The sequence below is a fragment of the Microcebus murinus genome, chromosome 19 (genome assembly GCF_040939455.1).
Source record: "Microcebus murinus isolate Inina chromosome 19, M.murinus_Inina_mat1.0, whole genome shotgun sequence".
In the NCBI taxonomy this organism is placed as follows: Eukaryota; Metazoa; Chordata; class Mammalia; order Primates; family Cheirogaleidae; genus Microcebus; species Microcebus murinus.
The window spans coordinates 27,588,678-27,639,418 of record NC_134122.1 but is presented as its reverse complement, the minus strand read 5'-3'; the positions used below and the strand labels follow the sequence as shown (position 1 = coordinate 27,639,418).

General features: G+C 44.4%; 2 protein-coding genes and 1 long non-coding RNA gene across 4 annotated transcripts in view; all 3 read right to left on the bottom strand.

Moving 5' to 3' along the window:
• Positions 1 to 4,001: 4,001 nt before the first annotated feature.
• ZSCAN25 (zinc finger and SCAN domain containing 25) lies at positions 4,002 to 19,218 on the bottom strand. 2 transcript variants are annotated; one of them, XM_075995313.1, is made up of 7 exons: positions 18,001 to 19,218; positions 16,767 to 16,895; positions 15,365 to 15,799; positions 13,511 to 13,712; positions 12,759 to 12,850; positions 11,401 to 11,524; positions 4,002 to 7,099 (listed from the first exon to the last, which is right to left on the bottom strand). In XM_075995313.1, exons 3-7 carry the CDS (start codon positions 15,749 to 15,751, stop codon positions 6,267 to 6,269), a joined length of 1,638 nt encoding a protein of 545 aa, XP_075851428.1. In that variant the 5' UTR covers positions 15,752 to 15,799; positions 16,767 to 16,895; positions 18,001 to 19,218; the 3' UTR covers positions 4,002 to 6,266. The 2 variants fall into 2 exon arrangements, with proteins under 2 accessions (XP_075851428.1, XP_075851429.1); XM_075995314.1 differs by having other exon boundaries at positions 18,010 to 19,218.
• Positions 19,219 to 22,854: 3,636 nt separating this feature from the next.
• On the bottom strand, positions 22,855 to 38,002 carry TMEM225B (transmembrane protein 225B). The gene is made up of 5 exons (XM_012759334.3): positions 37,771 to 38,002; positions 33,748 to 33,958; positions 32,369 to 32,515; positions 31,446 to 31,583; positions 22,855 to 23,220 (listed from the first exon to the last, which is right to left on the bottom strand). Exons 1-5 carry the CDS (start codon positions 37,807 to 37,809, stop codon positions 23,048 to 23,050), a joined length of 708 nt encoding a protein of 235 aa, XP_012614788.1. The 5' UTR covers positions 37,810 to 38,002; the 3' UTR covers positions 22,855 to 23,047.
• Positions 38,003 to 46,308: 8,306 nt separating this feature from the next.
• LOC105868433 (uncharacterized) overlaps positions 46,309 to 50,741 on the bottom strand; it is a 4,656-nt gene continuing 223 nt past the window's right edge. The window contains exons 1-2 of the long non-coding RNA XR_001152696.2: positions 47,044 to 50,741; positions 46,309 to 46,710 (exon numbers count right to left, since the gene is read on the bottom strand). The exon at positions 47,044 to 50,741 is cut by the window's right edge and continues 223 nt beyond it. This is a non-coding gene — a long non-coding RNA (uncharacterized LOC105868433). The remainder of the gene's footprint in view (positions 46,711 to 47,043) is intronic.

The window sequence follows — 50,741 nt, the reverse complement described above, 5'->3', positions numbered from 1 at the left end:
ATAAATTCTACAAAAAGGCCTTGTTCATCTTACTTACCACATATTCAGAAGAATCTATCACAGTGCCTGGTTTAAAACAATGCAAAAATGTTCTGCTGTATAATTTTTACAGGTTTGAGGTGAGATTTTGTTGCTATTATTGTGGTTTTATGGTCAAAGACCCAGGAAAGACTGAATCCTGTCCTGCCAATCATCCCAATCCTTGGAGATTCAGGGAACAGTAGCAGCGCTGGGCTCCAGGTACCACTTTATAAGCATCTGAGCCACATCCAGTGTCCTTCATCATTGGGCTTGCTGGGAACAGGTGAGCTGGAAAATAGTGTAGGTCTGCCCTGCTCCCCACTCTTAGCCCCAAATCTGAAGCAACCCAGCTCATTACTGCAAAAACAGGCAAATAAAAGAGATGATCAAGCATTTATCCTAACTTTCCTGTCTGAACTGTATGTAAGTGTAACTTAATAGTAATGGAGGGAAATTGAAGACCTGTGGGTTCAGACCCACCATGGACAAAGGGAGATTGCTGACTGGATCCCACGTGGGGACTCCAGCAAGCCGCATAGGTAGAAGAGGACTAATCACAATGGGGGCCAGGCTGGGAGGAAGGCAGCTCCATCCCCAGATGCAGACACTGTGAGGCACACTGCCCTTCATGGAACAGGGGTCAAAGATCTCCTTGGGCTCTCACCAAGTAGATACATAATTCTCTTTCTTGAGGTATAATTCTCTTTCAATGAGGTCAGGGAGATGTAAAGGGAACGGGTTAAGGCAAAATGGGGAGAATATGAACTTGGCAAGAACATGAAGAAAAGGTCTTCTCTCACTGTGCATTTGCAGTGATGGGGAATAATGCAATGATTTGACCCCATGGGAAAAATGAATTGAACAAGAAAAAAAAAAAAAGGGTCAGCAATGAATAAATATGAGAGACCTTCGGCTGACCTTTGTCATGGTCATCAGCAGGGAGACTTTCTGGCTCAGAGTCCTCTCTTCCCATGTGGGGCATAGGGTAAGATGATCCTTCTATCAGTAAACACCATTTCAGACTGGCTCTAGTCTCAGCCTGGGGCTGTGTGCTTGGGGATACAAGGAGAGGAACATGTTCCTTGTCATCCTGGAACAGAGCGACTATAGAGTTCAGAAGCTTAGTCATTCTTACAGACCCAGAACCTCCTGTAAACTCACCAGCTTATTTTGTAAGAAACAAAGCTGCTTCTACTTACGCCTCGGTTGGGATAAAACAAGTACTTAAAGTATTTAAGTGCAATCCGCCTGCAGACAACACTCATGGCACACATTTTGACAAGGATCAAACCTTCTTGATGAAATAGCTCCCCAGGATAGACCTTGGACAGTTACTTGGTCCTACCACCACCCAGGGGAGAAAACAGGGTTTCCCATTCAAAAGTCACACCTCTGGGAACAACAGTCCCCCTCAATATCCAGCAGCATGGCACAGACAGCCAGATACTAAAGGCACACAGCACTGCCTCCGTGTGAGGGAATTGCAGACGCCCCATCATGCACAATGAGGCATCTATGTAAGGTGACCAAACATCCCTGTTTGCCCTGGAGAGTCCCAGCTTACACCAGTGTCCCAACATAATGTACAGCACTCCCTTTCAAACTCAAAATGGACAAGAAACATGAGATGAGCCTGGAACATCTTGTCATACCAGAAAGCAAAGAAGCTGTCAATGATGATTAGGTTTGTGTTGAAAGGGATCAGCAGCCAAGGTGAAGAGGCTCCCACTGGTCAAAGGTGAAATGATTTGAGCATCAAATTATAACTGCAGGCCGGGCGCGGTGGCTCACGCCTGTAATCCTAGCACTTTGGGAGGCCGAGGCGGGCGGATAGCTCGAGGTCAGGAGTTTGAAACCAGCCTGAGCAAGAGAGAGACCCTGTCTCTACTATAAATAGAAAGAAATTAATTGGCTAACTAATATATATAGAAAAAATTAGCCGAGCATGGTGGCGCATGCCTGTAGTCCCAGCTACTCGGGAGGCTGAGGCAGGAGGATGGCTTGAGTCCAGGAGTTTGAGGTTGCTGTGAGCTAGGCTGACGCCATGGCACTCACTCTAGCCTGGGCAACAAAGCGAGACTCTGTCTCCAAAAAAAAAAAAAAAAAAAAAAATTATAACTGCAGTGGATTGACCAATAACAAATATATTTAAATTCATGAACACATAATTTTTTAAAAACCAGTCTCCTTTACAGGAAGCAAAGCAACCCACTCATTACTGCAAAAACAGGCAAATAAAATGGGCTCCACATCTACTCGCCATCATATTGGTACTGACTGATTAAAACTACGGTGCTCAAACGGTGGTAGTACTCACCAGTGATTGGGGGGGACCTACATCCTAGGGATGTGGCGAGCATTGTGGGGAAGGGGGGAGGAATGCCTCTAACCCTTCTTAGGGAGAGGCAAAGATATACAAGGTTAACCAAAATGCCGAAAAAAAAATAAACTTTTATCAGGTGATGGGCAGGTGGGGGGGAAGGGGGGAAGGGTGTATAGTTACATAATGGGTGTGGTGCCCACCACCTGGGAGTTGGACACACTTGAAGCTCTGACACGGCAGGGGGAGGGGTGGCAGGGGCAATATATGTAACCCTAACAATATCTGTACCCCCATAATATAATGAAATAAAAGAGAAAAAAAACAATAAAATTACAATAAAAACAGGCAAATAAAAGAGATGATCAAGCATTTATCCTGACTTTCCTTTATGAACTGTATGTAAGTGTAGCCTAATAGTAATGGAGGGAAATTTCTTACAGAAGTATTCCAGCTACTAAATGATGGAAGAGGACTAATTTATAGGACTAAAGAAATAAACAGATCTAGGCTCCTAACATCATGTAAAGAAAAACAACCAGACATGCCACCATCTATGTGTTCTTGCCAAAATGCAAAATATGGATCTGTTTACACCTCTGTACCTGCAAGTTTTTAGTAATACAGAGGACACAGAAATGTTAAACAATGTCATGGGTATGCAAACAGAAAAATTCAGAATTTAAAAAACTATAGGATAAATAATCTAGTTTTTTCAATGAAAAAACTTCAAGAAATAAAGGATAACTACTATAGATTAAAAGACTTAGAAGACAAAGCAATAAATTATAATGTATAGAAAAATGATGGTGGTTATTAAAATTCATTAATTGAATATTCTGACATTAAGAAACTGTTAAATTTTTTTTAGGTATAATAGTATTGTGGTTTTCTTTTTTTCTTTTTTTTTTTTTTTTTTTTTTTTTGAGACAGAGTCTCGCTTTGTTGTCCAGGCTAGAGTGAGTGCCGTGGCGTCAGCCTAGCTCACAGCAACCTCAAACTCCTGGGCTCAAGTGATCCTCCTGCCTCAGCCTCCCGAGTAGCTGGGACTACAGGCATGCGCCACCATGCCCGGCTAATTTTTTGTATATATTTTTAGTTGGCCAATTAATTTCTTTCCATTTATAGTAGAGACAGGGTCTTGCTCTTGCTCAGGCTGGTTTCGAACTCCTGAACTCGAGCAATCCGCCTACCTCGGCCTCCCAGAGAGCTAGGATTACAGGCGTGAGCCACTGCGCCCGGCCGTATTGTGGTTTTCTTAAAAGAGCCCTTACCTTTTAGAGGTACACACTGAAATATTTATAAATAACATATGGGATATGCTTCAGAATACTTCAGTGGAAAAGGAAGACAGGTAGGAAAGAATGGGTAGAGACGAAACAAGATTGGCTATTAGTTTATAATTGTTAAAGTCAAATGATGAATATATGAGGATTCATTTATCTATGTTTGAAATTTTCTACTATAAAAATTTCTAGATGTGCACCATCTGGGGGGGATGGACACGCTTGAAGCTCTGACGGGGGGGGGGGCAATATATGTAACCTAAACATTTGTGACCCCATAATATGCTGAAATTAAAAAAAAATTTCTAGAAAGTAAAAAATACAGATAACATTTCTTGACATTTAAATAGATATGAAAAATAAGGCTACAACAATTCCATGGGAAAAACTCCCCTTTAATTGAGGCTTATTTTGAGACATTGTCCATAAGTTTTGGCTTCACAGCAGATAGGGAAAGAGGCCAGATGGGAAAGTCAGCAAGGCCCAGGTCCTACTGGAGCTTCTGTCAAGAGATTCCCAACTTACTGAAAACCCAGAGGCCTGTTGGTTGAGTGTATAATCAAAGTGCATGAACAATTTAATTCAGGTGAACAGACCACTGATGAGCAACTCCCAGCCACTCTCCCAACCCCACCTCCACAGTCCCTGCCTCACTTTGGGATATCGAGCTCTGGGGAAGGTCATGCTCAGGCCCAGTCAGCCCCACATAGCCTTGCCTCATTTGTCTGAGAACTGGGGAAAAAAGAACTGATTTTGCAGACAGACTTTGGCACACATGGCTGAGGAGCAGCAGCAGCCCAGTGTACATCTCAGATACACTCGGTCAGCACAGCCTCCTGGGCATAGCCAATGGGCCAGAAGAACCAGGAAGGTAATTTGCTAAATCAAAATTAAACACCACAGCTGCCTGCCAAAAAAATGGAACAAAATCATGTGTTCCAAAGTGGGCTGAGTAATACAACTGTGTCAGTTGTTACCATTTATCTTATATACAGTAGAAAATGGAAAAAAAAAAATCTCAGTAAAAAAATATGACATTAAGAGGCACCAGGAGACAAACAACATTTTACAATTACAGTACACTGTCAAAAGACAAACTCACTCACTCAGCAGCCAGTGTTCAAAGGCACAGCACAACAACGACACAGCAGGGCAGTCCATGCGAGTTACGCAGTTTACAGAATCTTAAACAGAAAGGAAACACTCCAGTGTTGGCAACGTAAGGAAGCTTAAACAGTTAAAAACACTGCATCTTCTCATTTTCAAAGAAATGTATTTTTTAAATGCCTACAAATGTCTTTATTTTTCCTGAATTGGCACTCATGCAAAACAGGTCACTAACCACCTCATCATCCCCAGTTGGCATCCAAGACCCCCAGTGTCTTGGATGACAAGGGTCTAGAGAACAGAGACCATTCAGTAACCAGAGGTAGGTAGCAAATGCTTTCAGGGCAAGATGCTGACAGGACCCAGAATACAGACTCAGACCCCAGGTGCAGAGGATTCACAAGAGTATCCACAGATTCTGAAGATAAAGTACATTCACTAAAGTGTAAGCTCTACAAAGTCAGGAATTTTACCCCCATTTTATTCATGAATGTATCTCAAACACCCACAAGAGTTCCTGGCACATTACAGAGCCTCAATAAATACTTGTGGAATGAATCAAATGAGAAATAGAGCAAAGCATTTTGTATACTGTAAAGTGCCATCGAATATAGGGCATTAATACCAGTTCATCTTTGAAACTTATTTAATGAGATCTTTTTACAGAACAGAATGTTTCTTAAAATACTCTCATATTTATTCGATGATCAATACCAAAATATTAATTTCCTAATAGTTTATATGTTGACAGTTGTTACAGTGCAAGGAGTAACAAATGGAGAAATTTTAAAGATGAGGGTAGAACATTACAGCCAGACATGAAAGAGGCTACAAATGGGGCAAAATAAATGAGGCTGCCTGAGAGAAGATCCCAACTGGGGTGGGAAGGTCCAGTGCAGGAGCAGGCAGGGCAGAATGAACAGACAAGACACTCTCTCAGCATTTAGCACAGGTGCACTTGAGAATACTTTGGGTTACTGACAGTTGGTGTGTGTCCCCACCTCACAGCAAAACCTCTGTGAGAACTAGGTGTTGTCTGTCTCCTACTCCACTGTATTCCCAGGGCTAGCAGCATAGTAGGTGCTCAATAAATATTTGCCACATGGAAAAGAGAGAGTGGGTGGGGGAGCAGGAGAGGCTGAGCTAATGATCATGCAGGCAGGAAAGAACACTCAGAAAAATGAGGCACCAGCTGCCAACATGTGACAAAGTTTTGCCTTTACTGCTAGCATTGCTCAGCAAGTAAACACCCCATTGAAGGATAGAAACCTCAGCCTGAATGAAAGCTCAGGAGATCGTTTCCCTAAAAGATGGTAAGAAAAACTGTTAGCACCACTTGGGTAAGAGATGGACTCAGCTATGCTCTCTGGAAGCTCTAAGTAAACTAGGCCTCGTCTTTTTCCTACGTTTGAGAACAGGTGGAAGGGTAATGCACCAAAGGGCCTTCCTGCAGGCCACCACCCCACACCCCCAAGGCCCTTCAGTAAGATGAATGACGCCCCTCCAACAAGACTGCCTGCCACGTGGTGCCTTCACTGCACTGGGGGCTCCTGGCGGTGCTGGGTCTTCTGGTGCCGGTTGAGGATGGACCTCTGGTTGAAGCTTCGCCCACAAGCAGGGCAGTGGTAGGGCTTCTCTCCTGTGTGGATCCTCTGGTGTCGGACCAGCCGCTCCCCTTTGCTGAAGCGCTTCCCACACACCTGGCACCCATATGGCTTCTCCCCGGTGTGGGCACGCCGGTGCACGGCCAGGTTGGCGTTCCTGCTGAAGCTCTTGCCACACTCACAGGTGTAGGGCTTCTCCCCAGTGTGTGTCCTCCGGTGCACCTGCAGGTGCTGCCTCCGGCTGAAGCTCTTCCAACAATCCCCGCACTTATAGGGCTTCTCCCCAGTGTGGCTGCGCTGGTGGACTTCCAGATGGTGTCTCTGGCTGAAGGTTTTCCAGCACTCACTGCACACGTAGGGTCTCTTCCCCAAGTGGGTTCTCTGGTGCTTCATCAGGTACTCTCTCAGAGTAAAGCCTTTCCCACACTCCATGCAGCCATAGGATTTCTCCTCCTCGTGGGTTCGCTGGTGCCTGACCAGATTGGAACTCCGACTGAAGCCTTTTCCACACTCAGGGCACTGGAAAGGCTTCCAGAAGGAGCTGTGGGTTTTGAGGTCATCATGCAGGGGGAGAGCACCATGCTGGGGAGGAGCAAGCCCGGGCACGCCGCCCCCAGAGCCACCCGGCTCCTGCTCACAGGCCCGTCCCAGCCCAGAGCCCTGGAGATCAGCTTCCCCAAACCTCTCAGTCGGCAGTGCAGCCAAAGCCCCTTTCAGTTCTTCCTGCTGGGGTTTGGCCTCCTTTTCCTTGTTCCCAATGCCTACAGGAGAAAGGAGATAAAGACTGACTCTGTGGCAGCCACAAAAGGACATTTATATGTTAGAACTTTGCTTCTGAGGGGTCCCAATCACAGTTACTTCTCTTTCCTTTACCTCTTTCCACCTCCATGGCTTTTTACAGAATAGTCTTCCAAATTTTAGTGCCCTCCCACTTAGCTTTCTACTAATCCAGACTTTCATTTCCTTCAAAATCTAACTCAATGTTTTCCTCTAAGAAATATGCCCTGATTATTCTCTTACCCCAGGGTTCTTCAGCACTGATGTACTCAATAAGCACATTATTATTTGGCACTTATTTACATGTGACCCTGTGGGAAATGCTAATTTCCACTCCTCCAGATGTTCCACCTTCCCCCCAGGATTATAAAGCTGCTCCAACACAGGGTGGTGTGCAGCCCTCCAGACCCTCCACAGCAAGCTCAGGCCCCTGTCCCTGCCCACATGCTCCCTTCCCTAACCAGCAACCTTAACTGGGTCTCCTGGAACCCTGGCAGAGGACTGACTCAGGGAAGATGCCTGTTATCAGCTAACAGAATGAATGAGCCCCTACATGAGCATATTTATCAGGACTGAAAGGATCATGGTGCCATTGAAAAGCTCAGCTTGACCCCTTCTGTCCTCATTCTGATCCCTTTTCCCCTCTAAATTAAGAGAAAAGTTGTTTCTGGAAGAATAAGGGGAAGAGGAAAAAGAGCAGAACAGGTACTAGGGAGCAAAGAGGTCAAGAGAACAAAGAAAGAGAAAAAGATAAATGACAAGTGGCACTTAAAGGCAGAAAGAATCCTTTCAGGCTAGTGCATAAGAAGGTAAAAAGAAACTAACTGACCTTATGTGCCTTCTCCTTTGATAAAATATGAAATACACAAAGATCATCTCAAACTTACTCTTTTGTTTTATAAGCTCCTCATGGAAGTAAAAGTACACAAAACATAAAGGTAGAGCTCAGAGAATTTTCATAATGAACCCCACAGTGTAAACAAAATCCAGTTTAAAAAACAGAACATAACCAGCACCCAGAATCCCCCCTTCCATCTCCTCCATTACTATCCCCTGGCCCCAAAGGGGACACATTATCCAGACTCTTTAGTCTGTCCTTGAATGTTTTGTCAGTTATTCATACATTGTTTCTGGCTGCTTCTGCTCAATATTAGGCTTTTGAGATTCAGCCATGTCAATGTGTAACAATTAACATAGTTTGTTCTTTTTCACTGGTATATAGTATTCTGTTGTGAGATTATATCACAATATATTTATTAATTTGGCTGATGTTCATCTGGGTAGTTTCCAGTTTGGAGCTGTTATAAACAGTGTAAAATTAAGTGTAAGTGTAAAATAAAGTGTCAGTGTAAAATTAAGACTAAATGCAGTGCACAAAACTTAACTAGATCCTAGGTAAAGCTGATTATATGCTAGATATTATACATGGAAATTATGTTTATTTTCTTAGGTGAAATTATAATACTGTGTTAGGTTGGAATGTCAATATTAGAAAACACATGCTGACGAATTTAAGAATGAAAGATCGAGATGTCCTCAACTTCCAAATCCTTCCAAAACCACATATACACATTTTATAGATAAATATGGCAAATGTTAATTATTGAATCTAGATAAAGGTGTATGTTCACTGTACTAGTCTTAGCTTTTCTGTACATTTGAAAATTTTTACAATAAAAGGTCAAAATATAAAGCTGACGGAAAATAAATACAATGAAATATCTAAGCACAGACAGACAGTGTGAGAAAGATCCAGTAGTAGAAAGAGAATGGTTGTGAATGTTGCATTGGCTACTAGACTGCCATGTGATCATGGAAAATAAATTAACCTCTCTGAGCATTACAATCTTCACCTTCAAAATGGACTGTACATCCATGAAGGCTGCTGCACACATGGATCTGATATTCAATAGTAGGTAGTATTATTTTAGCCCCCAGACCAGGTACATGATTTCCAGCTACTTCCAGGGACCCTGTACTTGTACCTCAAACTCAACAAATGGAACCCTCCATTCTCCCCCTTAGGAAAACATTTCCCTCCCTTTCTGGCAGTAGCAACATCATTTTTCCAGTCCCCTAGCCAGAATCTTAGACTCCTCTTTGACTCTTCTCTTTCCTTTCCTCTGGTCTATCAGTGATAATCCTCAGATTTCAGTAAACTCCTTTCTTCACAGCCATCAGCCTGGTTCCTTCTCTTACCCTTGTGCCTATGTTACTTCAACCCTCCAGGCTGACTATACCCTGCCATCAATTCAATTTTCCTCAAGTAAAGCTTCCATTACGTTACTGTGTGCTGAAAAATTTTAAAACAAAGCACCCATAGTCCTCATGGCTGGCTTCACTCTGTTTACCCCAGCCTCTTTCTTACTCTTCTGAACACTCATCTTTCACCTCAGGGTCCTCACCACCTTGGGAACCAGCCAATAGATTCCTACATTCAGGTTTGTGCAAATGGTATTCTTTGCCTCTGTGATTCTAAATCATCTTCTAAATTCCTACTCCATCCCAGTCCTATGTCTCCATCCTCCTCATTACCATTACTGCAATTACAACACAGACCACGAGGTTTGCAGTTAATTGTTCTCTAATGAGAACAGACCAAGAACTGGAAGGGATCTGAGCACCCATTTGACCCAACCTTTCTCCTATATGTCCATCCTCTACTGATGAAGCGGCTCAGGCCCAGCCCCACACAGCTGTCAGTGTAAGAGCTGGATGACATGAGAATGAACCTCAGGAAGACCCGATGGCTGGGACAGCTAGCAGATAGAACACTTGGGAAAGGGACAGTCCCATCACCCAGCCTCAGCACAAAGGCTTAGGCATGTGCTTAGGTTGTTCTGAAATACTGAGCTGGTGAGAGACAAGCACAGAACCAGAATCTCTAGAACAGTCAGAAATGGCCAGGAGGGTGTGAAAACACTCTGAGAATGGGAAGGCAGAATCTTCACCCCACACAATAGCATCACTGGCAGAAGTACCTCCCTGAGGAGGATCATGGTGCTGGAAGGCTAGAACCTCCGTCTGGGGCATGTCACATGAGCCCCTGATCTGTGCAGTTATCCCTGAAGCTTTCCACATCCTTTGTCATTGCAGCATTATAATGCTGCAATGACAGCATTATGTAAATGCTGTCTATGTAAAACATGCTGGCATCCGGCCACTCTTGTCACTGTCATGCTGAGACAACCTTGCCCTGTGCCCAGGTCTTGCCCCCACCCCATATACTAACCCATCATGACCACCATTACATGCACTTGGCGTCTTCACCTGAACTACGAGACCCTAGAGGTAAGCTCCTTTGTTTTCAACTCTTCATAGTGACAGCAGAGCACTGGCCACACAGTAAGTACCAAATGCATCTTCATGGGTAAATAAGTAAATAAATGCTAACTCATAAAGGAATCACTTAATATTTCCACAACTCATAAAACAATCTGACACCATCATGGTTGCCACACATGTAGATGGATTATCTCCTTTCATCCTCACAGCACTGTAAGGCCATGTTCTATGAAAGATAAGAGACTCAGAGCAGAACAAGGAGAGGGCCGGGCCGTTCCAGCCATATTGTTTTCTTTTCCCCACTGTTCTCTTTCCACACAGGCTGCACCTTGGCAGGCTCCAAGCCCCATGGCGCCCTCTGCTGGCTGCCCCATGGGACTTCACCCTAGACCACTTCCTATGAGCTGCTGTCACTCATGTGATGGCGCATCCCTGAAGGCACTGACCTAGGTCAAACCAGGCCACCTAAGGCTAGCTAGGCCCTGCTTCCTCTGTGACTCCACCTGCACCAACCTTTCCCATGGCTAAACTCACACTATGCATCCCCCTGCCCTCCTCCATGCACTGTGTGCTCCCACAATTTCACGTATTTCAGTCTAGCCCACTTCCTGTGGGAACACAAAGCTACTAATATGAGGCCTGCAATCAGGGAGCACTTATAAATATCTGCCAAATGAACAAGATCAGACACTCCATCTTTTGCTGTTTTTCTCTTGCTCTCAAGCTCCTGGTACCCTTAGTCATGGTCACAGAGTAAGTATCTAGGGATCCTAATGAGCAACCTGTCTCACTACAGCCAGAATAATGGCCTCATGTTTTCCTGCTCTATTATTCACCTCCTCTCTCCACACAGGAATGCAGCGAACCACTTTTCCTCTGCACCTGTTCACTGGTCTGCCATGAAATCCTTTGCCAGCTATACCAGGGCTAGGGCAGAAACCAGGACCTGAGTTTCAAAACTCCTCAGTTTCTTACCTGTGGGTTAAAGACAGAATCTTACCTGCTGAGACTCCGCAGTCCTGTGGTTCCACGTATTCCCCAAAACAGTCTATCTGGGTTGGAGTCACATGCCTCCACTCCTCCTCAGGGAAGACCAAGGCCATATCTTTAAATGGTCCCAACCCCTGAAACAAAAGGAGATGGCTATGGCTAAAGAAAGAATCCTAAGGAGGAGCAGTCTGAAAGCAGGAGCAAACACAGGGGACAACAAAGGGAAGAGCAGAGTAAGACAACAGAAGGACCCTGGACCCTGATGCCTTAGAGGCAGAACCACCTACCTCCCAACAGTTCAATGAGAGCAATTAACTTGTTTGAGCCTCGGCTGTGGCATCTCAGCTTGCCCCTAACAACTGCAGCACCCCATTTCCACTCTGCAGTCACCTTCACTCACACCTCAAGCTTGACAGAGCCTGGGAGCTGCTATCTACTATGTTATCTAGAACAAATTTCCCTAAGAGGCAAGTTCACATTTAGGGAAGCCCTGTCTTAAGAACAACGCCACATTAAAACAAATGCATTCTCATCTTCTCATTCACTATGCCATGAATAACTATTATGGTAGAAGGCATGATCTGACCAAATTAAAACACACTGATGTCATCTCTCATCTCCACCAAACCACATCCTTTGAAAACAGGAATGAGAAATGGTGTTGGCATCCAACCTTGCCTAAATATGGCTTCAGCTAAGTCAGATTTGACTCACTTTTTTCTGCCTAACCTGTTCTTCATGGAACTCTTTAAGACTCATCCCCTTCAGAAAAGTTCCCTATTGGAAATGTCCCCACCTCCCTGGTAACATTCAGCACCCTGTGGAAGAGAGAGTGCCCCATCTATGCTTCAGTTATCCCCATTTGTGGGGGATGAGTGTTAACAAGGCCCAAGCTCCTAGTGTGGACTGTGTGGGCTAGAGACCACCTTGCTCAGCACTTCTGGGAGCCTCAACCCTGGCTCAGTCACATTCCTGCTGCTATGGTGGGGGGTGTCCAGAGGAACAGCAGCAACAGAAGCATCCATAAAAGGCATCCACACAAAAGGATCTTTATCTCAGGGCTGACTATCACAGCATAGGTAGCTCTGTGGGATTTCTATCATTGTCATCTTCTTCACAATTATAAAAGTAACACCAACAAGTCAATCTTGGCTTAAAGTCCAGGGATAAGGCTCAATGCAAATGAACACCTAGAGACAGTGGTACAACAGAGAAAACGATACCATCAAGTCCACCAGGACTAGAAAAGAGAAGGATGCAACTTTGGGGGTGGGGTGGGGCATGTTAGCTGTGTGGAGAAACCTTGGGGAAGGTGAACCTCGATCATGGCAACATCATGATCTCTGGAAGCACAGAGTCACAGCTCACCTGGGATCCAGCTGTAAAGAACCCAGCTGCCACCTCTTGGTCTCTGGTATTCACTGAGGGGAGGCCAGGACCCGCCTGAAGAATAGGCAGAGCTGAAAAGGGACAAAAAGCATGAAAGACCCCATAATATGCCAAAATAAAAAAAAAATTAAAAAAAAAAAAAAAAGCATGAAAGAATCAGCACTGTCACGTAGTTAGCTTATTCAAAGGTGTCCCCCCACCCGACATACACAACCTCAGGAACCAGGAGACTCCAGATAGAATCACTTTGGTATCACACCTTCCCACACACAGGGGTGTCCCCTGCCCTGTTCTCAGCTGGGAAGACGATCCCAGCCCTGTCCCCTCATGTTCCTTAGTCACACTCTAGGAATAAGCCCCTTTGAGATTCAGTAACAAAATAAAGTCACATTACTTTGAGAGATATGATTTATATGCCCACTTAAAAAACTATTCCCATGTGTCAGCTGAGTATTTCTTGATGGTTTCTAGAAGGGATCTGAGGGAAAGGAGACGAGAGAAACAATTAGAGAACATGATCCCAGGTATCCCCTCCAAAAATCAGAGTCCAGGTAGAAGGAAACAATTTTATTTCATCTATTTCCTCCCAAAGTCAAGGAAGTAGCCAAGAAAATTCAGAATTATACCTTGCAGGTAACTCTGTTTAACTATCACTGGGTTTCTGAAGGACAAAGGGATGAGGTAGCCTGCAAAGCAGTTTTCTGCACCCTTACAAGCTATTTGCATCTTACCCTGCTCCTGGAAGTCCTGTGTCCTGTCTCCAGGGTCCTGATTGAGCCGCTCCTCAGTGCCTTGGTCTAGGCCTTGAACTCCTTCCCCATGGGGTATCCCCCACTCGGGCTTGACCTCTACTGGCCCCAGGTGGACGCCAGGCTCCCAAGCACCTCTGCAAAGTGCTGTCTCCTCCTGCTCTCCCTGCACATGGCATGGAACCTAAGAACAGTTCCCAACACCAATTAGAATGAGGCCTGGGCAAGGCTGTTATGAAGGGAGTTGAATTAAAACCTAAAAAGAGAACCAAGAAAAGAACCATTCTAGCTTCATGGGAGAGGAAGGAAAAGCTAGCTGAGCTCTTCCCCAGCATATCAGTAAGGAAGTGAAAAGGAAGTCAAACTCCCTTTATCAGGCCCTGAGCAACTTTACTCTGTCCCTGCCATTTGACAAGAGTCCCTTCTGCCTGCCTGATATCAGTCAAATGTCACCATAAATAACATCACAAAGAGCCCAAATACTGTCCTGCTAAAACTTAGCACAATACACTCACTACTAGAAAAAAAAAATTTCCCAATACAAAAACTAAAAATAAAACATGCAAAGCCTAGACTCTGCAGTAAATTAACTAGTGAGAAACAGTTGCTCTAAAAAGAGCAAGGAAAGTCAGGAGGACTCTCTCAGAGACACACTCACAAAAACAATGCTCTTCCTGGTCCGCTTTTAAGCTCCTGAACTGGGAGGAGAAAAAAAATTCTCTCAGGGTTCTCCAGGAAGGACAGGAAGTCTAGGGTGACAACAGTGTGGAAGGGAGGCTGAACCATGGTGTGACTGGGACTTGTGAGCAACACCATAACATCGGCCCTGTTTCCTTTCCTAGACATCCATCAGGTGACTGTACTATAATGACAGAAATATGGCCAGAGTCCTAAGAAAGCATTTGTGGTGCAGTCACTTGGTGTCATCAGAACACCATTATCAAATCACTACAGGAGCCCTCTGGGCCAACGTCTCAGACACAGACACACCACTACTGTGGACAATTCTTCCCAGGATATTCTTAAGAACAAGAGGGATTCTCTGCATCCCATAGGCATCTCTGCCCAAAGTGGGCTGGGCCCACGAGGGACCCTGAAAACAGTTACAACTGCCTGCTTTGTGCCTGATACTCACAAAGAAAACATGGCCAGGCCTCTGTCCTAATGGCCACGCAGAGGCTTCAGGCCCTTCTGCATGCCAGTATCTTCCCTGAGAAGGGGTTTTCTTGCTAAAAACTCTACTGCTTTCCAGAAAGTACCTCAGGGAGTCTGGGAGCAGAAGAGGGAGGTTCTATACCTCATCCATTCCCACTGTTTAATAAAATCTTTCAATTCTGGCTACTTCTGAGGTCCCATTCTCCAGAGACCCCTGAACCTCGCCCAGGAGCGCTCAACAAAGCCAGCTGTTTGGCCCTAAAAAAAAAATTCTTTCAATTCTTTAAAACTTCCTTCCCAGCCGGGCATGGTGGCTCATACCTATAATCCTAGCATTCTGGGAGGCCAAGGCAGGTGGATTGTTTGAGCTCAGGAGTTCGACACCAGCCTGAGCAAGAGCGAGACCCCATCTCTACTAAAAATAGAAATTACTTGGAGAGCTAAAAATACATAGAAAAAATTAGCCAGGTATGGTGGCGCACGCCTGTAGTCCCAGCTACTCAGGAGGCTAAGGCAGAAGGATCGCTTAAGCCCAGGAGTTTGAGGTTGCTGTGAGCTAGGCTGACGCCACAGCACTCTAGCCCAGGCAACAAAGTGAGACTTTGTCTCAAAAAAAAAAAACAAAAAAAAACTTTCTTCCCACGCCAACAGCACAAGACCTGGATCCCCCTTCTCACCCACCGCCTTGGCCTCTAGCGCTCTTTCTGTCAAGTCCTCCACCATGGCCACCAGGGCCTTGCCACTCTCCAGGCTGTGCTCCCGAATCCATGTGTAGAACTCCCGGGGCAGGATGGTCAGGAACTGCTCCAGCACCAGCAGCTCCAGGATCTGCTCTTTGGTATGTAGCTCAGGCCTCAGCCACTGACGACAGAGCTCTTGGAGCTCTCTAAGAGCTTCCTGGGGTCCAGCTGCCTCCTGGTAGCGGAACTGCCGAAATCTCAGACGAAAAGTCTCAGGACTGGAGTCTTCCCTTGTCCTGCCCCATGGCAACTCTTTCTCCAGTTTTACCACGGGAACACCGGTTTGCTGCTGAGGCTCTTCTGCCATCCCTGGACGCTCTTTAAGCATCTTCACGCTCCCTCGCAGAAGACTGAAAATGACAGTCTTCTGAGAACCCTTTTGAGAACATGAGAAACATCAAAGGTCAGTCTGTCCCAGTCATCTCTACATCAATGAATATTCTGCTGGAGAACATGGTAATTACTTTCTCTGAGGCATTTTCAAAAGACTGAATATAGATCCTGAAAGTTATGTCAATTCTATTCAGTATCTACTAAGCACTTATTAGGTGCAGAGAATAAATAGAAATGTGTAAGATTTACCTTATTCTCACAAATAGTTTAGGATCTGACTGGAACAATAACACTACAATAATATAGGGAATAATATAAAATGGGTTAGCCACCAGGGCCCACTCTTCCAATACTAAAGGAAACATATATTCAACATACAAATATATGCATACATATACACATTAGGCATGTAGAAACTAGAAATACAGTAGAGAAAAAGACAAACAAGGAGCTTGCCCTCTTGAAACTCATATACTAGTGAAGGCAGAAGAAAATAAAATGTAATCAAATAAAAAAATTGCAAGTGAGGATAAGTTCTAGAAAGAAAGAAATAGGGTGCTCTGTTAATTGGGGACAGCTTTTCTGAAGACATAGAGACTTGGAGAAAGCTTTTCTGAAGACATGATAATGAGCTGAGACCCAAAGGATAAGAATGAGCCAGTCATTCAAAGAGCATTCCAGGCAAAAGCCTCGAGGCTAGAAATTACTCTGCATGTCCAAGAAAAAGCCAAACTCTTCACTTCAAAAGAGTGAAAGGGCAGAGCTGCACACAAAGAGGTGGCAGAGGCAGGCAGAAACCAGATTACTCATGCCCTGGGCCACAGTAAGAAATATGAGCTTTATTCTTAGTTCTTCGTTTGGTGGGGAGCTACATGTTTTACATAAGTCATTCTGTGTCAACAGAAAATAGAGGAGGAAAGAAGAAAAATGGCACTTACGGCTACATGTTTTACATAAGTCATTCTGTGTCAACAGAAAATAGAGGAGGAAAGAAGAAAAATGGCACTTACGGCAGTTCAAGCAGGAGATGACAAAGGCTTAGATGAGGGTGGTGGCAAAGCAGCAGATAAAATCAAGACATACTTTGAAGGTAAAGCCAACAAACTTGCTGGTGGCTTACATGTGATGGTGTGCTCCACCTACAGAAGACAATGGAGAAACATATATACTATTATTATAAATGACCAAAAGAGTTCTACCTTGTATAGGCTTTACTATTTATAAAGCATGTGAACACATACTTCATTTAAGATTTAAAACAATTCTGTGTAGTGAGTACTACTCCCCCTACTTTTCAGATGGAAAAAAAGAAAAAAGAGATTAGATAATGATGACTGCCTCCCACATGGTATAGATAAGAAACATGGGAAGCCCAAACAGAGATTAATGTCAATCCAAGTATCCACGAGAAAGAAGAGGCCTGTAGAAGACTGGAGCATGAGTCCTAGTTTCCTCCATGGCGGTTAGGGAGGAGGACCTAAGCTTGGGAGACAGACCTGAAAGTCCAAAGCAACGGGGAAGGGACTCTGCTAATCAGAAAGAGGAAAGATCACCCTGACTGGAGCAGAGAATAAGCAACAGGCAGGAGGCACGTGCGGAGCTCCCGCTAAACCTTATATTGGATGTTTGTGTACATGTGTTCGCCCTTAAACCGATTTTACAGTTTCGGTCTATTCGTTTTCTCTGCCGCATCAATTGGGATTTTTAATCCATGACTTTCCAGCTATTGTACTTGTTTGCTCCACTAGTGTACTTATCGCACTATAGCGCACGTTTACCAACGTGTCTCTGGCTACCAGATGCCCTAAAGGCAAGAAAGGTCCTGATTCATCTTTCATCTCTGACACTTGACAAATAGAAGGTGCTCCATTGCTACTCTTCAGATGAGTGTCCTAAAACTTGTTCTAAAATTACTTTCACTTTTCTGAGTTACGCTTTGGTTCAACACCTCAGGTTCGCGGACACCCCTGCGTTAAGCCAGGCCTGGCCGGGTGGGATGATACTGGCTCCTACCTGAGCCTACCGCGGCGCGGCCCCTTCCAGTGCCGACCAGCAGGGCCTGGGTACCGCGAGAGGCAGTGGCGGGGAGATGCGCCGCCCGCAGCTGGGTCTGGGCAGAAGGAGACCGGCTCTCCCGCAGCCCCGCCGCCGCCGAGGCCCGCAGTCGCACCAGCCTGGCCCCGTGCCCTCCCACCACCGGCTGCGACCCTGACCTGCTTCCCACCCGCTGCCCCTCACACTCACCGCCCTCACCCGTGCCCTCCGCGGACCGGAAGTGATCTGAGGACGCTGTCAGACAGGTGCGTGAAAAAGCACCGCTTCCGTTTCCTCTCTAGGATGCTCGGAGGCGCATCTCGATGGTCGCTCGTTGCAGCGCGCGGTTCCCAAGCCGCCGCGGCGGGACCACGAGGGGCTCCTCCTCCGGGGCTGACTGTGCTCCTCGAGGCGTTCTGTCGCCGGCCTCCTTTGCGCCTCCGCGCCTTTGCACCTGCTTCCCCTCTGTGGAAAGGACTCGGTGTATCTCTGGACACACGACCGGACACGGCGCCGCCCTCGAAGGGCTTAAGAGTCCAGACTGTCAACACGAGACTATTCCGCGCTACCGTGCTTTGTGCAAGGCGTAGGGCAGAAGCAAAATTGAAAATGATGGTTCAGGATCGGGGTTTAGAATGAAGGGGTTAGAAATAAAACTGGATTGATAAATCAGTCTAAACTCTGGTTTGGATTGACTCAGAAATGTGAATAATCTTCATGTATGCAAAATGGCCTCCTTCCGGCCTGACACCGTCTTGTCTCACTTCCAGCCGGCTGGGCCCAGGGGAGAAGCAGAATCCACTTTTCGGCTGTTTCTCCTATGTTTCAAATCCAAACTTTGTTTTTGTTTTAATTAATACATGTTTTTCATTCTTCAATTTCTATTTGGTTCTTTTTCAACTATTCTAGATTGATCTTTTTAAAAAATATATTCTATTCCCTGCAGATATTTTTTAAGCCTTTCTTTAAACATAGTAAATATAGTTGAGTCTGATAATTGGGAGACCTGAAGTCCCCATGTATTTTTCCGCTGTCTGCCATTCCCACTGCTTTTGCCGGTCCCATTGCCACCTACAGTGCCCCAGAGCGTTCATTTCCCACCATCTCATCAGCTCTGGGATTATCCAACTTTAATTTCTGCCAATCAATAGGGGAAATAAATGTCACCTCATTTCTTATTCATATTTTCTTCATTATGAGTGATGTCAGTCATTATTCATACATTTATTATAACTACTTCTGGCCAGGCGCGGTGGCTCCCACCTGTAATCCTAGCACTCTGGGAGGTTGAGGCGGGCGGATTGCTCGAGGTCAGGAGTTCAAAACCAGCCTGAGCAAGAGCGAGACCCCGTCTCTACTATATAAATAGAAAGAAATTAATTGGCCAACTAATATATATAGAAAAAATTAGCCGGGCATGGTGGTGAATGCCTGTAGTCCCAGCTACTCGGAAGGCTGAGGCAGGAGGATTGCCTGAGCCCAGAAGTTTGAGGTTGCTGTGAGCTAGGCTGATGCCACGGCACTCACTCTAGCCTGGGCAACAAAGCAAGACTCTGTCTCAAAAAAAAAATAAAATAAATAACTACTTCTCTTTTTCTATGATCTGGCTTTTCCTTGTGTTTTGATTAAGCTGCTTATCTCTTTCTTATTGATGTATGAGTTTGGGGAGCATTCAATAAATTGGCATTCCTCAAACATACCTTCCTTATATATATCATGATGCCTTGTTTCCTTGTGTGCTTACTTTTGATTATAATCTTATTTTCCTTGGTGAATTTTTTGTGGAACTTCTCTGAGTTCCAGGATAAAATGAATTTCTCTAGAGAGGATTTATATATTTTTTCTTCCACATAATTGCCAGCATCACCATCCCACGGCCACTCACTGTAAACTATTGTTTGAAGATATTTGAACCATGCTAGTAATAATAAATTTGGGCTGCAGGTGTATGAGGGGTGATTTGTGGTTACAACTTCTCAATGATAGCATTGCGATTGTTGGCTCAGGACTAAGACTAGTTTCCTTGCTGGACCCTGGGGTAGGAATATGGGACACATTACTTATCTCTCACTCTTACACTGATGATGTGGCCTTTGCAGTCCTTCACCAAGGCGGGAAAGCTCTCCTATTAGATACCCTTCCCTATGCTCTAGGCATAACTTACAAAAATCAAATCTCCATAGAATGGTTTCTCTGGGTATTGTTCTTCACCTCGATGCTATCTGATCACCCGTTACTATTTTATACTCTTTTTGATACTTTTAAATTTCACTATGTATTTTATCATTTCTGTTGTTTGGGGCAGAAGAATCAGTCCAAATATTTAGTCTGCCATGTTTTCAGATGCAGGAATTCTCCCGTTTATATATTTTACTTCAGCTAGTACAGGAAAAATTAAAATTTTAATTTCTACATAATATTCTATCCTATGAATATAGTATACTGTCTTAATTCCAATTTAGGAGAAATAATCTAGAATACATTCTTTTATTTTACTATTAAAAATAACCTTGGGCCTGGAGTGGTGGCTCACGCCTGTAACCCTAGCACTCTGGGAGGCTGAGGCGGGCGGATTGCTCGAGGTCAGGAGTTCAAAACCAGCCTGAGCAAGAGCAAGACCCCGTCTCTACTATAAAAATAGAAAGAAATTAATTGGCCAACTAATATATATATAGAAAAAATTAGCCGGGCATGGTGGCACATGCCTGTAGTACCAGCTACTCGGGAGGCTGAGGCAGAAGGATTGCTTGAGCCCAGGAGTTTGAGGTTGCTGTGAGCTAGGCTGATGCCAGGGTACTCACTCTAACCCGGGCAACAGAGTGAGACTCTGTCTCAAAAAAATAAATAAATAGATAAATAACCTTGAACAAGCATTCTTATATATAAATACTTGACCTCATCCCTGGTTATTTCCTTAGTATAAATTCCTAGAAATTCAACTCCTGGGTCAACAGGTATAAATATTTTGAAGCATACTAATGCATATGGTTAAAATGCTTCCCAGAAAGTTTATGCCAATCTACATTCCCATGAAATGTAATAGAAGGGTACTCAACTCACCAAAATTAAGTAAGACTGATTCGTACTCTTTGTGGATTTGATTTTCACTTACTTTTTTTATTTGACCAATTCTGTAGGCCCTGTGGTAAAAATTCCTCCCGCACTATGGCAATAAATTCACCAACAATCTTAGCTTTCATTGGTATTGTGAATGTCCATCCTTTTCTGATTATCCATATGAATGTGGGTGAGAAGATCGGGGAGTTAAGTCATAGACTACTACTCTAATTCTAACTTTAAGCTAAAATTACTAAAATAGTTATGCCTAATCATTCTTAAATCTCTGCCCCCAGAAGCCTCCATGCACTTTCCATACCTTCTACGCCTTTCCAACACACAAGTTCCAATGTTTGTTACCTATCCTATTGGTAAGCCATTCCCTCTCAGGGTGGGTCCCTCTCAGGCCTCTGAGGGTTAATACTTGCTAATGATTTAGAATTTGCCACCACTAGGACCCCATATATTCTCTGGCCTAGCCCACTGTGTCTACCAAGCCAGTCCCCCAGTTGTGGCTTCCCCATACTGGTTCTGCTGGATTGGGGTGGTTTAGGCCACAAATACATAAGTTGGAGTTTGTAGTTTTTTTCTATGCCTAGTTTCACCTGTAATTATAGTTTCTACGTTTTTTTCCAAGAAAGAGAAGTAAGAAGACTTGAAACTAGGCTGTCTTCATATCCCTATAAGAAACTTCCAAGATACCTTTTGGAGAGAAATGTAGTAAGAAACTCCAAAAAATTGACCAGGGTGGCTTACGCCTGTAATCCTAGCACTGTGGGAGGCCGAGGTAGGAGGATCACTTGAGCTCAGAAGTTCAAGACCAGCCTGAGCAAGAGCAAGACACTGTCTCTACTAAAAATAGAAAAAATTAGCTGAGCGTGGTGGCACTCACCTGTAGTCCCAGTTACTAGGGAGGCTGAGGCAGGAGGATCGCTTGAGCCCAGGAGTTTGGGGTTACAGTAAGCTATCATGATGCCACTGCACTCTAGCCAGGGTGACAGACCAAGACCCTATCTCAAAAAAAAAGGGGGGAGGGGGAGACTCCATCTCTGCAAAAAATAGAAAAATTAGCCAGGCGTGGTGATTGTGCCTCTGGAGGACAGGACAGGGTAGGATAGTCCCAGCAGGGAGCCTAAGGCAGAGGACTGCTTAAGCCCAGGAGTTAATTGTTAGTTTTTCAGGAATATACCTCTTAGTTCCTCTGCTCAGGTATGTGCCTCTGGGGACAGGGACAAACTCTGATACCTCTGTGTACCCCATGGTGCATCACATGAGGTCCACCTTCAGTGAACACTATTTAGTAGTCACGACAGAGCCCACTTGACTCTGGCCATGTGCATTGCATCCCCTCCCCAGAAAGACATCCACGGCTCCCTGCACTTGTTTTTGAAGTTGCATTGCTTCATTCTAAGAGTTTTTTCCACATATATGTTCTTTAGAGAGAAAAGTGGGAAGCCATTGCTAGGTGGTATCATTGAGATGAAGGGTGGTGATGAAGCCAGTGGAGGACCTGGACCAACATTCTAGCTTCTCCATAGCCCCATCCTAGTGGGGAGGCTGAATGCTCCTCAGGCTGTTAATGGGGGCACCCTGGGGATTCACTTGGGAAACTTCTGGCTCTGGGGAAAGGCTGTAAGCCAGTTTGCTGATTGGCTAACTTGCCTATGCCTTCCCCAGAGGCACAGACTCACCAAGCTCAGGCTTTCAGTCTTAGCAGCTCAATCTCGGGGAAGCTTTCACAGTTAAACACCTCCAACCCTTTCCCCTAAACACATGTTTAAGAAAAGTTGACTGAGTCACCCTTTTATCAGGGGACATCCCTTTTTCTTTTTAACATTATCAATTCAATTTTTGTTTTATTAATACAAAATCCCACTTCACTTGATCATCTTGTAACACTCCTCCCTTCCCTCCTGCTCTCCAGGCTGTTTTGGAGGTAGGGATCAACAGAATAGCCCTTCTTTTGTTGAAAACACCAGCCAAAAAAAGTCACTCAGGAAGCTCAGAGGAGTTCAAAGAACTTTTAAGAAATTTCAGATACAAGGAAGACAGAATCACTCTGAGTATGAGAATGTGGAGGGTTGATTCAACACTCAAGAAGCTCCTGAAAGGCAGCAGACACTGGTGGAGAGGTGGGAGGTACATACACCTACACGTGCACTCACCCAGCTCCAAGAGGGTAGAGGGAAAACATCCTGGGCTAGATAACTGTTTCTTCCTTCAGCAGTGTCTCCTTTTGTACTGAGCTCAGTTCTCCTCCCAAACTCTCCAGCTTGTCCAGCTGCAGGCTCCCCCGGGACTCCTCAATATTCTGAGAAATGGGCAACAGATGGCAGCTGGGGCAGGCTATTTCTTGAGAGAGGTAGATGACACCTAGGCAACAGGAAATGTTAGGGTCAAGTCAGAATGTTGAGCTCCGTGTCCTGGCGGTCAGGAACTATTGATGTGAGTCCCTGTGGTTCTGGACCTGCCCTCCCCTTTCTCCCCTCCAACCTAGAGTATTTATAAAGACAGAAGTGAAAACAGAATGCGCCAACAGACAAGGAATACAAATAGATGGATAAAATCACAGAGTCATGACCAGGGCTGGAAGGCATCTCAGCAATTGCCTAGCCCATTAATAGGTAAGAAAAACAAGGGTTTTGGCCAGGCGCGGTGGCTCACACCTGTAATCCTAGCACTCTGGGAGGCTGAGGCGGGCGGATTGCTCAAGGTCAGGAGTTCAAAACCAGCCTGAGCAAGAGTGAGACCCCGTCTCTACTATAAATAGAAAGTTAATTGGACAACTAATGTATAGAGAAAAAATTAGCTGGTCATGTTGGTGCATGCCTACAGTCTCAGCTACTCGGGAGGCTGAGGCAGTAGGATTGCTTGAGCCCAGGAGTTTGAGGTTGCTGTGAGCTAGGCTGACGCCATGGCACTCACTCTAGCCTGGGCAACAAAGCGAGACTCTGTCTCAAAAAAGAAGAAAAAAGAAAAACAAGGATTTAGAGAGAAGAAAGTCCAACACAAAACCCAGGCCGCTTGATGCCCAACTCAAGACCTTCAGTAAAGTAAAAGAAAGAAAAATAAAACAGCTGATGTTCACAAGAACAAATGGAGATATCTTGAATGAATAACAAATGCTGTGTTAAGGTTAAGACTAAGACAAAAGACAACTTCTATTTTTACCAGTATAGCATATTAGATACTCTCTCATTAAAAAACAGTAAAAATTCTAAATAAAACATTTCTTTAAAAACTTATTTTTAAATGCATCACTGAGCTGGCATCAAAGTAAGATATTCTTAGAAGCCAAAACCAGGAAATACAGGAATCAAGAGAGTTAAGCAAGCATACAATTAGCCTTCACCTTGGCACCCAACCCAGGTAATCCTGAGTTCCCTTCTGTTGGCCATTTGGGGCACAGAAATAGATGAAAAAGCCCAGGGCCTGCTCAAGATGGGGAATCTCATAAGAGCCCGTCATATGAAGTTGGAACCTTGAAGTTATCTATGTTGGCTGAGACTGACAAACATAGGCTGGCTGTTATGTAGATCTGCAGCTAAATTCACAATACAATAGTTTGAGATCCTAGGCTGGTGGTGAACTCAAGCACCAGGCAGAAGCAACTGCAAATCCTTTAGGAGAAAACACTTAAATCCAGGTCTCAAAGATTTCCCACAAATAAAATTCTAAGGAAAATGAATTCACAGGGAAAAAACATAAAGCATACAGGAAACAAGACACCACATGGAAAAGCCTATAGAAACAGCAGAAGACAGACTCAGACCTGCAAATAATTCATGTATGAAACTTATAAGACACAGAATGTAACATAAGTATTTTTCAGCATGTCTGGTAAAAAATATATTTAGAGAATTATTAAAAGTATAAGTAAGGAACAAAAAAATATTAAAAAATGATAAAATTTATGGGAAAGTACTACTTCTAATTATGAAAATAGATTAATTAAAATTAAATGAATAGGTTAAGTAGCACATCAGACAGCTAAAAAATAAATGGGTAAAACAGAAGACACATTGAAATAAGTTAGTCAGAATGCAGCCTATACAGACAAAGAGATAAAAATATGAAAGAGAAATTAAGACACATGAGGGATAGAGTAATAACATCTAACTGGAGTCCCACAAAGGAAAAAAGGAAAAGAAAATGGGGAGAAGATAAAAATGTTCTGTTATAGAAATATTGAAAGACACCACTCCTTAGATTCAGTTCATACAACAAACCATAACACAAATATCCATACCCTACAAATACCAAAGAAAGTCTGAGAGAAAAGAAATGTTACTTTTAAAAAAGTGACATTTGTACAGACAGCCAACTTCTTAACAGCAACAATGGAAGTGGGAAAATAATGTAATAATATCTTGAATGCTGACAGAATAACTGTCAATGTAAAAATGTTCAGCAAAACTAACTTTAATACAGAAAATAAAAGAAAATTTTATACAAACCAAATTTGAGACAGTGTAACTCTAATGGATCCTCATCAAAAAGCATTATAAAGGATATATTTCAGACACAAGAATGATCTTAGATACAAGCTCTAGAAGGTATGGTGAGCAAATAAATTGGTAAATATGTACATAAATGTAAACAAATATTAAATGCATAAAATAATAATAGGAATGCCAAATGTATAAAATAAAAAACAAGAAAATACTAAAACATTAGACAACATAGCATATAAATTGGGGTGGAGAAATTCTTGTATTATTTATAAAGAGAATAAATATATTGATTAACTTTCAACTTTGTTAAGTAAGCATGTTAAAATGTCAAGACTAACTACTATAGAAATAAAAATAGACTGCATAACTTTCAAACTAAAGAGCAGGGAAATGTAATGAGAATTGTGTAAGTAAAAATCAATGAATTCAAAGCAAGGTGGGAGGGGGCAGGTAGCAAAAAAACTGAAAGGATAAATTACGGTTCTAGAAAAAATACACATATATCATAAATCATAATAAATGCAAATCAACGAAATGCTTCAGTGAAGTGACAAAGATTATAAGACTAGATGAAAAAAATCCAGCTGTAAGCTATTTAGAGACATCCAAAACATGAAGGCAGAGAAAAGTTTAAAATAAAAGATTAAAAAGGGGGGGAGGGGGAGAAGGGCATTTATTGAAACTTTAAAATCTGTACCCCCATAATATGCTGAAATAAAAAAAAAAAAAGGTATTACAGGAAAATACTAACCTAAAGAATGTAGAGATAGCTATAGTAATATCAGATAAAATAGACTTTATGATAAAAAGGATTACTACATAATGATGAAAAGTTCATTAGTGAAATAAAACAATTCTAAACCAATGAGATACCAAAGATGTAAACAACATAATAAATAATCTTGATCTAATGCTAGAAAGTCTCAATAAAATTGAAAACATAAGATTATACAGCCCATGTTCTCTCACCAAATTAGAACTAAGTTAGAATAACTAACACAAAGGTAAGTTACAATAAAATTTCTGTATTTGGAAAATTAAAAGTATACTTTAAAATAATTACAGGTCAAAGAAGAAATCATAAAGAGAACTAGAAAATATTTGAAATAGAACAATAACAAAAATGTTACACATCAAAATGGGAGATGCATTCTCAACATGGATGGAGCAGAGCAAAAAAAAATTGAAATTAAAAAAGTGGGAGATACAGATAAAAGAATTCTTAGAAGAAAATTAAAGCACTAGATGCCTATTTAGAAAATAATAAATAATTGATGAACTTAGACCCTGATTTAAGAAGTTGGAAAAAGAACAGCAGAACACAAAGCAAGTAGAAGTTCAAAATAAGAGCAGAACTCAATTAAATAGAAAACAAACAAAATATGAAGGTTCAACAAAGCTAAAGCTGGTTCTTTGAAATGACTAAAAAAAGATAAACCTCTGACAAAATTGGTAATGAAAAAAGAGGAAATTAGATACAAAAAAAGAAGTATGTAACTATAGATACAGCACAAATTAAAAATTTTAATAGAAAACATTTTTAGTAACCTTGTCAATAAATTTTATATAAAATTTCATATAAAATACATATTCTATTTGTGTATTTAGTTATATAAATTTTTATATAAAATACATAAATTAATAGAAATATATAACTTAACAAAACTGACTCAAGAAGAAATAAAATACTTAAATAGTGATATAATCACTAAAGAAAATGAATCATGAGCTAAAAATCCTCCCATAGAGAAACACTATGCTCCTTTTACAGGCAAGCTTATAGAGAACAAAATAATTCTAAATACAATTCTAAATACAAATTCAGAGATTAGAAAAAGAAAGAACACCCCCAAATCACTCTTTCATGCTTGCAAAACCATGATATCCAATCAGTCAAGGTCAGTACAAGAAAGGAAATTTAAAGACCAATCCCACTAGAAAATGTTAGGAAAAAAGTTGAATAACAACAATAGAAAAGATAATAGTCTGGGTGCAGTGGCTCACACGCATAATCCTAGCACTTTGAGAAGCCTAGGCTGGAGGATCACTTGAGAACAGGAGTTTGAAAGTAGCCTGAGCAATAGCGAGATTCTGTCTCCACCAAAATAAAATTTTTTTGAATTAGCCAGGCATCATGGAACATGCCTATAGTTCCAGCTACTTGGGAGGCTGAGGCAGGTGGCTCACTTAAGCCCAGGAGTTTGACTTTACAGTAAGCTATGATCATGCCACTGTAAAACACCCTGGGTGACAGATGGAGACCCTGTCTCAAAAAAAAAAAAAGATAAAATGTAATGTGCAAGTTGAGTTTGTTTCAGAAATGTAAAGTTTAAGTTTGGAAACAATGTTATCTGCCATGTTAACATGCTAAAGGAGAAAAACTAATATCTCAAAACATATAAAAAGAAAAAGCAACTAATAAAACTTAACATTCACTCATGATTAAAAAGAAAACCAAATTCTTTGCAAACTGGGACTAGAAGGTAATTTCCTTAAAACAATAAAGATTGTCAGGCCGGGCGCTGTGGCTCACGCCTGTAATCCTAGCTCTTGGGAGGCCGAGGCGGGCGGATTGCTCAAGGTCAGGAGTTCAAAACCAGCCTGAGCAAGAGCGAGACCCCGTCTCTACTATAAACAGAAAGAAATTAATTGGCCAACTGATATATATATAAAAAAATTAGCCGGGCATAGTGGCGCATGCCTGTAGTCCCAGCTACTCGGGAGGCTGAGGCAGAAGGATCACTGGAGCCCAGGAGTTTGAGGTTGCTGTGAGCTAGGCTGACGCCACGGCACTCACTCTAGCCTGGACAACAAAGCGAGACTCTGTCTCAAAAAAAAAAAAAAAAAAAAAAAAAAAAAAAAAAAAAGATTGTCTACCCTAAATATGTACAAACACTATACTTTATAATGAAACATCCAAAGCATTCCCTTTAGGATCACCACTTCTATTATCATTATACTAAAGGTACAAATATCTAGGGAAAAAAGTCAAGCAAAAACATAAAATTATAAAACTTTTTAAAACTCACTAAAGAACATCTAATGAAATAGGAAGAAAATATGTTCATGGACAGGAAGATTCAATATTTTTTTTAAAAAAAGAATCAGTTTTCCTTAATTGATCATAAATTTGATATAATTCCAAACAAAATTCAACAGATTTTTTTCTGTGAAATGTCACAAGCTGATTCTAAAAGTTGTATGTATAAAAAAAAAGTCTAAGAATAACTTCAATACCTTTCAATAAGAACAAGGGGGAGTGGCCAGATGCAATGCCTCATACCTGTAATCCTAGCACACTGGGAGGCCACGGCAGGAGGATCGCTTGAGCTCAGGAGTTCAAGACCAGCCTGACCAACATTGCAAGAACTCCATCTCTACAAAAATTTAAAAATTATCTGAGTGGTAGTGTGCTACTATAGTCCCAGCTACTTGGGAGGCTGAGACAGGAGAATTGCTTGAGCCAAGGAGTTGGAGGTTGCAGTGAGGTATGATGACACCACTGTACTCTACCCAGGTTGACAGAGAAAGATTCTGTCTCAAAAAAAACGAACAAGGGAGAGGATTTTTCCTACCATATATCAAGATATATATCAAGATACTATAAAGCTCCAGTAATTATGAAATCATGGTTTATGCTTTAAAATAGATTAGTGGAATATGCAAATTTAATTAAGTGAAATGGCAATGCAAATCAGTGCAGAAAGGATAGATTAATCATTAAACAGCATTATGACAACTGGATATTCCTCTGAAAAACAAAATGAGAGTGATCCCATCACACCATAAATCAACACAACATGAATTAAAGAGTTAAATATAGAAGGTAAAACTACAAAACTTCAGAAGATAATACAATGAAATATCTTTAAGACCTCACCAAGGAAATATTTCTTAAATACTACACAAAAGATAGAAACCATTTAAAGGAAAATATCAATAAATTTAATTACAATAAAATTAGCTAAATAAAGTCCAATAAAAAATCCTAACATTAGGATTTCTGTTCCTAAAAGACACCACAAAAGAAGTATAAAGCCAACCCATAAACTGGGAGAAAATAGTAATAAATAAACACCTATAGTAATAAATTACTAGTATCTAAAATATAAAAAGACCTCCTACAAATCAATTTGAAATGGACAAAAATATAGGCAAAAAGCTAAATAGGAACTCCCTAGAAGAGGAAACACAAATGGCCAATAAACAGATGAAAACATGTTCAATCTGATTAATAATCAAGGAAACATATTAATAGCATAAGATACCATCTTATACCAATTAAATTGGCAAAGTTAAAAATCTGACGATTTCAAGTGTTGACATGGAGGTGGAGCAACAGGAATTCTTTAACTTTGCAAGTAGGAGTGTAAACTGTTATAATCTCTCAGGAAATCTATTTGGCATCATCTGATGCCAAAACCTGAAAACATGCATAATATTCTCAATCCAGAAATTCCAGTCTTAGGCATATATATCCTAGAGAGCGTCCTACACAAATACAATAGGAGACATGCATGTATGGGAAAGTTCATAACAGTCTCATTGATAATAGGGGAAAAAACTAAAAACTATCCAATGTCCACTAACAGGAAAATAGATAAATTGTAGAATATTTACACAATTAAATAGTTAAAGCAATAAAACTGAATGATCCTCAGTTACTCTTATTAACATTGAAGGAATCTCAGAGATATAATGTTGACCAAACATAGCAAGTTCCAGAAGAATAAATACAGTATAATTACATTTATTTAAAGTTTTGAAACATGTAAAAATAAATATTATTTAAGGATATATATGTGAGTAGAAATTATAAGTAGCATAAATTTCAGAATAATTGTTTCTGGAGGGGGAAAAGAGGATGCGATCAGGAAGAATATGGGGGATGGGGTGCTTTAAAGATACCGGTTATGTTCTATGTTCTACCATATTTCATCAATTCTGAGAAGCCAATTTTTTTTCACATCTTAACATCTCTGAAATAAGGATGTATCTTAAAAGCTGTAGCATTGCCGGGCACGGTGGCTCACGCCTGTAATCCTAGCACTCTGGGAGGCCGAGGCGGGCGGATTGCTCGAGGTCAGGAGTTCAAAACCAGCCTGAGCAAGAGCGAGACCCCGTCTCTACTATCAATAGAAAGAAATTAATTGGCCAACTAATATATATAGAAAAAATTAGCCAGGCATGGTGGCACATGCCTGTAGTCCCAGCTACTCGGGAGGCTGAGGCAGGAGGATCGCCTGAGCCCAGGAGTTTGAGGTTGCTGTGATCAAAGCTGACGCCACGGCACTCACTCTAGCCTGGGCAACAGAGTGAGACTCTGTCTCAAAAAAAAAAAAAAAAAAAAGTTGTGGCATTTTAGAATTATACTCGGCATTAATTTTTCTTTCTCAGTGGCACATAAAATAGTATTGTGACTTACAATTAATTTGATGAACTATGGCTATTTCTTAAACTATATGGCAGAAATATGGGTATGTGGTTTATTTTTAATTACTTGAATCTTATATTATAAATTTTATTTTTATATATTCAATGTGTAAAAAAATTGGGTTTTGATAGCATATGATCATGGGTTGGGTTAATACAGGGAGAGAGGATTAGGAGTAGGAACAAAAACAGACAAGATTAAGAATCTAGATGGTGATGGCATTTTGAAAATATAGGGGGTAGAGGAAGGAACCAGATGGTAGATTTCGGGAAAAAGTTAGAAATAGGAATAACAGCCTTTGCAACCAGGATGTTGTGAGGGAGACTCCAGAAACTGGAAGAGTTTGGTTCTACAGCCAAGAAAGATAAGAACAGGAAGGCCAGGAGACGGGGAAACGCTGAGACACCAGAGTAGCGCTGTGACACCAGAGTAGCGCTGTCTGGTAGAACTTTCTGCAAAGACAAAAATTTCTCTTTCTGCACTGTCCAGTGTGGTAGCCATGAGACACTCGTGGTTATTGAACATTTGCAATGTGGCTGAATTTTAAACTTTATTCTATTAATACTTTAACTAATTAAAGTTAAATAGCCACATGTAGCTAGTGGCTGCAGTTTGGAACAGCACAGCTCTAGTGAATCCTCCCGAGAGAGGCTCCTAATCCCAACAGGGATTAGGAGCAGGAAGAGGGGCACCAGCCCCTGCACACTCACCAGCCACCACGAACAGAAGGATGCCGAAGCCCAGGATATAGTAAGGCCACTGCACGAAGAACTGTGGGGGGCTGGGCTTCATCCTCAGATCCTGGATCTCCAGGGCATGCAGCACCAAGGCCAGGAAGGCACAGGCCCCTGCAGGGTCACAGGGAGGTACCCTCGCTCTCCTCTAAGGCTTCCTGCCCTGGGTCCCACCTACCTCAGACTTACAGCCATGTGTGGCCGACAGCCCATGCTGCTCTACTGGGAGGCTCCTTTATCCTGCCTGCATCCCTCCTTTCCAACTCACCTCGAAGCCCTTGTGCCTCACCTCCCAGGGGCCCATCTTCAGAAATCCATCTCCTAGTACCCTGTACATCTGTGCCTTTGGTCCACTCTAGGTTTGGCCCTCTGGGTGTGATACTGGATGAAACTCACCCTGATTTTCCCACTGGATGTGTTCCACCTGCTCCATTTACCTGGGAGTTTCCCAGGGAGGGCAGGCCCGGGGTCACTCTTTTAAAATGTTAAAAGCTTCCAAAGGGCAGAGATGGTCTCTTACATTCATTCATTCATTCATTCATTCAAGAACCATTCTATTTCATTTATACTATATATTTCAATTGTAATTCTATGCCAGCCTCTATGACAGTCCCTGGGATACACAGGTTCTAGTAAAAAGGCCTCCCAGACAAACGATCCCAAGCCCACATGGTCAGGTATGGCTAGCAGGAAGTGGAGAGTGGTAAGAAGTCCCCAAAAAGAGAGATCCTACATTGTGAGGGGCAGATGTGGGGGTGGGTTACTTCACAGAGATGGCAACAGACGAGGGGCCTTAAAAATTATGCCTCTCTTGACACCCCAGAGACCATATGCCCCCCTTCTTGTGGACCCCTCCCCAGGCCCTGGCAAAGGACAGGGACTGCCTGGCTGTTCCACACCTGTGAGGAAGCTGATGAAGGCTGACACAAAAGTGCACTTCCGGGTCCTTGGGAAGAGCTCAGATGCAAAGGACACCATGATGACGGTGGTGAGGAAAGCCAGTACGACTGCAGAGAGCAGGAAAACCCGGCCGAGGAGGATGTAAACTGCAGGGGACAGACAGCTGGAGCTGGAGCTGGGGACCCTGACCCAAAGAGGCAGAGCCCAGGTGAGGCTGGCCCCTGGAGCCTCCCCTATCCTCAAGTCCCAAAGCATGGCCTTGGGACCAAGGTTGCCACTTTGCCCCTAAGAGTGCTCTGGCCTCACCATTTTGTTGGAAGTATATGGGAAAAAGTTAGAGCAACATCAAACACTGAAATCATTCATCAGTTCTTAACAAATATTACTATATGAATCTGGTTGTATCAAACCATGTAGGGAAACTATGTATCATCCATTAGGGAAAAGTGGTGGTTTTAACAAACAAGATGAAATCAAACTTTCATGATAAAAATTTGTCACATGTGCAAATGTGAAGAATCATGTCTAAATTGATTACACTGAAATAACTCACCCATGCAAAATCAGAACTTCTTGAGGTCAAAATGTTCTGAACTCTGTGGGCCTCCCTACACCCCTATTTAATTTTCCTGGTTAATAGGAGTGAAACCCACCAAGATTAACAGGCCAGTGTCTGGTAGCAGGGTGGTTTATTCTCCTACTGCTGGCATGATGCAGACCCACGTTAAAAGGAGTTTGTACACCCTTCTGAGTGTGCAGAGATGGATAGCTGAGTGTGCAGAGATGGATAGCTGAGGGTGGGACAAAGAGGCAAAGGCATTGCAGAAAACCCAGAAATTCCAGAATCTACCCTCATGTTAAACAGTGGTTCTCAACCAGGGGCAATTTTGCCCCTTGAATATTTGCCAAAGACTGTAGATAATTTTGATTGTTACAACTAAAGGTACCTGAAGCACCTACAGCTGGGCAGGTGTGTGGCCAAAGGGACAAGTAGGGGCTGAAGTCCAGCCACACTCTGCTGACCAGGGCTGTTCCCCTGGCTTGGAGCAGTGCCCACCCAAAAGGGTGGTGAGAGCTGGTGTCCCCCACAGAGCAGTGGGACCCCCTCCTTCCTCTCCTAGCTAGAGCACTCCTAGCTAGAGCACTCATAGCACAGCATTGTTACTGACACATCTGCTCCGACTCCAGTGATCAACCTGGTGTGACAAACCAGCCTCCTACTTTCCTCCAGCCCCAAGAAAGTGGAGATTCAGGGAAAATGCCCTCATGGGCTTACTAAATTTTGTCCTATCTGCCCCCAACCTGTCCTGTCATTCCCAGTCGCCACACTGGCCCCATCTCCCTTCTCCCACCACCCCACCCCACCATCGCTCCTCACTGGATAAGGGTCGAGGCTTCCAGCACTTGATATGGAAGCAGTTTTCAAACAGGCCACTGAAAAACACTTCATGGGACTCCTCGTTCATGAGCCGCACCCAGAAGGGAAAGACGGACACCAGCAGGATGAGCAGGTAGCCCAGGCAGGTCAAGGCCGGGGCTACGGCCCAGGTGAATCCCTTCATATCCTTCTCCTCTAATGTCAGCATGACCTGTGCAAGGGGAAAATGATGGCAGAGGTGGGACATCGACCAGAATTCTCCCGCAACACAGATGAAAGTGGTAGTGGCTGTGAAGTGCCAGCACCATGTATGGCATGGATGTGAGGATCAGTATTGATTTCTTTGCCTGGCTTAACTTCACAGCCTACAGATCTCTGCAGCAGGCCAACAAATGCATAAAACATTTTCTGCCACTAACTCACTGGGTGATGGTGGGCATGTCAGGTTCCCCTCTGAGCCCCAATTTCCTCCTCTGGTAAAGTGAGGAGGTTGGACGGGGCCATTCCCGAAGCCTCTTCAGCTCCAAAGTCCTAACCTTTCAACTGTATCAACCCCCACCCCACTGGCCATCAGAAGGAACATAGCCACCCTCTTTTGCAGTCAGCTTTCGGCCTTCTGAGATTTCAGAATGAGAACCAGTGGAGAGAGAGTAGGACTAGCGTCTCAGGTGCCCTTACTCAGTGACCAGCCTTCTGACCACAGGAACCCTGGCTTTAGACGGGGAGAGTCCATCTGGCCTGGAGAAGCCCTCTGCTGAAAAACGAACAGATCATATGCAACAATTTCACGAACACCCTCAGTGTTTTGTAGCACTTCTGGCAGCCCCAGGCCCTTAGTGAAGGATCCTCTTACATGGTGTCTGTCATCCACACTGCTCTCTTTCATCACCATCTGTCATTAGATTTCTTTTGAATGAGCAAATGGCACCTTGGTATGTAAGTGCTGCCTGGTCTTGTCCCAGCTTTACTACTTCCCAGATGTGTCATCTTGGGGAACTTGCTCAAACTCTCAGGACCTTGGTCTCCCCATTTGGAAAGGGAAGAGTATAACACCTGCCCAATAAGGCCACCAGAAGGACCAAAGGAAACAAAGCATATCAAAGTGTCCAGCACAGTGCTCGGCGCTCAGGTACTTGGTTAAAGCTGGCAGTCAGGGGGCGGAGGGCAGACTGCTTCTATAATTCAGATATCTCTATGGGAGAAGGGGCTAGTAGGCACTCACAGCTTCAGGGCAAACCTATTCAACAAGTCCTTTCCTCTCTGTGCTGAGCCTGGTAGCTCCAAGGAATAAGAGTTTCCTGGAGGCAGCTAGGGAGGAGCAGGGAAGGGAGAGGAGGTGGCTACAGCAGGCTGCAGGGATGACAGTCCTGGTCGCAGACCTCCAGGTGGTGCTGTGATGACCCTGGCTACCTGGCAGTGCAGAAAGGGACATCAGGTGAAAAGGAAGACCTGAGGAAGCGAGTGCACCCCTAGACAACAGCTCTTCTTTCCAAGTCACACCCAACGCCAGGCCTGGAGACTCCTACCTACGCAGGATGGGCTTGGTGGCACCAAGGTTTATAAGCTGAACACAGTGACTGCAAAAGACAAGGCTGTGAGGTACGGGTGCTTCTCTCCCCTTTCCCCTGTGCCCTGTGCCAACAGCATGCCCAGTGCCAGGCACTGGGGCCTCCCTACGGTCCTGACAAGGCCCTCACTGCACCTGGGGGAAGAGCCATCTTCCTAACTGCTGATGGCCATGGCCAAACAAGCCTAAGGGCAGAGGGCAAAGGGGTGGGTCCCCTTCTGCACCCCCAACACCCAAAAACGCTGATCAAGTGTTCCTCTTGGATGCTGTCAAAATGACTTGAAATGCTCCAAAGTTCTTCCTCTTCCTTTCTGTCCTTCACTGGCTTCTCTCTTCTTCCCACCTGAGAAACTGTATCCTTCCCTCTCTCAAAATCTCGCCTTTCCATCTTCCAACCTCTCTCCAGGCCACACTGACCAGTCACCTCACCCTCAGGACCTCAGCCTCCTTCTCTCTAAAATGATGAAGTTGGTTAGAGGAGAGAGAGCTGAGGAGTCCAGCTGGCTCTAGAACTCAACAGGAAGGACTCACGGCTGCACCTTGGCCCTGTCCTCTGCAGGAGATAGTGTGTGCGGGGCACTCTCATTTGGTAGTCAACACCTCCTCCTGTCCCCTACACCGCAACTTCTCTAGAAGTGACCTTGTTGTCTTCCCTATTTCCATCATCCTCTCCCGCATCCCAGCTCTAGCCTTGAGCTCACACTGGTTTCTCCCTCCCCTGCCAACACTTCCATCTCCTCAGCCTTCCTCATCTTCTCAGTGTTCCTTTCATAACTTCCCCAAGCATCCATCCTTCCTGTCCCCATAGCTGCCACACCTCCATCCACACCTGGAACACCCCAGTCACCCCAGGCCCTCTGTGCCTGGGTTCCTTCCCCAAGAGTGCATGCTCTGACCCTCCAAGCCTTTCAAATCCCACTCCCCTGATAAGTGTGGTCTATACCGTCCACTCCACGCAGCCCTCCCAGCCATTATCCATTCCCTGGACAAAAATTCACTGTGCACTTATGAGTCACCCCATGCCCAGCGTAGGCCAGTGGTGGGAATTCAGGGATGAAAAGACAGGAACTTAGAAGCTCTTGGTAATACATGTCAATGGGGTAATACATGTCACATGACACAGGACTATGCTTTCCCCTGCCTAGGGACACTATTCCCAGTCTGTCCTGACCACCCCCCCAGGCCAGGCTGCTCTCCAGTGATGAGGAACTTGTCCTCCATTACCTGGGCACTGGCCAGGCTCTGTATGAAACAGCCCTTAGTGCTAAGAATGGACACCTGTGCCTTTACAGGCAATTTAAGATACACACTGATGTAGGCCAGACTCGAGGATCATAGACATTTGAATATAAAAAAGGATTTGTAGATCTCTTTGTGCTGACAAAGACCAGGGCAGCTGGAGAGCAAAGGATGGATGGGGGATGCCAGTCAGTCAATGCTGGTGCTGCCTGACCCGCTGCACCAGCCACCAAGGGCCAGCAGTTTAGTTTAGTGATTCCCAAATCTGAAACTGAGCCAGAGAATTAGTTCTCATAAATATGTCCATGTGCATGTGTGAGAAAGGGAGAGAGGATGGGGGAACATGTGATTACAACTTTGTATTTTGCCAGGGCATTCATTTTTTAATTTTGTTTTGTTTTGTTTTTTTATTTTGTTTTGTTTTGTTTTACTATAATTTTTTAAAGGACCTAATTCCAGGGAGTATAAGAGCTGATATTCCTGGTGCCTGGACCAGCATCTGGGGACCACTGGTTTGGCTACAGATTCCTCATCTCGAGCCTGATCCTGACACCTTCCAGTCCCTGTGCCCCTCCCTGGGACAGCTGGCAACTGCTAGAGACGGGAGCAGGGAAGAAGTGGGCAACCTAAAGCACATCTGGGCTTGGAAGCGGGAGGAGGCTGAAGGAGCAGACCCTTCCCTCCACTGTTCCCTCCTGTAGACTGTGGCAACTGGGGCTGCAAACCGACAGAGGGGCCGTCAGAGCTCCCTTCCTGCTGACAGCCTTTCCTCAGACTGCCAGGAGGCTGCCCTTCTGTGGCCCCAAAGCCACAGGGACAATTTCCAGAGCCCAAGATTAGCCCTAACCTAGCCATCGGCCCACAGACCCTGTCCTGCGCGTCCCCACAGCCAGTCAGGTGACGTTGGGTGGGGGCTTCTCCACACCCTTCCCCCCACCCCCTCCCAACCTTTGGGCCCCTCCTTCGGTTGGGGTCCCCCTTCCCCAGGGAAGGGCTTCCCCCCAGGTGTGTCCCTTTGGGCCCCTCGTCGGCCCCTTCAGACCCAGGCGCGGTCCAAGCTTCCGTTGGCCCCTCAGGCCCGGTCTTCCGCAGAACCCCTTGCCCGGCCCTGGGCAGTGAGCTCCACCCCCGCAACGCCCTCCCCCGCACCCCGAGGTCCCAAGCGGAGATGAGGGAGGATCCGGGCCTTCCCCACTGCCCACCGCCCTCCCGCTTACCTGTCCCTTGTCAGCGATGTGGTGATCTGGCAGTTGCATGTTTACTCCTAGTACTGGCCTCGCTCACGGGAGGGGCGGGGGCGGAGTAATCGAGAGTCGGATGGATCTGAATTCGAATTTCAGCTCTGCCATTACCAGCAGGGCCACTCTGGGTAAGTCACTTCTCTTTCCTGGGTGTGGGTTTTTTCATCGGTAAAACGGGAATGATAATAGTAACTCCGTGCCTTACAAAGATCCCCACACATAGCACTACATAAACTGCAGCTCAGAGCTGGAGCCCTGAGGAAGCCCAGAGTCTCCGACTCCCCGGGTACTGAGTCACTCGCCTTCCCCAGACTCTAGCTTAGCAAGTCCAACTCCCTCTGCGCCCCCACCCGCATGCACACTGTCCCTCTGTCCCCGCAGGCCGGCCTTGCACTCATTCATCTCCCCCTTCTCTCCCCTCCCGCAAGGCCGTCTGCCCCTCTCGGCAGCACCAGTGATATTGGACCTGCCCCGGCCAGTTTCAAACAGGGTGAAACTTCAAGAAGTGGGCACTGTTGGAGACAGGACTAGCTTCCAGTCCTGGGGTGGGGGCGAGGGGCTGGATCTAGTGGCAAGAGCAGCCACTTTCAGCTGGATAATCACCAGTGCCCCTTGTGCTAATTCTGTGTCCACCAAAGAAATGAATTTGTAACTCCTAAGATTTTAAAAAGCCAGGATCTCCCGACAGCTCGCCACTAGCTGGAACATAGTCACAGACCACAGGAAGGGGTGAGAGTAGATGGGCTGAGTCACCTATCATGTCAGAAGCACATGACAGGTCCTCGTGCTACTGAGGACTCTATTTGTTATAAGGTTCAGAACCCAATTTGCAAACACTTAGGCAAGAGAGGGCCTGTATTGACTTGGCTGGGGCTGGGTGGAGGTGCAGCAGAGAGGAGGGGAACCAGGCAAGGAGGCCCCTGCAGTCCCCCTCTCTTCCCTGATCTCAGGGAGAGCTTTGATCTCCCCACCCCCTTAGGCTTTCATTCTACAGGTGGTAGGGCAAATAGTCACCAACAACTTCTAGACTCATATCCTCAAATTTGGCTACCCTAGGGAAAAAGAATGCTTTCCTCACCCCTACTTAGTTCAAAATTTCCCAGGGAAGTATTCTGATGGGCCCAGCTGGGGTCACAGGCTCATTGCACTCTGGTTAAAGGAGATGAGGTACAATGACCAGCTAGCTGCACCCCACAGTGGCCAAGCAAGCAGGATCATGTGAGAAGCCAGCAGTTTGGACCACATATCTGAAGCAGGGTAAGGAGAACTTTCTTGAGGAAAGGGGCTGGTGTTCTCAGAAGAAGGGAGAAATCAGGGCAGTCCATGACAGCATTTTCATATGAACTGTCTTTTTTCTTTTCTTTTCTTTTCTTTTTTTTTTTACAAATAAAACTCAATGGAAATGAACTATCTTATATAACACTTTTAAACACAGTAATTCCAAAAGAGAGGCATTTATTATCACCATACTAGAGATGAAGAAACGGAGCCTCGGGTTAAGAACTTACTCAAAGGGTTATGGATGGTTGCTTAAAACATTAGGTTGTGGGGGAATAGATTCTTCACATGGTACTAGAGTTTATTATCCTGGCAAATTACCAGAGCACAGGGAGTGCCCCTCACCCAGTGGGGCCCAAGGCTATATACAACAGATGCCTGGGGACTGCAAGGTCAGCCCATCCTAGGACTGGACATTTTAGGCAAGTATTAAAATGAGGGTTTCTTCTACATTTCCATGACTGAGCCTCTACCTATCTCCCCAGCCTCATGCTGATCTTCTCCCCTACACAGGGCCTCTTGACTGTCTGTGGATGCACTCTGTTCATTTTCTCCCACAACACGCTACAGCTTAGATGCTCTAGAGAATGTGCCTTTTATTTAGCCCATTACCAGAGATTTAACAGCCTGCCCAACATATTCAAGAATGTAAATCCTACTGCTCTCAGGCCCTGTTCAATATCACCTTCTCCATGAAGCTGAAGGTGACCCTTCTCCAGTAACTCTTCTCATCTCTATGAGTCACATGAAACTTCACTCATTCAGTACATTTTACTGAGCACCAATAACATGTCAGGTACAGTTCCAAGCTCTGAGATATATATCAGTGAACAAAATGGACAAAAATCCGGCCAAGATCTTTCATTTTAGTAGAGACAGACAATAAACCATGTAAATTATATATTATCACAAGGTGATAAAAGTTCTATAAAAAAGCAAGCACTGTGGATTAGAGTGTCCCCAAAAGGGAATAGGAAGAAGCACTGCAATTTTAAATACCATGGCCAAATAAGGACTAAGAAAATAACACGTAAGCAAAGGCTTAAAGAAGAGAAGAGTATATTGTGAAAGAGCCTTCCACACGGAGGAAACAGCAAGTGCAAAGGCCCCGGGCATTCAGGGAGGCGAGTGTGACTGGAGCAGAATGAGCAAGGGGGAGAGTAGTCAGAAATGAGGGCAGAGACATCGCAAGGGGAGGAGAGGACAGTCCTGTACGCTGCTATAAGAGCTTTGCTTCTACTAAGTGAGATGGGAAACCACTGGAGGGTTTTAACCAGAGGAAGACAACATCTGACCTTTTTTTTTTTTCTTTTGTTTTTTTTTTTCAGACAGAGTCTCACTCTGTTGCCCAGGTTAGAGAAGCTGTGGCATCAGCCTAGCTCACAGCAACCTCAAACTCCTGGGCTCAAGCAATCCTTCTGCCTCAGCCTCCCAAGTAGCTGGGACTACAGGCATGCGCCACCATGTCCAGCTAATTTTTTCTATATATATTAGTTGGCCAATTAATTTCTTTCTATTTTTAGTAGAGACGGGGTCTCACTCTTGCTCAGGCTGGTTTCAAACTCCTGACCTTGAGCAATCCACCCGCCTCAGCCTCCTAGAGTGCTAGGATTACAGGTATGAGCCACCGCGCCCGGCCAACATCTGACATTTTAACAGGATTATTCTGGCTGCTATATTGAATACAGACTGCAGGAAGCAATAGTAGAGACAGGACAACCTGGTGAGAGGTGATGGTGGCTTGGACTAAGATGGTAGAGAGGAGGTGGTAAAAAGTACTTGAATTCTGGTAAAAGTGCAGATGGTCATGTCGACAGGATTATTGACTGATATGAGAAAAACAAAGGTTTCTCTCTGGGTTGAGTAGCTGGAGGGATGGTATTATTAATACTATCCACTGAGATGGGGAATATTTGTAAACCAGCTACAGCTTCTCCAATAATCTAAAAAAGACATTTCTATGTAGCTCCTATACGAGTCTCTTGAGATCACCATGTCCCAAACCTGCTCCCACTTCTGGTGTATGAATATTCTTGCAACTCTTCCATTGCTGTAACATTTTACAAGGGGTAGGGGTGTGGCAGTGTGACAATAAATACTTCCTTTCTCTTCCCCCATATCCACTCATGAAACAAGTTCCTTCTACCTACAACATACTTCTCGATCATGCCCCTGCCTTCCTGTTATCACTGTTACATCCTAAAGTCAGTCCTAAGACCTCTCATCTTCAGCTTCTTAACTAGCTTCTGTGTGCCAATGTTTCCCCACCCAATACCACTGTAAGCAACTGTCAGACTGCTCTCCCTTGATATACAATGCTCATCTGTCACCTTCCTTTTAAGAAAAATCAACCATTCCCCAACATCCACCAGAAAAAATCCAAACTTTTTGGTCTGGCATTCATTTCCCACCCTCTTACTCCACTCTATTTTCACTGTCTTGTTCACTATCTCATCTTCTCTCAACTCCAGTTAATCTGAGATACTGTTTCTGAACGTTTCTATACCCAAGAATTTCCTTTTCCACCCTGGAATAGCCACCCTTCTACCTTCACCTGTCTCACCTATCACAATCCTATTTATTTGTGAAGATGCAGCCTCCTTCATGAAACCTGCACCTGCTCCAGCCCCCAGCTGGAAGGGATCAGAATTCAGAGAAATATGTCTCCTCAGGGATCTGAGCTACTTGTACAAGAAATATAGAAACTTGGATGGCAGGAGCCCCTGGACTGCCTCAGCTGACAGTGGCCAGTGTGACACAAAGCTAGAGAAGCAAATGCTTTCTGAAATGACAGGCAAATCAAACTTGTCCTGTAGATGAAGGCTTAAAAAAAAGTCTCTTGACTGATCTGCCTCTAATTTAAAGGGAGGGGGAAACTTCTGTGTGATCCCAAGCACATTTACCTCTAACAGCAGAAGAAATGAACAATGCTTCCTGTACTGGGTCAAATAGAATCTCCCCAAAACTTTATGTCCATCTGGAACCTCAAGTGATATGATTTAGAAATAGGGTCTTTGCAAAGGTAATGAGTTAAGATAAAATAAAAATGAATTAGTTGGCCCTAGATACCAATGACTGGTATCTTTACAAGAGAAAGGAAAGGGAGATTCAAACACAGAGACACACAAGGAAGAAGGCCATGTGACTATGAGGCAGAGATTAGGGTGATGCAGTGACAAGCCAAGGAGCACCATGGATTACTGGAGCTACCATGAGCTGGAAGAGTAAAGGAAGGATCTTCCCCTAGAACTTCAGAGGAGCACAGCCCTGCCAACACCTTGATTTTAGACTTCTAGCCTCCAGAACTGTGAGAGAATACATTTCTTTTGTTTTAAGCCCTACAACTGTGGTCATTTGTTACCATAGCCCTAGGAAACTAATACAGTTTTATTTCATCAATCAACAAACATCTATGTACCAACTACTATGTATAAGATACTGGTAGAGGGACTATAATGGATATATATGACCAAAGTGCTTTGAAGCACAAAATTAAGAATGTTAATCTCTACCAAAGTGAGTCGGGAATGACATCCCCAAAGAATGACATCAAGCCGAGTCTTGAACTATGATCAGGATCAACAAGGTAGAGTATTCCAGGTAAAAATAATAGCATATGCTAGGGCTCAGAGACATAAAAGACTACTAAGTTTAAGGAGTAGTGAAAAAAATTCAATGTACATGAAATGTATGCTCCATGTGGGCAGGAAGTAGGAGATAAGGCGGAAAAATAGAGTAGAGCCAGAGAGTGAAGAGACTTAAAAGCCATACTCAGGATTTTGGACAGAGAATAATATGATCAGATTTAATTCAGAGAAGTTCATGCTGACAGCAGTGTGGCGGACAGCCCAGAGCAGGGATGGGGGTGGAGACCAATAACACAGGGATATGTTAACAATCCAGAAAAAAAATAACAGGGGTCTAAAATGAGGAAGTGGTAGTGATAAGCAACTGAATCAAGCTTCTCTGAAGAAAACTGATAGGATTTGGGCCGGGCGCGGTGGCTCACGCCTGTAATCCTAGCACTCTGGGAGGCCGAGGCGGCGGATTGCTCGAGGTCGGGAGTTCGAAACCAGCCTGAGAGAGACCCCGTCTCTACCAAAAATAGAAAGAAACTAATTGACCAACTAAAAATATATATACAAAAAATTAGCCAGGCAATTAGCCGGGCATGGTGGCACATGCCTGTAGTCCCAGCTACTTGGGAGGCTGAGGCAGTAGGATCGCTTGAGCCCAGGAGATTGAGGTTGCTGTGAGCCAGGCTGATGCCATGGCACTCACTCTAGCCTGGGCAAGAAAGTGAGACTCTGTCTCAAAAAAAAAAGAAAACTGATAGGATTTGGTGACTGACTGAACATGAAGGGAAGGAGAATGACTCCAAGTTTCATAGCTTGAGACAACCAGTTACCAAGATTAATCAAGGTAGTCATCGGAAAGTAGGGAAGTGGCAGAAAGGATGAATGTGGAAGTGCACATATGAACATCTAGTAAGTATTCAAGAGTTAGCTGGAGGCCAAACCACATAGTGGCGCTCAATGTCACAGAAGTGGATAGCATCACCACAGGAATGAAGAGAGAAGAGCACTGAGAACAGTCTCGGGGAAAATCAGTGTTTAAGAAACAGCCGGAGCCCACCACAGTGGTTCACACCTGTAATCCTAGTGTTTCAGGAAGTCAAGGCAGGAGGATTACTTGAAGCCAGGAGTTTGAGACCAGCCTGAGCAACATAGCAAGACACTGTCTCTATAAAAAAAATTTTTTTAATTAGTTGGGAGTGGTGGTGTGTGCCTGTAGTCCCAGCTACAATGTTTCCCCGAAAATAAGACAGGGTCTTATGTTTATTTTTCCTCAAGAAGACACTCTAGGGCTTATTTTCAGGGATGTGTTATTCTCTATGGAGACTCAGTAGGAGACTGCTTGCTGAAGCTTTTCCCCTATCCCCTGGTGTTTGTGGGGGTGAGAGAGGCCCACAGTGCTTAGTAAAATGGCAGCCACAGCTTTCCTTCTTCCCCCGAGGACACACAATACCTAAAGCAGAACATCCCACTCCTCACTTCACTGAGGAGACTTTCTCCTCAAAGCCTCAGCTTGCAGCACGCACAGAATGGCAGGGACCTGACAGGGGGAGCTGACCTTGTTGGCGGGGCTGCCCACACCTTTCCAGTCACCTCTGGGATAGTAGCTGTCATGATGGGACAGATGAGAAGGGCTGCTCATCTTCTTTACCGCTCCATGATGAAATGCATGGGTTGTGCAGATAAGCTGTGTAGCCACGCCCATCACGAGGTCTTATTTTTGGGGTAGGGCTTACATTGCGCAAATGCTTAGAAATCCTGCTAGGGCTTATTTTATGGCTAAGTCTCATTTTCAGGGAAACATGGTACTTGTGATGCTGAGGCAGGAGGATTGTTTGAGCCCAGGAGTTTGAGGATGCAGTGAGCTATGATCATGCCACTGCACTCCAATCTGGGGAAAGAAAAGAAGGAAAGGGAAAGGAAAAGGGAAGAAGAAAAGAAAAGAGATGAAAAGAAAAGCAAAGAAAGGAAAGTAGGAAGGAAAAAGAAAAAAAGAGGGAAAGGAAAGGAAGGGAGGGAAGGGAAGTAAGAGAAGGGGAAGGGGGGGAGGGGAGGGGAGGGGAGGGGAGGAGAGGAGAGGAGAGGAGAGGAGAGGAGAGGAGAGGAGAGGAGAGGAGGGGAGGGGAGGGGAGGGGAGGGGAGGGGAGGGGAGGGGAGGGGAGGGGAGGGGAGGGGAGGGGAAGAAAGGAAGAAGGAAGAAACAGCTGGAGAAGTAGGAGCAGGCAAAAATTCTGAGAAGGCAAGAGATAGACCAGGAGAAAACGGCACTTCCAAAACCAAGTAACAAGAGTTGCAAGGGATGACATCTAAGGAGTCCAAAAAATAAGGGCTGAAAAAATGTGTCCAGTGGATTTGTGCATTAAGCCACTATTAACTTTGTTAAAACCCAGTTTTGATGGAGCAAAGCAGTGCCCTGCATTGAGAGGTAACTGGCAATTAAGAAGGTAATAGCAACTAGTGAAGGTTTTTTTTAAAGAGGTATGGTAAGGAAGAGAACACAGGGGATTGTACCCAATTTCTCCTGCTCAATCAACCACCAACTCCTGCACTTTTCATGCAAAAATCTCTCACATCTGTTTGTTTCCTTCCTCACAGCCCCAAGTCTGCCCCCGAAGTTTCATGGAGGAGTCTCCCCAGCACAGGGCCCCCGGGATGTGTGGGGTTTGGACAGGCAGAGAACACAGGGGAAGGATACAAAAGCACAATGGTGGATGGGGCAAAATATCTGGTTTGTCTTCGGGACCACTGAGTTCAGTGGTAAGATTCAGAGACTTCAAAGTCTAGTTGAAGAGGACTCTGAATGCAGGTGATAGATTCCAGCAGGCACTGTGAACTAACTTGAATAAATGAGTCTTTCAGGCAGGCTAACAAGGGCACTTGGCCCTTACAAAGAATAGCAGCAGGGACCCCTGATAAGGCCTTATGCCCCCTCGTCTAAACTCTGATTTCTTTCTTACTCAAAATTCTTTTACGACCAAATTCATGATCTTCTAAGGCTAACCGGGCCAACAGGATGTTCACATCAATCTCCTCTTGTGAACTGCAACACTGCTGATTGGCCCACAGCCTTGGTAGTTGACTATTTCAACTCAATTCTAAGTTCGTGGGTGGGTAGGGGTTAGGTTTTCTTTCAACTTAGTCTCAGCACCTCACATAATAATTAGACAGTAAATACTTGTTAAGTTAAAAATTAGCCTGAACACATAATGAGAAGACTAAATGTCTGAAAGAAAATCCCCCAAACATAAGCCATCTCAAAGTCCATGATGTAGATTATCTAAACCTTTGTCCCCAATTAAATTATCCAGCTTCATTTTCTTTGAATGGCTGCACACTATATAATTGTGGGGTGGCAGACCGAAATCCAAATGTTGATATGAAGAGTCTAACTTCATTCTCCATCCGCAGGTGGCTGACCTGTCGGTTACGCTGTACAGACAAGGCACCCTCTTGGAGTTTATACCTTGGATAGAAAATGCATCTTCCCTAATGATGAAGGAGAGCTTGGGTAGAGTAGGCAGATGTCCACTCTTCTGGTGTTTGGGGTAGGAGACATATTTGGCTGGGTTCATTCCTTTATTTATTCACACATTTACTGAGCCTCTCCAAACGCCAAGCAAGTTAACAGGTACTGGAATGACGGATTCTCACAACAGTGCAATGACAGTGCTGCTGCAGCTTTGCTCCACACAGTGAGAGAGGAAACATTAGCCACAGGCTTTATTTACAGGGGATGGAGCTTCAGGGGTGGGGGGAAAAAAATCAGTAGTCTTGCACCAGCACAATCTTAAATGTAAGGCTAATCTTGTCCATCTCACCTGGGACTGTGGTTGGAAGAACAAATAAATTCTGCCCAAACTTTGTCTACATGCCAAAGATAAGCCAGCTAGTTCAGCTCCTCACCCTTGCTCTTTGTAGGCTCTTGCTCTGGGTATGGACACATTGACTCCAGGGACATCTGCTCTGGCAGCTTCTCCATGGGCTAGATCCAATCTCCGATATTGCTCCAAGGCTGAGATCTCTAAAAATTCTTCAGAACACGACGCAAGAGTCCAGCAGTCACCTCAGGAAAGGGTGAGAGAAGAGGACGGATATACTAAGGGCAACAGTAGATGAAGCTTTCCCAAGAGAGGCTCTCAACCCAGAAGGTATTAGAAACTTCATTCTTGCTCCAGGCAGGACTGGCGAGAGCAACTGCCGCTGACGGTTCTCCGCAAGGCGCAGCCAGATGAGCAGAAAGCGGTGTCCCCGCCTGAGACACTGACGCGACGACGCCCAGCCCGCCCCACGCGGACTCCGGGCGGAGCGCGAGCTCCCCGCCCCGCCGGCCGCGCTCCCTCGGCCCCTGCGCAGCCCTCCCGAAGGCGCCCGCCGCGCCGAGTCGACGCTCGCTCACCCGTCGCCGCGCTCCGCAGCCTCCTGTGGGACGAGCAGAGCCTTGGGGTCCGCGGCGTGCACTTCCGGGGCCCATCTAGGCAGCTCGGAGGCCTAATCTCGATCGCGGGTTCTCAGGGAGCCGCCGGGGAACGTGGTTCAGAGCGGGGTGGGATGGAGGCTCCCTTAGCATTTGTCCTTCACCGAGGAAGGACTGGAGGAAGACGGAACGGATTTCTTTACCTGTCCTTCAGCGCCCAGGTGGGCCTAGAATCTACTTTGGTTGTTTCCTTGGTATCGCCACTGTCCCGGTGTGCTCCCCAGTTGTCCTGCCCGTGACTCCTGCCTTGTGTCACCATTCATTTCCACCGCCCTTGGCGATCACAGGCCAGGATAACCCTGGCGAGCCGGAGCTCCTTCTCGGGTCCCGCCCGTCCTCCCCTCTGCCGCTCCCCCTAGCGCCTCCCAGCTTTGCCTGGAACACACACGTGAGCAGGGGACGGACTCTACTTGGGGGCTGAAGTAGGAAGAAGAGCCTCAGGGAAAGAAAGGGCCAGGATCTAACATCCTACCGGGCCAGGGGCACGGGTCTGCCAGAGGCACTTTCGATATGTTGGAGGACGAAAAGAAGAAAAAAGGTAAAGGAGATGAATTGTTCGTGATAAAGCGTTTCCTGTTAAACTCAGGAACAGCAGCTACCAGTTATGGAGCACTGAAACTGACATCATAATTCCTCACAGCAATCCTATGAAGGTGGCATTTTTTTTACTCACATACCAGCAGCTGCAAAGTTAGTGAGCAGCAACTGCAGCATTTGAGTCCAGGCGTCTAACCACATCCATGAAGGCCAGTGGAGAAAGACTGAGTGGAGATGTATAACATGAGCAAATAAGGAAAAGAAAACACAGACGCTTGCAATTATGCCTAAGTTGTAAATTTATAAACATGAATGAAATACAAATATAAGAGGCTAACCATTTTCTAAAAGTGAAGAGAAGTGTTACCAAAGTAATTTAAAAATTCCAATACTTTTTTTCCTGTTGATTTGTAAAGGGCACCCCATCTGTTTGAAATCATTCTTACAGTCTTGGACTAAACACTGGCTCCTTCACAGACTCATATTCTGAAGGGACTGTAAGATGTGATGCCATATGATAAAGAGTGTTAGAAAAAAGAGGCCGATGTCAGTTTGCTGATTCCAGCAGAGAGTGCCTGTTGGGAGGCAGTTCTTACCACCCCCCAGGATGCCTGATCTTTTCTCCAGTCATATATAAGTGCTCCAAATCCAGGGTTCTCAGACAACGCTAGTCCTACCCTGCTGTCTGCTAATACCTTTTTTATATTTTATACTATCTCCCTTCTGATTGGTCTTTATATGAGTATTTGTATTCATAACATTGTGAGCACTATGTGACCAGTACCTTTTAATTATCTCATTTAGTTTTCATAATGGTATTATTGTGTAGAAAAGGAAATTAGTGAGGTTAAGTAAAATTCCCCATCACACAGCTAATAAACAGTAGAATAAAGCTCAATCATAGGTACATCTAATTCCAGTCACTGCTTTGACTACTACTCTAACCTGTAGTCATCTTTTTCCGATGGACAGTTTAATTCATTAGGTCAACTGTATCCATTGGCTAGCACTGATTATCATAGTGCCTAGAAATTATATTACTGAATGGATGAGGTTACATTTTTAGCTATGGGAATCCCATAGTGCTTTGCTGTCTAGATGACTCTAAGGGCCTCCCTTGAACTTTGTTCTTAAACCTCCTCAGTTGCCCACATACTATTAATATTTACTAGAGTGAGGCATTTCTCCACTTATTCATTACCTTGAAAATGCCATACTTAGTCATCTGTAGGCCTTCTGACATGCCAACCCTTTTGCCTAAAATACTCTCCCTGCTCCTCTTCCCGTGTTTCCCCTTTCTAGGTTACCTCTATCCATCCTTTTGCTCAATCCAACAACCTGGGAATCAAACTTGATTCTTCCCAGGCCAGGCAGCAAGACTGGCAGATCGCTCAAGGTCAGGAGTTGGAAACCAGCCTGAGAAAGAGCAAGACCCCGTCTCTACTATAAATAGAAAGATTAATTGGCCAACAACAACAAAAAAATATATATATATACATATATATATAAATTAGCTAGGCATGGTGGCGCATGCCTGTAGTCCCAGCTACTCAGGAGGCTGACACAGGAGGATTGCTTGAGCCCAGGAATTTGAGGTTGCTGTGAGGTAGGCTGATGCCATGGCACTCTAGCCCAGGCAAGAGTGAGACTCTGTCTCAAAAAAAAAAAAAAAAAAAAAAAAACTTGATTCTTCCCATTACCTCTTTACCCAACTGCTGTACTATAACCAGAGATGATAATAAATCTTATGTAATGTGAACTAAAAATAAAATCCTAAGCCCTCTGCTAACTGAATGGACCCCTCACAGCCAAGGGGGCCTGAGAAACGCCTTAATACTGAGTTCTCAGCCATGATGAGATGGGAGATACAGCACAATTACGTGTGATTTCCCTTCATAAATATTCCTGCTATAGCTTGTTAAGCATGTATTACTGTATTTCACCACTCAGCTCAGTATAAAACCCTGTTCCCCTTTTTCTTTGAAGCGTATGTGCCTGGCTTCTGGCTGCTGCTCTACTTCCCAACCTGTTGAAATGGCCACCCAACAGGGGGCTACCCTTTATGAGACATAAAGCTCTTCTTTTTCCAAAGTATAAATCTCATTTATTATTTTTTTGGTTAACATTAAAGAGATATGCACATCAAGTTCTAATTAGCAGGAGAAAATTAAGAACAAATGTGGGGCACTGGGAAATGGGAATGTAAATCTAGTGATGGGCACAGGGGTGTCTTGGCAGGAGATATGAATTTGGGAGCTCTGACCTGTTATTGTCAAAATTGTCTAAGCTGCTAGGTGCTGTGACTCCCACCTGTAATCTCAGCACTTGGGGAGACTGAGGAAGGAGGATCACTTGAGGCAAGGAGAACAAGACCAGCGTGGGGCAACATAGTGAAACCCTGTCTCTACAAAAAATAAGAAAATTTAGCTGGAGTGGTGGCATACCTGTAGCCCTAGCTACTTGGAAGGCTGGGGATGGAGGATCACTTGAGCCCAGGAGTCCGAAGCTGCAGTGAGCTATGATCCTGCCACTGCACTCCAGCCTTAGAGACAGAGTACGACCCTGTATCGAACACAAACAAATAAAGCCGAAGCCTATTTGAAGGAGGGGGATTGACTAGCTCCTAATATATCCCAGAATATCCCCTTACTATCCCAGAGAGCTCAGGGAGCATTTAGGATCGGCTGCAAACTGATGATAATGTCTTCTATACCTTGGTTCCTCTGTAAAATGGAGCTAACTCCCTTGCAGAATTGTTGTGAGAACTAAGTTTGCATATGTTCATACATACATGAACATGGAGGTAGATGGGGAAAGAGAAGATAAATAAATCAGGTGTCCCTATACAATTAGATTTCTTCTTTTCCTTTCCCCTTCAAGACCAAAAAGACTAAGAACACAGGCTCATATTTGGACCAATTAAATATCTGCTTAAAAAGGCAAGTTAATTGCCCTGAAGGATTATTTTGATTTCTCATTTTTAAAAATGTGTTTATTAGGCCGGGCGCTGTGGCTCACGCCTGTAATCCTAGCTCTTGGGAGGCCGAGGCGGGCGGATTGCTCAAGGTCAGGAGTTCAAAACC

Excerpts from the sequence above, each read along its gene's own strand:
- ZSCAN25 (XM_075995313.1), bottom strand. The coding sequence starts at position 15,751 with ATGCTTAAAGAGCGTCCAGGGATGGCAGAAGAGCCTCAGCAGCAAACC. Across the intron at positions 12,851-13,510 it reads ACAGGACTTCCAGGAGCAGG|CTCTGCCTATTCTTCAGGCG; the intron begins GTAAGATGCAAA and ends GTCCCTTTTCAG. Across the intron at positions 7,100-11,400 it reads GGACTGCGGAGTCTCAGCAG|GCATTGGGAACAAGGAAAAG; the intron begins GTAAGATTCTGT and ends TTTCTCCTGTAG.
- TMEM225B (XM_012759334.3), bottom strand. The coding sequence starts at position 37,809 with ATGCAACTGCCAGATCACCACATCGCTGACAAGGGACAG. Across the intron at positions 33,959-37,770 it reads ACATCGCTGACAAGGGACAG|GTCATGCTGACATTAGAGGA; the intron begins GTAAGCGGGAGG and ends CCCCTTGCACAG. Across the intron at positions 31,584-32,368 it reads CTTCATCAGCTTCCTCACAG|GGGCCTGTGCCTTCCTGGCC; the intron begins GTGTGGAACAGC and ends GTGACCCTGCAG.